At 37.6% G+C, this 72,089-nt stretch overlaps 3 protein-coding genes across 3 annotated transcripts in view; all 3 read left to right on the plus strand.

Moving 5' to 3' along the window:
• The first annotated feature begins 16,283 nt into the window (after window positions 1-16,283).
• Window positions 16,284-31,934, plus strand: LOC150018852 (caspase-1-like). Its single transcript, XM_090265889.1, has 9 exons — window positions 16,284-16,406; window positions 17,045-17,311; window positions 23,770-23,832; window positions 26,605-26,702; window positions 27,350-27,523; window positions 27,926-28,160; window positions 28,590-28,733; window positions 31,228-31,337; window positions 31,831-31,934. Exons 1-9 carry the CDS (start codon window positions 16,400-16,402, stop codon window positions 31,927-31,929), a joined length of 1,197 nt encoding a protein of 398 aa, XP_090122015.1. The 5' UTR covers window positions 16,284-16,399; the 3' UTR covers window positions 31,930-31,934.
• Window positions 31,935-34,196: 2,262 nt separating this feature from the next.
• On the plus strand, window positions 34,197-59,159 carry LOC150018853 (caspase-13-like). Its single transcript, XM_090267872.1, has 8 exons — window positions 34,197-34,267; window positions 40,841-41,095; window positions 44,475-44,581; window positions 45,457-45,630; window positions 47,152-47,386; window positions 49,204-49,347; window positions 50,555-50,664; window positions 59,008-59,159. The coding sequence occupies exons 1-8, from the start codon at window positions 34,261-34,263 to the stop codon at window positions 59,104-59,106; spliced, it is 1,131 nt and encodes a 376-aa protein (XP_090123998.1). The 5' UTR covers window positions 34,197-34,260; the 3' UTR covers window positions 59,107-59,159.
• Window positions 59,160-67,889: 8,730 nt separating this feature from the next.
• Window positions 67,890-72,089, plus strand: part of LOC150018854 (caspase-13-like) — a 10,281-nt gene continuing 6,081 nt past the window's right edge. The window contains 2 exon segments of the mRNA XM_090267335.1: window positions 67,890-68,066; window positions 71,141-71,248. Coding sequence (XP_090123461.1) covers window positions 67,890-68,066; window positions 71,141-71,248 — 285 coding nt within the window.

Raw genomic sequence — 72,089 nt, forward strand, 5'->3', positions numbered from 1 at the left:
GGAGGGAAGCAAAGGGAAACAGAGTGGGGCCCAGAAGACTTTCATAGCTTTTAGAAAGGAAAGGCAAGGGCCACAAAGGAACTGGAACATTACTTGTATTCTGCTGTCATTTTGCAATCTTAATTGAAGTATCCCTATAAGAAAAGAACCAGAGCAGCTGTTGTCACCACTGTTCCATTCTTTTATTATGCTGACTTGAATAAACATGAATCACTGTCAGGATGCTGCCTGGTTTTCAGGAACTAACTTAGTAAATCTCAGACTTTAAACTGCTCCATGAGCACACATGGATAATATTGAGGGAAGAATAAGAGATGCAGGTATTCTCAGTATGAATGAAGTTTATTCCCTGTTGCTGACAAGAGAGGAAAATGAGGTTATTTTAGTGACTTGAGGAATCCTTGTGCTTCAAACAGACAGGTTCCTAATGTTGAAGAGGAAAGAGTTTATCCAATCAGTGACCATGGGCACCATAAATGGCCTCTTGGATGGACTATTAGAGGAGATGGAGGAAGTAAAAAAAGAAAATTATGCAGCTATGGATAAGGCCCAAGATTTGATTGATGTGGTCATTAGAAAAGGGCACCAAGCAAGCCAAATATTTATGTCAACTTATTGAAGTTGCCCCCCAACTTGCAGACAAGCTGGAGCTCTTCTAAGGTAAAGTCATCAACTCAGAATAAAGTTCACTTAGGTCCTGTGGCTTTGTACCTATATCTGATTTGTTCACGAGTTGTGTTTGTTTGCAGACAGGTTCTTTATGTCTGGCTTCAGGGCCCCATTTCTAAATATTGGGCACTATTGTATGTCTTCTGTCTCTTTACTCTCTGTTCTTAATCCTTTAGCCTCAGTATTCTTCTTTGGTTTAAAACTCACTTCCCATCCTAAATATGTGATAGCTCAGTTGTTGAAGGCACATTATTTATTTAGTTATTTAGTAAGTTAGTTAAGCCTAGGGGTCCTTAGAAATGTACAGTTATCTGACTTGAAGACTTAAGGTCTGTGTTCAAATATGTTTTGTAATTTGTCTCCCCAGGAGAAATAAAACATGTTTTAATGATGGTGAAGCACTCAGAGAAAAATTCAATGCTTACAAAAAGCTTAGATTTTAAAAGTGGATTATTTTTTCTAAATGTCCTCTGCATTTTCTTTTGAGTAACATTGTTCACAAGCATGGATCTAGGCTGTAGATCATTGTGTAAGGACCACCTCTTCTACCTCCCATCCTTCTAAGGCCCTGATACAGGACCTAGGCAACAGACCTGGCCTTTCTATAGCCTCTAGGCAACTGACCTGCCCTTACTCCCTTCACACAGCAGAGAAGGGGACTCAGGTGGATTCCCAGTCCCTGGTATCATTGATGCTTCCCATGTATAATCAGAAGGAAAAGTTGTTTTTTGAAACCAAGAAACCATTTTTCCTAGGGAGTAGGGAAGGATATGCCTGTTTTAGTGCCATAAGAAATTTATCTATGGGTAATTTAATATTTTTTTAAGTACCTCTTTTTCATTTAACACTCCCCGCAAATGAAAGACAATCAATAAATAACAACAAGGGTTCAAAATAACTATTTCTTCTACCTTGGCATGTTTGTTTGATTTTTTAAATGAGGGTTTGACTCTTTAGGCCCTTGTTTTATATCAACTTCATGTTTTAAAACAGTTTAAGATTTACTACAAAGTTAGAATAGAAAATTCCCATAAATCCCACACTCTATTAACATCTTACTATTAGCATAGTATATTTGTTACAATCAAGGAAATAATACTAATGTTCATAGTTTATTGAGTTTTTCTTAATTTTTACATAATGCACTTTTCTGGTGCAGAAGTCCCATCTAGAATGCCACATTGGGTTCAGTTGTGTTTCCTTGGGCTCTTCTTGATTGTGACAGTTTCTTGGGCTTTCCTTGCTTTTGATGACCTTGACAGTTTTGAGGCGCACTGCTCAGGTATGTTCTAGACTGGGATTTGTATGATGATTTTCTCTCTTTTTTTAAAAAGTATATTTTATTGATTATATTGTTACAGTAGTCCCAATTTTTTTCCCTTTGCTCCCCTCTGCTCAGTACCCTCCTTCCCTCCAGCAATCCCACCCCTCATAGTTCATGTCCATGGTTCATACATATACAGTAGTCCCTCTCTATATTGCAGTTCACTTATTGCAGCCTCACCATATTGCAGGATTTTAAAAAATATTATATTTGATTATTTATTGCGGATTTTTTGCTATATCGTGGGATTTTGTGCTACTGTATATGTATGTTGTTAAAATTATGTAGGTTTAAGAGTGTAGAATAAATGTAAGATCCCTACTTCGCAGGGGGGTCTAGAATGTAATACCTGGGATAAGTGAGGGAATACTGTAAGTTCTTTGGCTTCACGCTTTCCTATATAACTCTTAAGTCCCCCCTGTCTATTTCGTACCAAATAGTTATGCTTCTTAATCCATGAACCATTTCTCCATTTCTCCCCCACCCCGCTCGCAACTAATAACCCTCCAAATGATCCCCATACCTATGATTCTGTTCTTATTGTGGTTTGCTTAGTTGGATTTTGTTTTTCTTTTTTAAATTCAGTTGTTGATAGTTTTGAGTTTGTTGTCATTTTAATGTTCATAATTTTGATCTTCTTTTTAAATAAGTCCCTTTGACATTTTATACAATAACAGCTTGGATATGATGAACTCCTTTAGCTTTACCTTTTCTGGGAAGCACTTTATCTGTCCTTCCATTCTAAATAATAGCTTTGCTGTATAGAGCAATCTTGGTTGTAAGTTCTTGCTTTTCATCACCTTGAATACTTCTTGTCAGTCCCTTCTTGCCTGCAAAGTTTTTTTTGAGAAACCATCTGATAGTCTTATAGACACCCCTTTGTAGAAAACTCTCTGGTTTTCTCTTGCTGCTTTTAAGATTCTCTCTTTATCTTGAAAATTTGGCATTTTAATTATGATGTGCCTTGGTGTGGTCCTTTCTGGGTCTAGCTTGTTTGGGACTCTCTGTGCTTCCTGGACTTGTACGTCTATTTCCTTCACCAAATTTGAAGTTTTCCTTCATTATTTTCTCACATAAATTTTCAATTTCTTGCTCTTCCTCTTCTCCTTCTGGCACACCTATGATTTGGATGTTGGCTTGTTTAAAGTTGTCCCAGAGGTTCCTAAACCTCTCCTCATTTTTTTCAATTCTTGTTTTGTCATTCTGTACTGCTTACTTGTTCATTTCTTCCTTATGTTCCAAATCATTGATTTGAACCCCGGTTTTCTTCACTTCATCATGGGTTTTGTGTAGATTTTTCTTCATTTCACTTAGCATCGCCTTCACTTCTTCCCTTATGTGTTTGCCATACTTAAGCATATCTGTTAAGCTTGTGAGCATCTTTATCACCAGTGTTTTGAACTCCTCTAATTTACTGATCTAATCCTCTGCTTCATTTAGTCTGCTTTTGATTGCTTCTACTGTGTTCTTCAGTTCAGAAATTGTATTCTTCATTTCTTCCTGGTTCTTATTGATAGTTTTTATGTCCTTTGTTATGCTGGTATAGTTCTCCATAAGTTCCTTGTAGCTTCCCTGAAGTTCTTTGTAGTTTCCCTGGAGTTATTTGTAATTCCACTAGAGTTAGTTGTAGTTTTCTTTGAGTTTGTTCAGTTCATTGAACTTCCTCATTACTATTGTTTTGAATTCCATGTCTGACAGTTTGCTTGCCTCTATTTCAGCTATCACTCCTTCTGGGAATTTCTCCTTTCCTTTTGGAGGGGTGTTGTTCCTGTTTGGTGGGGTGTTATTCCGCCTCCACCTTTTGGGTGGCTAGTCTTGTTTCTGCTTCTTAGATAGATCTGCTTTTATTTTCTGCCTTTGTGGTATGACCTTCTGTGGTAGGAATATATGTGATTCAGTCGTGCAGACTCCTTGATCTCCTTAACTCAATGCCCTTGGGATGACCTTTTTGCCTTTTATTTGGACTTCCTAGTAGTATTTAAGTTTTGTTTGTTTTGTTCCTTTTTGATAGGTTCTTCCTTTAAATTAGCTGACTGAGAGTCACTCTGCCCACTTCTGACAGTTGTTGAACTGCCTCTGGCTGATGCCTCTTGGAGGGAAGTAGTCTGCTTCTGAGATTTCTCCTGTAGCATTGAGGTTGAGTCTGCCCTGGGATCTGGTCTGCTGCTCCTCCAGTTTTTTCTCCAGAACCAGTGTACAAAGTTTTTCAAAGTGCCTCTAATTCATTTCACCTTTTTTCAGCTGCAGCCAAGGTTGAGCATTGTAAGTGTGTTTTTTTCTGCCAGCCGGCAGGGGGGCCAGGGTGTCCGGCCAGCGTAGAGCAGTGGGTGGGGGTCAGAGTTTCCCTGTGCTGGCAGGCAAGCAAGGGGCATTCCTCTGCATGTTGTTGGGTGTGCCAGGAGTGTTCTCCCATGCTGGTGGGTGGGTTGAGGGCATTCCCTTATACTGGCTGGTGGCACACGGGTCGGTAGCCATCCCCTGCTCTGACATATGGGTGGGTCAAGGACGTTTCATCATGCTGGCTGGCGGTGGGTTTGGGGGCCAAGCGAGTCCCTGCAAGTGGGTTTCTGTGTGCATGTTCCTCAAGGATCTCTCCCCACCACTAGCCTTTCCTCATCTGCAAAAAACAATCAATAAATTTTAAAAAATTAAAAAGAGAGAAAACACACACACACACACACACACACACACAAAAGAAAACCACTGCTCCTAGACTCTCAGAGCCAGACATCACCCAACTCCTGGCTTTGCTGGCAGGCACAGCCTGGATCTCGACCTCTGACTGCTCTGAGGGGAGACCCAGGGACATTGAGAAAACTTTGTGCTCCTCTGGCTACTGCCCAGGGAACAAAGCCAGTCAGAACTTGTGCCTCTCCCATGTCTCCTCCGCATACTCCATCAGACAGGTCACTCAAAGGTGGTCTCCTCTGCTGCCAGCAGTGCCAAGGCTCAATTCCCGCCAGTATCCTTATGCTAACAGATGCTCTGTCCACAGTCAGCTGAAATTGTAGACTAGTCTCAGGAGAAAGCTAGGGTAGCCTCACCTCAGTCATCACCACTACAATTTCATTTTAATATCAGATATACATGTATTTTAAAAAAACATTAGGAATAGAGTAATTATACTCTACCTCCATTAAGTTTCATACTCTAAGTAATTTGAAATAATGTATATTTTGGACAAGAAGTACAGAAACAGACTCATATACAGAGAATACTTAGATTGTTGCCAGATGAGAAAGGGGTTGGGAGATGGGTGAAAAAGTTGAAAGGATTTAGAAGTACAAACTGGTTGTTACAGAACAGACTATGGGATATAAAACACAGCATAGAAAATACAGTCGACAATATTGTAATAACTATATATGGTGTCATATGGGTACCAGATTTCTTAGGGTGATCACATCCTGAGTTTTTATATACATCTAGTCATGGGGATGTACATCTAAAATTAATATAATATTATACAACAATATAACTTCTTCAAATTCTTATGCAACCACATATCCTTTCATTTCTTACAGGAAATTCGGCTCTATTATCATCTTAAGGGACTAGCATCATATATGCTGTCCTTCATTAACTGAAGCGTCCTTATGTGGCCCATGACTGTACTGAATGAGGAAGAGAGCATGCATATCACCCAAGTTCTGCAATTTGTGTGTTAAGTTTCTGAACCAACATTTTTTTTTTTGCCTGGTCTTATTCATAAAATGGAATAAATACTTATTTAACCTGTTAAACTTTCACAGTTTTCATGACAGATAGTGAAATAAAGTATATGAAAGATTTCAAAGCACTTTACAAAGAAGTATATTTTGACATTCTTGGCTTATAAAATATGGCTCATGACTACTATACACACAAGGCTCTGTGGCATGGCATTAATCCATACCATTACATTATCACAAAATGTAAGAGCAATTATGCATGGTTTTAGTCCAAACCATTACATTATCATAAAATGTAAGCGCAATTATGAATCCAAACCCTACCCATACAAACACACAGATAAGAAAACAGAAGCACAGAGACATAAAATAAATTGTCCAGAGACTTCAGCTAATGAATGGAAGTTGATCGCAAGGCTTTTGGATCTCAAAGTCCATGCTGATAAACTGCACAAAAAAGAAGGTTTTAGACAAAGGAAAAATATAATGACATGTAATGGTTAGTGCTCTAAATTCTATTAATCTCAATATCCTAACAGTCTTCAAATAATAAAGAAGAATAAGAGATACATAAACTGAGAGTGTAAGTGGCTTTCAAAGGGTTGAAAATGACACAATGAGAACACAACACAGGGGTCTTGTACTTTCTATATAAGAACTTTCCACACTACCTACTGTTATTTTAAAATATATTGTTGAACAGGCTATGACAGGCCATTCTGACATGAGGATTTTAAAATCAGTATGTTTATTTTAAAACACTACTTTTAATTAAACTGCTCCATTAATTTATTCTATGATTTTATCAATGTAATAATCTATGTATGTAACTATTTTCTAGGTACATATCTGAGTGGATCAACTTATTTCTAAAATTTATTTCCACTCTGTCTGTAAGTACCTATGCAGCTATTGGTAATTCCATTTTAATCACTACAGAAAGTTATTTCATTTTTTAAAGATTATATTTATTTATTTTTGGAGAGAGGGTAAGGAAGGGAGAAAAACAGGGTGAGAAACATCAATGTGCAGATGCCTCTTGCACACTCCCAATTGGAGACCAGACCTGCAACCCAGGCATGTGCCCTGACTGAGAATTGAACCAGTGACCCTTTGTTTTGCAGGCTGGCACTCATTTCATTGAGGCACACCAGTCAGGGCTCTTTCTCTTACCAGTTTCAACTTGTTTTGTGAGGCTTGAGTATGTTCATTAAAATAAGGACAACAAATCCTTTCCAATCCATTGTATCATTATGACCATGGATTTTAGTTTTTCAAATTCAACACTACTGTAGTATAAATTATATAACATACAATGTATTTCTTTTATGGATACAACCTGACTATTTTTGACAAATGTATGTTGTAGAATAAAACACCATCAAGATGCAGAACACTTACATCAGCTCAGAAGGTCCCTTCATGTCCTTTGAACTCAGCTTCTCTTCACCTTCTTCTCTGGGAAACACTGATCTCATTTCTATAAAAATACATGAGTTTTTCCTATTCTAGAACTTTATATAATTGGAATCATAGAGTGTGTATTCTGTTATATTGACTTCTTTCACTCATAATACAAGTGTAATGTTTTCATCAAGCTTATTACATGTATCAGTAATTTGCTCCTCTTTTATTGTCTAGTAGTATTCCTGTGCCTGCATTTAGCACAGTTTGTTAACTCATGCAAGCACCTGTAATAGATATTTGTAATGTTTCCAGTTTTTAGCATCTTCATTTTTTGAACACAGTGGTCCCTTTCTATGTAGTGGCTCCCAACTTAGCCCTCAGGATTAATGACTATGGCTCTACATCCCTGGGCATATTACATGGCCATCCTTTCTGTGGCTTGAATGCCACCTCAGCATGTTTCAGGTTAGTCATATGTGACCTTGGCTTATAGAGAATCCCTCATGTGAAGTTCTTAACAATTCAGAAATAAATGAATAAATATAAATGTGTAAACGAAGCAATGTACCTGCAATTTATTCTTTTTTCCTACAAGTCTCCCTGTGGTAAGAAGCACAAGATTATGTTGTAACCTAGATTGGGTAAGTAGTAAAGTAAAGCTAAAAACACCCCGAGAAAACTTTTAGATTAAAATCTACACAGTGAGGGTTCGAAGATGGTGGAGGAGAGAGAGGAAGCTGCACTTTCTTGCTCCCGAGATCCATCTGTAGTTTGGACTAAGTGCAGACATAACATCTCAGTTAACATCTGGATACTGGCAGGAGTTGAGCCTTGGCACTGCTAGATCAGAGAAGACCATCTGGAAGTGACCTATTTGGTGAGGATAGTGGAGGAGAAAGGAATGGGACAGGATTTCTGACTGGGTTGGCTTCCCGAGCTGAAGCTGGAAATACACAAAGACTTTTTAGTGAACACAGGCTTCCCCACAGAGGAATTGGGAGGAGAGCGGGTCTCTGCCTGCTGACAGAACCAGGAGTGAGCCAGGTGGCATCTGACGCTGAGAGACAAGAAACAGGGTACTGCTGTGTATGTAAGAATGTATTTTTCCTTTTTCTTTCTCTCTTTTGTTTTCTGTGGAGAGGGGAGGAGAGGTTAAGTGTGGGACGAGATTCTTGAGGAGCGCAGGTGCAGAAGTGCACTCACCCACTGCCCAACCCTCCCCCTGGGTCACGCGAGCACACACAGGGAGGTGCCCCTGTCTGCTGGCCCAGGTGTGCAACCAACTCACTGACCGCCGTGTCCAGGTGCCCCAACAGACACAAAATCAATCCACCAGCTGACAAGCAGATGCCCACCTTTGTCGTGCTCAGGTGCCTGAGGCCCCGCCCCAATGGACACAAAGTCAACTTGCTGGGCAGGCAGACCACCATGCTCAGGCACCCCTGGCCCACCCCAATAGGCGCCAAACCAATGCGCCGGCCACTTGCCCAGGCGCTACTCGCAAACACCCAAGTGGGTGCAAGAACAGTGGGTGGCCACAGCTCACAGACACCCAACTTCATTGTTCACAGGTGTCTGGGGTCCCTCCCCAATGGGCAAAAAACCAACTCCCCAGGCATGGCTCAGCAGGCTTGAGGCTAGCATGCAGGCGACCATGTGTGCATGCTTGCAAGCATGCCGGCCGGCTCCAACAGACACCAAACTAACACAACGGCCACCACATATGGGTGTTACCTGGGCGTGCGACCCAGCGGGCGTAAGACTAGCACACCCAATGCTGCACGCAGGTGCACATCGCCCCAGTGGGCTGGCCACCGCACATAGGTGCCCAAAGCTGCTGCTGTGGCCTGGTTCAAATGGACAAAAACCAACTCGCAAGCCACCACACATGGGCACAGGCGCCACCTGGACCCGCCCCAACGGGCGTGAAACCAATGTGCCACCCACCCCAATAGGCCCACAACAAACCCTCCCACTGGCAAGTAGAATCCTCCTCCTCCACCAGAACAGGAGAGCAACCAGTCTGCCTTTGACCCACCCACCCCAGGGTGCTACAGGTCAACCCATCCTAGCCTTCACAAGGGAAGGCACTCGCCTCTTGCTGAGGACAAAGGACAGTGAAATGAACTAGAGGCACTTTGTAATAAGTTTTGGGTGCTGGCTCTTGAGAAAGAGCTGGGTGAGCAGCGGACGAGGTCCCAGTACAGAAGCATCCCAAGTGCTACAGGAGAAATCACTTAAGCAGACCGCTCCCCTCCAAGTGGTGTCAAATGGAGACAGCAGCTCAACAACTGTATACAAGAAGGTCACACCATAAAGGCAGAAAATAAAAGCAAATCAATCTAAGAAGCAGAAATAAGACCAGTGTCCAAAATGGGGAGGCAGAATAACACCCCACCAAACAGAAACAACACCCCACCAAAAAGAAAGGAGGAATTCCCAAAAGGAAAGATAGATGACATAGAAGCAAGCAAGCTATCAGACATGGAATTCAAAACAATAGTAATGAGGAAGCTCAATGAACTCGACAAACTCAAAGATAATTATAACAATCTCCAGGGGAACTATAAAGAGCTCCAGGGAAGCTATAAGAAGCTTACTGAAAACTACACCAGGATAAAAAGAAGATATAGAAACTATAAACAAGAACCAGGAAGAAATGAAGAATACAATTTCTGAACTGAAGAACGCAGTAGAATCAATCAAAATCAGGTTAAATGAAGCAAAGGACTGGATCAGTGAGTTAGAGGACAACGTAGAAAAAAATTCCCAAACAATACAACAAAATGAAAAAAGACTAAAAAGAGTGAAGAGGCTTTAAGAGAACTGCAGGACAACATAAGACAAAACAACATTCAAATCATAGGGATTAAAAAAAAGGAGAAGAGCAGGAAGGGATAGAAAACCTGATTGAAAAAGTAATGACAAAAATTTTTCCTAACTTGATGAGAGAAAAAGTCATGCAAGTCCAGGAAGCACAGAGGGTCCCAATGAAAATGAATCCAAAAAGGCCTACTCCAAGGCATATCATAATAAAAATGGCAACATTCAAAGACAAAGAGAGAATCCTAAAAGCAGCAAGAGAAAAACAGCAAATAACATACAAGGGAGTTCTGATAAGGCTATCAACTAATTTCTCAACAAAAACATTACAAGCCAGAAGGGAATGGCAAAAAATATTTTAAGCAGTGAAAAACAAAGGCCTACAACCAAGACTACTCTACCAAGCAAGGCTCTTCTTCAAAATGGGAGGTGAAATAAGGAGTTTCCCAGACAAAGGAAGACTAAAAGAATACATCACCACAAAACCAGCTTTGTAAGAGATGCTAAAGGGAGTGCTGTAAGAAAAAGAAGAAAAAAAGAGAGGGAGAGGAACACAGGAACAAAGTTAAATGAGTAAATACCTATCAATAATAACCTTAAATGTAAATGGATTAAATGCTCCAATCAAAAGACATAGGGTAGTGGATTGGATATGAAAACATGACAGACATGTATGCTGTCTACAAGACACACACCTCAAAACAAAAGATTTACACAGACTGAAAGTGAAGGGATGGAAAAAAGTATTTCAAGCAAATGGACATGAAAAAAAAGCTGGGGTAACAATACTTAGGTCAGACAAAACAGATTTCACAGCAAAGGCTATAAAAAGAGACAAAGAAAGATATTTTATAATACTTAAGGAAAAAACCCATCAAGAAGATATAACCCTCGCAAACATATATGCACCCAACATAGGTGCACCAAAATATATAATAAAAATATTGGAAGACTACAAAAAGTATATCAACAGCAACACACTCATAGTAAGGGATTTTAATACCTCATTGTTAACTATGGAAAGATCTTCGAAGCAAAGAAAATCCAAGGATATTGAGGCATTGAACAACACTCTGGAAAAAATGGACTTAATTGATATATATAGAACTTTTTACCCCAGAGAAGCAAAATACACATTCTTTTCAAATGCACAGGGGACATTTTCAAAGATAAACCACATGATAGGACACAAAACAAGCCTCAAAAAATTCAAGAAAATTGAAATTATATCAAACATCTTCTCAGATCGCAGTGCCCTGAAACTAAAAATCAACCTCAAGGAAAAAACTCAGAAACACTCAAACTCATGGAGAATGAATAACATGCTATTAAATAATGAATAGGTTAACAATGACATCAAGGAAGAAATCAAGAACTGTCTGGAAACAAATGATAATGAACACACAACAGCCCAAAACCTATGGGATACAGAAAAAGCAGTCTTGAAAGGAAAGTTCATAGCAATACAGGCCTACCTGAAAAGGATAGAAGAATCCCAAATAAAAAATCTAACCCTAAAGCTACAAAAACTAGAGCAACAACAACAAACAAAATCCAGAGCGAGTGGAAGGAAGGTAATCATCAAGATAGGAAGAGAATTAAACGATGTAGAGACTAAACAAACAATTCAAAAGATCAACAGAAGTAAGAGCTGGTTATTTGAAAAGATGAACAAAATTCACAAGCCTTTAGCTGGGCTCATCAAGAAAAAGAGAGAGAACCCAAATAAACAAAATCAGAAACAAAAAAGGAGATATCACGACCGATATCACAGAAATACAAAGAATTATAAGAAATTACTACAAACAACTGTATGGCAAGAAAATTGACAACCTAGATGAAATAAAAAAAATTTTTGGAAACATATAATCTTCTAGAATTGAGAAGAAGCAGAAAACCTGAACAGACTGATAACAAAGAGTGAAATTGAAACAGTAATCAAAAAACTCCTGGAGCATAACAGCCCTGGATCGGATGGCTTCACAGGCGAATTTTACAAAACACTTAGGGAAGAACTAACACCTACTCTTCTCAAACTATTCCAAAAAATCCAAGAAGAGGGAAGACCCCCAAACTCTATCTATGAAACCAGTATTACCCTAATTCCAAAACCAGATCAATACACAACAAAGAAAGAAAACTACAGGCCAATATCACTGATGAACATAGATGCTAAAATCCTCAACAGAATATTGGCAAACCAGATCCAGTGACACATTAAAAAGATCATACATTATGATCAAGTGGGATTCATCCCAGGGATGCAAGGATAGTTCAATATTCGCAAATCAATAAATGTAATACACCACATAAAATGAAAGACAAAAACCACATGATCATATCAGTAGATACTGAAAAATTATTTGATAAAGTACAACACCCATTTTTCATGAAAATACTCATCAAAATGGGAAGAGAGGGAGGATACCTCAATGTAATAAAGGCCATATACGAGAAACCTGAAATCAACATTATACTCAATGGGCAAAAACTGAAAGCATTCCCCCTGAAATCAGGAACAAGACAAGGATGTCCACTCGCTCCACTCTCTCCACTCCTATTCAACATAGTATTGGAAGTTCTAGCCATAGTAATCAGACAATAAAAAGAAATAAAAAGCATCCAAATTTGAAAAGAAGAAGTAAATCTGTCACTATTTGCAGATGACATGGTAGTATACATAGAAAACCCTATAGACTCCACCAAAAAACTACTTGACCTAATAAGTGAATTTGGCAAAATAGCTGGGTACAAAGATAATATTCAGAAATCAAAGGCATATCTATACACCAACAATAAAATATCAGAGATAGAAACTAGAAAAAATTCCACTTACTATAGCCACAAGAAAAATAAAGTACCTCGGAATAAATTAACCAAAGATGTAAAAGACCTGTACTCAGAAAACTACATAACACTGAAGAAAGAAATTAAGGAAGATACAAATAAATGGAAGCATATACCATGTTCATGGATGGGAAGAATCATTAAAATATCCATACTACCCAAAGCAATTTATAGTTTCAATGTAATCCCTATTAAAATACTAGCAATGTATCTAGAACAAGTACTTCAAAAATTTATATGGAACCAAAAAAGAGCCTGAATGACCACAGCAATCTTGAGACAGAGGAACATAATAGGAGGACTCACAATACCTGATATCAAACTATACTATAAGGCCACTGTAATCAAAACAGCCTGGTACTGGCATAAGAACAGACATATAGATCAATGGAACAGAATAGAGAGTCCAGAAATAAACCCAGACCTCTATAGTTAACTAATATTTGACAAAGGAAGAAGAAATAATAAAATGGAATGAGAAGAGCCTCTTAAACAAATGGTGTTGGGAGAACTAGACAGGGACTTGCAAAAAAATGAAACTAGACCACCAACTTATGTCACACACCAGAATAAACTCAAGATTGATCAAAGACTTAAATGTAAGATATGACACCATAAAAGTCCTAGAGGAAAAGATAGGCAGGAAAATTTCAGATATCCCACGTAACAATATTTTCACTGATACATCTCCTAAGGCAAGGGAAATAAAGAAAACAAAAAACAAAAAAGCAAATGGGACTACATCAAACTAAAGAGTTTCTGCTCAACAAAAGAAAACATCAGCAAGATGAAAAAGGAACCAACCATATGGGAAAACATATTTTCCAATGATACATCAGACAAGAGATTGATCTCCAAAATATATAAAGAACTTACACATCTGAACACAAAGAAGATAGACAGTTCAATTAAAAAATGGGCAAAGGACCCAAACAAACACTTCTCCAAGGAGGATATACAGAGGATCCAGAGGCATATGAAAAAATGCTCAACATCATTAGCCATCAGAGAGATGCAAATAAAAACCACAATGAGATACCATTTTACACCAGTCAGAATGGCCATCATCAACAAATCAACGAACAACAAGTGCTGGTGAGGATGTGGAGAAATGGGATCCCTAGTGCACTGTTGGTGTGATTGCAGACTGGTGCAGCCACTATGGAAAACAATATGAAATTTCCTCAAAAAACTAAAAATGGAACTGCCTTTTGAACCAGCGATTCTACTACTAGGATTATACCCAAAGAATCCTGATACCCTAATTAAAAAGAACTTATGCACCCCTATGTTCATAGCAGCGCTGTTTACAATAGCCAAATGCTGGAAACAACTCAAGTGCCCATCTATAGATGAGTGGATTAAAAAAACTGTGGTACATTTACACAATGGAATTAAATGTAGCAGAAAGAAAGAAGGAACTCCTGCCCTTTGCGATAACATGGATGGAACTAGAGAGAATTATGATTAGCGAAATAAGCCAGGCAATGAAAGAAAAATACCATATGCTATAACCCAATACAGGAGACTAATGAACAACACAAATAAATGAACACAACTGAACAAGAAACAGAGTAACTGTTTTCAAGGGGGAGGGGGGAGAGAGGGACAGGGGTAAGTAGGGGGAGGGTTTAGCAAAGGAACTAATACAAGTAACCCATGAACATGGACAACGGTTTCAGGATGGACCATGGGAGAAGGGGTGGGCTGGGTGGCGGGTAGCAATGAGGGAAAAAGTGGGACAGTTGTAACAGAAAAACAATAAAATAAAAATAAAAATAAATAAAAAATAAATAAAATCTACACAGTGAATTTTATTCTAATTAAAAATAAATTTAACACTTAGCCTAGAACACAGGGAGAAACTGGTGTTCCACATGTCAAAATGCAAATTTGTTTTTGATAGTATAGAGTTTTAAAATAACAGCAATACAGCTTTTCATATTTAATTTAGATATAGCCTGCATTTATTTATATGCATGCATTGATTCATATGCATACACACACACTGTTTTAGTAACTTTGGATTATTATTCTCATAAGAAACTAAGATAATAATCTTGCATGTATTTTTAGTAAATAAATTGATAACTTTGAAAGACTAATAGGCATTTTTGTTGTTAGTCCATCTTCTATCAACCATATCTATAAAATAAACTGGTTACACTGAGATTTTTTAGGGGGTTAGTAATTGAACATGTGCTTACTAAAAGCGGTGACCTTGTTAGGCCTTCCTGCATTCCTCTATCTTCCGATTTAACATCCTCTAATATTTCATAAAGCACTTCCTTAATTAATTTCTTCTCCTTGGCACTATTGCATTCTAACATTATCCCAGTTACATACTGGGTTTCATGTTTGTTTTCTCTCCTTGAATGTGAAGTCATGAGAGCAAGGAGCCACTGTTCTGGTACCTACAAAAGTGTCTAACATGGAGTAGTTCATTCATATATACTTTCTAAATGAATGAATGAATGAGATGCATGAGGATTTTAAACAACTAACCTTGGCTACTTGTTTAATATTAATTTAGAAAAATTTAAATAAAAAACACTAGCATCTAACAAATAATAACATCGTGTGCTAATGATGTGCCAGACAATGAACTATGGCAGTTTCCACAATTTTGTTCATTTAATGCTGAAAGTTGTGTAGCTATGTACTATTAACTAAATTACTTTACAAGTAGAAGAACCAAAGAATGGGAAAATATGATACCTTTCCCAGGAATGGAAGGTTAATATCTAAGTCACATGTTCTGATTCCAGAGCCTGAGCTGTTAGTCTCTACAGTGTTCTACAAAACAGAACCATCTGAAAATAGTTTTAGATAAGAAAATATTTGATTCTGGTGAAAATATTTCATACTCGTGCATTCATAATAGCAGAACTGCTTTTCAGGCACACATAGTTCCTAAGACACAGCACAGAACTGCAAGATGGGGGAATGGCCACAACAGTTCAACTTCTTCAAATGTTGTAGATTGAATATATGTGTTTTTCCAATATTTATATTTTGAAACCTAATGCTCAAGCTGACAGTAATGAGTTGGGTCTTTTGGGAGTTAAACTGACCATGAGGGAAGAAACCTTATGAAAGGGATTCATGCCCTTATACCAGTGGCTCCAGAGAAATACCACACTTTCTGCTATACAAGGGCATGGTGAGAAGTTGGCAGTCTGAAACCCAGAAAAGGGCCTTCACCACCACCCAACCCTGCTGGCACCCTGATCTTGATCTTCCAGGCTGCAGAACTGTGAGGAATAAATTCCTTTGTTCCTAAGCTACCCAGTCTGTGGTGTATAGCACCATGAATGGACTCTGACACTGAGGAATGAATTACTTTTTCAGCTTGTTACCTAATGAATGAAAGATTCATTATGGTGTGATTTTAATTGCATACATAATTTCTTATTCCTTTCTTATCTTCTAGGCTCCACTGCCTTCTTACCCAGACTGGTGAAGATATTTTTCAAGGAAATACTCCCTGATACAGTCTAAGGGTTAAGCAATCTGATTATATTTTGTAGAAAAAAAAGCATTGTTTGCAGGAGAAGTTGGTACTTCCTAATATGTGTACACACCCCGCTGATAGGAAGATAGAACATGCTTTCAGTTTCAAATCGTACATTAAGGACAAGAGAGAAAAGCCAGGGCCATGGCAGGTGAGTTTTTGTTTGTTCAATTCTTTTACTGTATTAAAAAAAATTCTTGGGGAAAATTTTTGAATGTAGCTTGCTTTTGGGGAAGCCAAAATAGTTTCTGGGAATGTTTAGATGAGCAGAATTGAGAGAGAGGGAAGAAAGAGGAGAGACGGCAAAGGGAAGCAGTGTGGGTCCCAGGAGACTTTCAGAGCTTTCAGAAAAGAAATGCAAGGGCCAGGAAGGAACTGCGGCTTTACTGGTATTCTGCTGTCATTTTGCAATCTTAACTGAATTATCTGACAGAGGGTGCACAATAGCATAAGGTACATGCCAGCAGCTGTTGTCCCAAGGAAGATGGCCTTCACTGTCTCTTTTTTTTTTTTTTTTTTCCGGTTATGCAGAGTTGAATAGATGTGACACACTGTCATGCCAGTTTTCAAGCACTAAGAGCTATAGTAAATGTCAGACTTCAGGCCATTCAGTGAGCATACATGGATTATACTGAGGGAAGATTAAGAGATGTGGGTATTCTCAGTATAGCTGAACTGTGTGGAGTGGGTATTTAATGGATTAAATCTAAAGGAGGCTATTCCCTGCTGCTGACAGAAGAAAAAACAAGCTTATTTTAGTGACTTGAGGAATCCTTGTGCTTCAAACAGACAGTTTTCTGAAGTCGAAGAGAAAGGTGTTTATCCAATCAGTGAGCATTGGCACGATAAATGGCTTATTGGATGGACTATTGGAAAAAAGAGTGCTGAACCAGGAGGAGATGGAGAAAGTGAGAAAGGAAAATGACACAGCTATGGATAAGGCCCGAGATTTGATCGACTCCATCATTCCGAAAGGGCACCAGGCAAGCCAAATATTTATCGATCTAATTGGCGAAGATGACTCCCAGCTTTCAGGCAAGCTAGGGCTCTTTTCAGGTAAGATCAACAACTCTGCATTGGTCATGTTAGTTTCCAGACAGCTTCTTTATAGATGGCTGCAGGGCCCCACTTCTCAATGTTTGCCACTATTGTTTGTCCTCTGTCTCTTTACTCTTTTTTAAAAAATTTCTTTAGCTTCAGTAGCCTTCTTTGGTTTAAAACTCATTTCCCAACCTAATATGTGGTAGCTCAGTTGTTGAAGCTTGTGAGGACAGTCTGAACAGCTTCATAACAGATTCTCCAGTCCTTCTGGCAAGGCACATTACTTATTTATTTAGTTAACTAGTTAATCAGTTAGTTGTATCTAGGTGTCCTTATAAACTTATATAGTTATCTCACATGAAGACTTAAGGTGTGTAATCAAACCATTTTTTATAATTTTTCTCCCAAATGTTGCTCTCCATGAGGAATAAAATATATTTCAACGATGGTGATGTACAGAGAAAATAAATTCAATGCTTACAGAAAAGCTAGGATTTTAGAAGTCTATTTTTCTTCTAATTGTCTTCTGAATTTTCTTTTGAGTAACATTGTTCTCTAGTGTGAAACTAGGCTATGGACCATTCTGTGAGGCCCACCTCCCCCACTACCTCCCATTCTCCTGAGGCCCTGATACAGGACTCAGGCAACTGACCTGACCCTTCTTTAAAAGTCCGTTATTCCCTTAACACAACAGAGATGGGAGCTCATATGGATTCCCAGCCACTGGTCTCTTTTATGCCTCCCAGCTCTAATAAGAAAGAAAAGTAGTTCTTTGAAAGTAAGAAGCTCTTTTTCTTAGGGATTAAAGAAGGCTATGTCTATCTTACTAACATAGAAAAATTTATCTCTGTGTAATTTCTTGTTTTTCTTTCAGTACAGATTTTTCATTAAAGACCTCAACCCAATTTAAAGACAACCAATAAGGACCTATAGGCATTCAAAAATAATTGTTTTTTCTTCCTTGCCCTATTCCTTACAAGTCCTAGTCCTTGAACAGTAGAGGCACTTGTGCAATCCTCTGTATACTCTAACCCATGGAACTGGCCTCGCCACTTGGCCACTTGTCAAATATTGCCTCCTCAGACAGGGTTGTCACAGATTTCTCTCTTCCTCATCTACTTGCTAGTTTAATCAGGTTTGCATAATATGGTAATTAGATGCCATATATGAATGACTCTAGAAGGAGAGATATTTCTAAAAGAAAGTTTTTGGCGTGTACACAGCTGCCAGAACAAGGCTTGCTCCAAAAAATGTGCTTGAGTTTATTTTTTATTTTTTTTCAGAATATTATTTTTTATTATTTCTAAGTATTTTTTAAGTATATTTTATTGATTATATTGTTACAATAGTTCCAATTTTTTTCCTTTGCTCCCCTCCGCCCAGCAACCTCCCTCCCCCAACAATCCCCCCCCAAGTCCATGACCATGGGTCATACATACAAGCTCTCCTGCTTCACCCTTTCATATATTCTTCTTCTTTTTTTTCAATTAATTAATTATTTTAACAATAAAAAATAACAATCCCTCCCTCTCAGACGTAAGACCCTTTATAATCTTATAAAGGACAATGCGTGAAGGTCTTGAGCTCTTCTAGCTGCTTCAAGCTGGACATGGTCATTGTTTTACCTACCCTTGGGTCCAGAAATCCCTAATAGGAGTGGAGGTGTTGAGGGAAGGGTGGTCTTCCCACTTGGGAAAGGATCGTGCAGACTCCAGGTCGGTTGGCTGTCCCCGGACAATGGCATCTTTGATTAACAGGCTGGCATCCTTGTTGTATCCTGGAGGCAACAGATTTGGCACCAGGCTTAAAAGACATCATTCAATCTATAGCCACTAGATGACAAAAGGCAGGTATTGATTTTTCAATGTCCCACATTAGGGAAAAGAAGGGCTTCTTTGGAGGAAGGTGTGACAGGTACATCTCACCTGTACAAAACCCTTTTGCCATTATACTTAGTATGGGCTGAGGGAAATATTTTAGGTTTCCCCCCTCTCAGACCTATGGGTCCTTTCTGTCCAAGCCATTAGGACAGAAAAGAGAAACTAGTTTTAGAGTGAAGCCCACAGACCACCCCATTCTTCACCAACCCAGCCACTTATTTCAGCCAAATCATTGAGTCTCAGGAGGCAGCGATGCAGACAGGATTAAGTGAGGCCTATACATACAGACGATCACTCAGGTAATGAGATCGTAGGCCTATGCCCTTTGAGAACAGAAAACACATGTTAATTTATGTAACATAACCCACATACAAGTCTCTAAATCTGTAGGACTGTCTTATCAGAAAGACATCCAGTTGCAAGGCATTTGACATTCTTCTTGCCTGTAAATGAAATATCTTTGATGATACCATAGACATAGTTTAACTTTCAAGTGAAAACAAATTTTAAATGAAAAGAAACTTTAAAGATGGTTAGCTGCACTACTTTATAGTCTACCACTGAGCATTGTGATTTTTCTTGAATCACGATTTTTCTCCCTAAGATTACCCTCCTTGTCATTAAAGGGACTGCATTAAGTCCATTTTTAATTTATCCTGTTCATTTGTATAAACACAAGAGCAGAAAATGATCACTTATGATCTTTAGTTCTGCTTTGCTGGAACTTACACAAGGAACCTTTAGGGTGACCTTTAGTCTGCCCTTCAGGGCACGGAAGCAGAACCACATACCTGGCATTCAGCCTTGCCTGCAAACACCTCTTTTCCAAGTCATTCTGGTTTTCCATTGTGCCTTAAGGTCCCATCTAGCCATCTTTCAGGAAAACAACCTTTATTCATTCCCTGGAAAGATTGCCGTGGACCACGCATCCAACCAAGGTACCAGGCCTTCTATCTCGTGGGCTTTTATTACCTTTGAAAGTCAATCCCAGTTCCTCAGGGCTTTTTGGTAACAACCAGAGCCCAAGCATGTCTTCTTTAGGCATGACATTCTAGTCAAAGTCTTAGTCAAAAAAAATTTCTATGAACAACTGGTCTTATTAGTTTTATGCAAAGAAACATATCATTACTTACTTCTTTAGAATGCCAAACTCTGGAGGGATCAGATAGGGAGAAAAATATACAGTGTGAAGGAAAATCCTTGTCCTTCTAATATTCACTGAACTTGCATTTCCATTCTTTATATTTTCATTTCTTCCCCCACTAAAAAATTTTTTTGTTTGTTTTTTCATTACAGTTGTCCCACTTCCCCCCCCTTGCTTCCCTGTATCCTTCCCCCCTTCTCCCATATTCAGTCCCCACCCAGTTGTCCATGTCCATGGGTCATTTATACATGTTCTTTGACTAGAACCTTCCCCTTCTTACCACTTCTCTCCCTCCCATCTCCCCCTTTGTTACTGTTAGTTTATTCCTTGTTTACATACCTCTGGTTCAATTTTGCTCATTTTTTTGTTGTTCATTAGTTTCCTGTAATAGATGATAGCATAAGGTATTTTTCTTTCGTTGCCTGGCTTATTTCACTAAGCATAATTCTCTCTAGTTTCATCCATGTTGTTGCAAATGGTAGAAGTTCCTTCTTTCAGTAGTTATTCATTGTCATTTTCCCCCTTTGTACTCGTGTTCTTCTCTGTCTCTCTCTGTTTCTTCATCTTCTTAAAGCAGACCCTTTAGCATCTCTTGCAATGCTGGTTTGGTGGAGATGTATTCTTTTAGCCTTCTTTTGTCTTGGAAACTCCTTATTTCACCTTACATTTCAAATGAGAGTCTTGCTGGGTAGAGTATTCTTGGTTGTAGGCTTTTGTTTTTCATTGCTTGGAATATTTTTTGCCATTCCCTTCTGGCTTGTAGTGTTTCTGCCGAGAAATCTGATGATAGCATTATTGGAGCTCCCTTGTATGTTATTAGTTGTTTCTCTCTTGCTGCTTTTAGGATTCTCTCTTTGTCTTTGAATGTTGCCATTTTAATTATGATGTGTCTTGATGTGGGCCTGTTGGGGTTCATCTTCATTAGGACCCTTTGTGCTTCCTAGGCTTGCGTTACTCTTTCTTTCCTCTTGTTAGGGAAGTTTTCTGTCACTCGTTTTTCAAAGAGGTTTCCTAACCCTTGCTCTTCTTCTTCTCCTTCTGGAATTCCTATATTACGGATATTATTACGTTTCATGTTGTCCTGCAGCTGTCTTAGAACCTCTTCAGTCTTGTTCAGTCTTTTTTCAATTTGTTGCAGTGTCTGGGAGTTTTTGTCTACATTGTCTTCCAGCTCGCTGATTTGATCTTCTTCCTCTAGCCTCCTTTTAATTTCTTCTACTGTGTTCTTCAATTCAGAGATTGTATTCTTCATTTCCTCCTGGCTCTTATTGATAGCTTCTATATCCTTTTTCATGCTGATGTAATTCTCAGTAAGTTCCTTGTAGTTTTTCTGGAGTTCCTTATAGTTTCCACTGAGCTCATTGAGCTTCTCCATAATCCATGTTTTGAATTCCATATCTGATAGTTTGCTCCCCTCTATTTCATTTAGCACTCTTTCTGGGGATTCTACCTTTCCTTTCGATGGGGGGTTGTTTCTCTGTCTCCCCATTTTTTTGACTCCTATTGTTTGTTGGTGCTTCTTAAAATGATCTGCACTTCCTGGATCTGCCCCTGGTGGCGTCAGATCCTGTACCAGTCTGGGCCTAGGCAGCCTGTTGGAGACTTCCCCCTGATCTACTGCCTTTGTCTGTCTCTTTTAGTTGTTAATCTATTCAATCTGTGATTAGCTGTCAGGCTTAAGGATTGTGGGTGTGGCAGCTTAATTCCTGTAAGCAGGGCTTTTGCTTCCCCTCAGGCTGACACCACTTGGGGGGGGGGGGATCGTCTGCCTGCAGCACTGGGGTCGAGTCAGCACTGGGACCCACTTGGCTGCCCCCCCAGCTCTCCCCACAAAGCCACCATGCCAAACTCTCCCCAAGTGTCTCCAGTCCTCTCTGCCCGCCCTCCACTGGAGCCCATGGTAAGTGGGGGCCAAAATATTTTCATATGTGATCTGCTTAAGAGCTCTTTTTCTTCAACTGTTTCTCTCCAGCTAGCAAAAAACCCTGTGGCTTTTCACTTTTCGCAGCTGGATACTATTTTACTTTCCACTCTGTTGCTGTAGGCTGGGAAGCTCCGCTGGGGGTTTAGACCCTGCCCTTCTCAGGGGGGAACCCCCGGCTGCTGAGCTGTTTCTCAGTCCCTTCAGCTGCCACCCGTGTGAGCCCAGCCAGCCCTTCTGCATCTCCGCACTCCCTACCAGTCACGTTGTGATGTAGCGACCTATTCTGTCCCTCCGTGGTTATAAGACTTCCTTCCAGCTAGTGTTTGGTTTGTTATTCCAGATGATTTCTCCAAAATAAAGTTGTAAATCCAGATTAGTTCTGGGAGGAGGTTAGTGTAGCTTCCACTTACTCTTCCACCATCTTGTTTCTCCGTTCTTGAATTTATTGATGGTCAATTTAGTTCAGCAGAATAGATGGGACATATGGGACAAGCTTCAGCCTGTTACCTTAGCTTTGACATTTGTGGGAAGCCTATAGCTCTTCCTCTTTCATGCAGGGAAATGCTCACATTTTGTCTAAGGAAATCTTTTCTTCAGTAGGAACTATGTAATACAGTCTCAGATTATTTGAAATTTGTTAGCTCCTGCCAATTCTTAAAGTTTCTGGAATAAGCTTCTCAGATGTGTATTGTTATATTGAGATTCTTATAAAAACTTCAACAAGTTTACATATAATTTTTAAAATTGACAATCATAAGAATCATGACCTCAGATGATACATTATAGGTTTTAGAGCCCCAAATAGAGTAACTGAGGCTTTTCAGTGTCTTTCTAGGGTGACACACTTAGTAGGGCAAGTACAGATTACAGTGATTGTGGTCAGCACTCCTGTCACACGCATAAACCTACAGTGACCTTGGAGTATATTAGTAAACAAGAGCCCAGGATTAATAGTCAAGACAGGTTTGTGTTTACATCCTAGCTCTACCAGTTCCTATTCTATGCTATGTAGAAAATTGAGTTACCACTGATTGAGGGAAGACCAATGAGTCACCTCATTATTTTCTGCTGTAATCAATCTGGGCAAGGCTAACTGTCAACACTTAGGTGCCTTTTCTTCTTAGTTTTCTCCACACTCCAGATAAGCTCTGAGTTAGATAACTTCACTTTGCACATACCTGCTATGCAGTTGTGGTCACCTAAGGAGCCACCTTGAAATATGCATATTAAGAGAATTCTTGATTCTACAGCTGATGAAGTCTCAACTCCACTTTCATCATAGAAAGCAGAAATCAAGGGATTCACTTGTAGACCGTCTTTTGTCCTGCCTCATATGTTGAAGTCTGGTAATTCATGTGGTGAGGTTTTTGTTCCCCAGTAAAAAACATGTGGTTCCATGTACATCGTATTTTGAACAGGATCAAAATTTGTGGAAGTTATTTTCAATGGGGAGTTTCTAACACAATGGGGAAAAATTCTTCAGAGATTATAGGTGACTATTTTAATGTCTTTTATTTTTTCTTAGGTCCGCAATCAGAAAGTTGTCATAATACCCAAGACTCCCAAGCAGAGATTCTTCCCTTTTCAGGTAATGGTATGTTCAAAGCAAGGTAGTTTAAAGCTCATCTTCCTTGACATTAACTACAGATTCTTGGGATAAACCTAGAGGGAGAAGACAATGGGTAATTCTCCTGTATTGATCCTATGCCTTTAGCTAGTTTCTACTTCTTTTCACAAAAGTCATTCCTGCAGTTTTACTACAATGTTTATACTAACAAATTCTGAGTCTTCTTGTCAAATTCTAACTACCAACTTCAATGCGACACTTCACTATTGTAATGCCTACTCATCATATGCAGTCTCATCTTTCACAGACCTGTGTTTCTATACGTACCCAGAGCTGAATTTGCCATTTTTTCTCTATACCTTGCTTCTCCTCATCTTTTCTCTATCTTGCTTAATAGTGCCAACATCACTAAGTTATTCAAACCAAAAACCTGAAGTTTGCTCTTAAGCTCTTTCTTCTCCCTTATACCCTTCAAACAGTGGCCAAGTTTTATGAATTTCACTCTCAAATCCAGATCAGTCTAGACACTTCTAACTTTACTCCTGTAGATCAGAGTCCCTATTTCCACAGGTCCTTATGATTCTCCAGCCATAACTCTCATTATATTTTTCCTTGCATTTAAAAAAATAAATTCATCATCGCCTTTCACTGGACTTTAAGCTTTATGAGAAAATTGGATGCCTCCAACTTATTCATAGGTATGATACCATCTAACAGTAGTTGACTCACAGGGTGCATGCAGTAAATATTTGTTAATATACTATTTTATCAACTAATTTCACAAAATTTCTATTATTTGCTACACCATTAGAAAAATATTTAGTACCTACCAACTGTGTCACAGACCTTCTTCTACAGACTGTTTAGAGTGTAACAAACAAGACTAATAAGGTTCCCGTTTTTGTACATGTCATGAATGATGAGGTATTTAAAAATCTCCACCACCACATTAAAGTCAGCCAAGAATTTAAGGATGAGTATAACACTATGAACACCCATATCAGTTAAGATGATATGGAATTATGCAACAAATCAAATAATTTTAATGGCACAGATATGATAGAAACCTATGTCTCCTTCATGAGTGGGCAAACTTCATGAGCAGACTTCTCACCACCAAGTGCTAATTCAGATACCTAGATCTCTTCCAGCATATGACTCTGATATCTGTGATATAAAATGACAAAATTACTGTGGTCATAACCATCAGTTAATGTCATTGGAAGATATGTCAGAAATCAGTTGTGAGAGATTTTGCTAAGCTTGACCTGGATATATCACAAGGTAGTTCTGCTTGCATTACTTGCCTTGAACTCAGTCACTGGGCCACACCTAACTGCAGAGCGGTTGGCAGCACAGACTAGCTGTGTGCCTAGCAAGAAGAAGACAGTGTCCTGTCAAAAGCTAGCCAGTCTCTGCCACAAAAATTTAAACACAAAACATTTTATTTCACACAGTATTGAACGTGACCCAAGAAAATCCTAGGTCCAATATGACAAGAAAGATCTTAAAAATATTTCACTCCTCTACCTTGAAAAAATGATCTCACCTTTACTGAGTCTTGACAAGGTCAATATGTATTATATTCCTTATGAGCAAGTTTTATGTTTGCATGAATTCAGCTTCTTTCTTACTAAATAATCATTTTTTATTTTTACTGGAGAAGTATTTCACCCACAATTCTCAAGTTATTTCAGCAGACATGACTCTTTTCTCATAAAGTAAAAAGACCTTAGATTTCAAAGAAATTTAGAGGCCACAGAAGTATTTCACCAAATTTAGAAATTACTGCAATGAATGTATTAAGCGTGGTTATCCCATACATGCATTCTTAGATATTTAAGTGGAAGGGACACTCACTATATAAACAAATGCCATATTCCTTAGCTACGTAAAATTACCTCTGATATAACCCAAATCTTTTTCTTTAATATTTTCCTTTGTTCTCTGGATTCATGTCTCAAGAAAGAGAGCACTTCTTCCTCCTAATAATAATTTCTATAGTTTTTTCCAGTATATTTATTCTAATTCTCTTTTACTTTACCCACAGTCAACATATGATGTTATTGGGTTTGCCTAAACAAATATACTATAATTTCTTCAAATTTCCCTTCAAAACTGAATATAACTTCCTTATGTAAATAGTTTAGCTTCTGACATATCATCCAAATATTTTAAAAACATATTTATTTTGAAACAGAGCTTATGTTACTTCTTTAGCAAGTACGTCACACTGTTGGATGATATTAAACTTGTAAAAAAATAAACCCTAAAAACATTACTTACATAAACCACTGTGAAAACTCTTACTCTTACACTTATATAATCAATATTTAGGTCCATGAATACATATAAAAGGTATCTTCATTTTAGTATTTAGCATCCTATTTCACAGCCCATTCTATTTAATCTATTTAATAATCTTTATCCTCCTCCCCATGTATATACACAGTAGAGAATCCTGAAGAACAGCACAAAACCTTTCCTTCCTTCCTTCCTTCCTTTTTTCCTCCCCTCCTTCCTTCTTTCCTTCTTTCCTTCCTTCTTTCCTTCCTTCCTTCCTTCCTATCTTCCTTCCTTCCTCCCTCCCTCCCTCCCTTCCTTCCTTCCTTCCTCTCTAATGCCTACTGTGATACCTATTAAACAAACAAGCATGCATATATATTTAAAAACATTTGAAATAGAGTAATCAAGCTCTATTTCCATTGTGGCTTCATGTGAAGACAATGCTGTGAAGACCATCAGCTGGACACTCAGGGATGTCATTATTCATAATCTTTCTTTCTGTTTCAGCTCCCCAGGCAGTGCAAGACAACCAAAGTCCACGAGGGAGTGTGAAGCTTTGCCCCCCAGAAATAGCAGAAAGAATATGGAAAGAAAAGTCAGGAGAGGTGCTGTGCTTAGGGCATGAGGATCTGGGGGAAAGAAACCCTGGACATCATTGTACAGGGCAGTGGTACTTTCCTAGAGCCAATTTCCTTGAGAGGTTCTGGAAAATCATCCTGCTATTTCTCTTAGATAGAAGATTCCTAACTCCTAGAATCCCAGGCATATATGTTGAGTTATGAGATTGATACAACTTCTTGGGTAAATAATTATAATAATAACAACAATGGCATTCATTGAATTCCTAATATGAGTCAGATACTCTTCTAAGCATGTTGTCTACAGTAATAACACCTTAAACTCTCAAAATAGCCCATTTTATAGATCATGAAACTGAGGCACAGATTATAAAATATTTTGGCAAAACCAGTAAACTGAAGTCAGTTTTAAAATTATGCCATTCTTGCTTCAAAGACTGTTCTTTCACACAATCCTAGCTTTCAAAAATATTAAGTGAACAACTGTCACCTGCACATTTGTAAACTATTTCAACTCCTATTGTAAGATACATTTGCCCTCGCTGTTTTCAATCTACAGTTCATGATATTTGGTCTCTGGGTAAAAGTAGGGAAGCAGAAGCAGGCTTATACCATCAAGAAGAATATTTAATTAAAGAGAACAAGACCGTTTATGCAGTCTGCCTTTCCTACAGATTTACCCAATAATGGGAAAGGCCACTCGCACACGTCTTGCCCTCATTATCTGCAACATAGAGTTTGACAAGCTCTCTAAGAGAGCTGGAGCTGATGTTGATATCAGTGGTATGAAGAAGCTGCTAGAAGATTTGGGATACAATGTGGATGTAAAAAAAAACCTCACTGCTTTGGTAAGTTCTTCCAGAATGTAGGAACAATGATCACTCCATTCATATTTCTAAGGAAGTTCTGGTTGTAGCACTAGAATCATAATCTCTTGATAGTCTAAACTTTAAATTTGCCTTTCAAGAGTGGTTAATGCTACAATAACCGCTTCTAACACAGAGATTTTTGCAAGAGCCTGGTGGTACTTTTATTTGGGAAATGTTCTATTAAAACAATATTACCCTTTCCTCTTTACTAGAAATTCCTGAATGAAATATACCACCACCACATCACATTTTTCTGAATGGAAACTTAAATTTTCTTTTGTTCTTATTGATTTTTATATCACCCAGGAATTTCTTAAGTGTCTCTTTATTGAATTCCCAAAGTGCCTTGATAATCTTAATCAATAGTATGATTTCTTTCAGGACATGACTACAGAACTGAAAGCATTCGCTGCCCGCAAGGAGCACAAGACTGCTGACAGTACTTTTCTGGTGTTCATGTCTCATGGTATTCGAGAAGGCATTTGTGGAAAGGAACACTCTGAGGAAATCTCAGATATATTAAACATCAACACTGTCTTTCAAATTTTGAACACTTGGAACTGTCCAAGTTTGAAGGACAAACCAAAGGTGATCATTATCCAGGCCTGCCGAGGTGGTGAGTGCTGATCTCTGTTAGAACACAAGGTATACAAGTATTGATATCATCATTTATATACATCCAGTATTTTCCTTTCTTTTTGTATGTATCTGCTCCTTAATGTCACAGAACACCTACTGTAACCAAACAAAATTATAGCTGCTGTGTGTTGTATGAATGGTCAATAGATATTTATTCTATTTTCAACTAAAGAGATACCACTTCTAGCCTTAAGACTTTGATATTTCAATGTCATTAGAATTCATTTAAGGTTTACTAGAAATAAGAGTTGTTAAAAAGATAGTTAATGGGATGCATGTGTATATATGCATATGAATGAAAGACAGAGACAAATAGATTAGTAAATATGGTTGAACAGAGGTTTAAGGGAGAAATCAATTCTCTTGGCTGTTGGAAGTAATAAGAAAGAAAATCTTGTCTTTCTAGAGAACGAAGGGGTGGTGTGGTTAAAAGATTCAGTAAAACCTTCTGGAAACAGCTCCTCATTGGCTCCAGAAGATTTTGAGTATGATGCCATTAAGAAAGCCCATGTAGAGAAGGATTTCATTGCTTTCTGCTCTTCAACACCAGGTAATGAGTTCTTGTGTAGGATACCTCTGGGGAAATTACTAACGTGGAAATTCACCCACGCTCAGTAGAGAATGAATATCTGTTGAAGTTTCCTTGCCACTTCTGAAGAACAACTCAAATAATTCTCCCAGTTTAAACCTTTAATTGCTCTTATTCACAGAACTCAAATGTGTGCATATTTTTATTAAATTAGTAATTAGTAAACTCCCATGATGCAGAATAGTTTCCTGGAACTGTGAGGGATCAATATAGAAATATCTACACTGAATAAATTAGAGTCTGACTGCACATAGAAAAGGTTCACAATGTTGGGATCATTCAGCAGTTCAATTTGCCTAGACGTCATGTATTTACAGAAAAATAGAATCTAAAGTGAAAGAGAAAGGTAGAAAAGCAGACCAGGCATATTAAATCTCTATGTTAAGTTGGTTTCAACTAGAAGTATAGAATGAATGAAAAAAAAAAAAGAAACCTTAATGATTTCTAAATCTAGGCTATGGATTAAGAGTACATACTGCCAATTATATTCTGATCCTACCATTTAGTATTTGTAAACTAGTCCTATTTATCCTCTCTGAGCTTTCTTTAAATTCCTCACTGATATATGCAACTACAAATATCATTGTTCTAAGGATTAAATAAAGTAATATGTGTGAAATATTGAGAATGATAAAGAGTAAAACACATTAAACAATTACTATTATTAAAGATGTTTTCATTTGTAACTTAAGTTTTTATCTTGAGTTACTTTCTAGCTCATTTAAATAAAAGACATTTGAATTATTGAGCATTCACATTTTTCTTTGATTCGTCGTCGGCAGCCGTCCGTCTCGAGAGACGATGGTGTAGCTTCTTAAGTCTATCTGCACCGCCGAGAATGGCTGTGCAGTCCGACTTGGGAGTGACACGGTATGTGTCTCCTCCCGTGTTAAATCGACATCTTGCGATGACGCTGGAGTGTCCTCTCCAGTGAAGCTGATTACCTATGTCCTTAAGGCCTAGTCTCTGCTTAAATAGTTTAATTAACAGATTCAATTATTTCCTTTAATGAAGTAGCATCTTTCAAGAGATAGCCTCTTTTTGCATTGTGTTGATGATGTCTTAATGTAGAAATCAATGATTTTTTTTCAAAAATCAAAAACTGATACTAGGCAAATAGTCCCTCACATTTACAGCTTGAGTGTATTTAGCAGACTTTAGTATTAGACATACCTATTCTTTAAAATTCTTTGATCCTAGAAATCCACAAAATATTTACCTCTGACTATATAGTTCTTTATAGACCTATGGCTTCTCAACATTCATCTTGATGATTTCTTTCACCTTTTCTTTTACTTTCCTCACTCCTCCACTGCAGATGATCCCTAAAATCTTCAACTCTGTTATCTTCAGCTAGTTATTTTCCACTAGTAAATTTAGCTCCACATATTCTGGTGTTAATCCCAACTACATTGTAGTGTTCTCCTGAAGACACATGACCATTACTCCCTTAATTTCACAAAGAACTTATGAAGATTTTTGCTTCATCCTCTCTCCCATCCTTTTCCTTTAACTGGAACTAACATTATAAAATAGCTGTGACTTTAAATAGAATTTTAATTTGTAATTATTATATATTTTATTACCATTATAATTAGCTAAAATACTTTGTTAATGTTCATGTTTATGGTTAATACATAGCTAGTTATGTCATTTCTATATATTTCTTTGCATAATTTTAAAATGGCTTCATGATTTCTATGTCTCTACTCTTTATATAGTTACTATTACTCTTCAATATTCTCTTCTATAAGACTGTTTTGTCCTACAGTAGAATCTTTCTCTCTTAAACCTTTTCTAGGATTGTACTTCTTTTATATTTGTACCATTTTCATATTTAGTTAACATTTTCTTAGTACAGATACCTTATGACCACTATTATTTTATTTTAATTAAATTATTTGTAAAGTAGATGTTTAAAAAGTTATCAATATAATTACCTTGTATAGACTGAGTATAACATACCCTACATTCTCCAAGACACATATAATACATTGCATCTAATCTTTAAATATGTTTTGTAGTAGAAATTATTACCCTACCCTGTGTAGTCAAGGCCATTACATTAAGAGTATATCATTAACTTATATCAGAATGAGTAAATAGCACTCTCGGGATCCATACTCAAGTACTTTCCCAAGGCCCAATCACTTCCCTCTGCCCCATTCTACCTTTCTTTCCCTATCCATTAGATTTGCAGATCCTTGAACTAAGAGACAATGCCAACCTAACTTCTGCACCATATATGGCATCCCTCATATGACATTAACAACTGTTGAGTATTAGTAAAAATATACTCACCAATATTGAATATATTCACTAAATAAGGGCAAACAGTGTAGAGAAAGCAGCATGAACTCTAGAAGCATCCTCAGCTGCAGTGAAAATCCTAGCATTCTTTCTTTCTATCCAGACAAGAATTTTGCATGCGATTTGGAATGTGCTTTATTCACAGATAATGTTTCTTGGAGACACCCCCAAAAGGGCTCTCTTTTTATTATGAAACTCATTGAACATTTGCAAGAATATGCTTGGTCCTGTGACCTGGAGGAAATATTCCGAAAGGTAAAGCTGCAGATGTTTCTCATACTCTACTTTCCTGGATATTTGACTATTCCAGTTGGAAACCTAGGAAGAAGCTCTGGACATATTTATCTTCCAGAAATGTCCTTTTTAACACATGAGTTTGAGGGTCTTTGGTGAGTCAGCAAACCTGAAAGCTAGATCCAACCTGCTATGCTGCTATGATCTAGAAATTAACCTCTGAAAAATAATAATTTATTTTAACTTCCCTCTAGCCCTAAGTAGACAAACAAGTGGATTCCAATTTGCTTGTGTCCATAGCTATTAGATCCAGCAATATATTTTAAAACTCTGGCCAATTCCATGCTTAGATACCTTAGATATCCATATTATGATTCTTAAAGATGCACAAACTTTTTGTTTTTATGATATGCTTTGCTATACTTTTGTAATTTTTCCAGCTTAAGTGAAGATTCTTCCACTCATAAAAACAAAACAAAACAAAACAAATAAACATATTATCTTTTCCTTTTAGGTTCGATTTTCATTTGAGCGACCAGATGGTAGGGTACAGATGCCCACCACAGAAAGAGTGACTTTGACGAGATGTTTCTACCTCTTTCCAGGACATTAATATAAGTAAGTTGTATTAGTGTCAATGGACATATTTGTGTACTGTGGAGGTGGATGAGGTTGGGAGAAGAGGGTTTAAACTTCATGCTGGCCAAGGTCTCAAGGTCTAGTAAAATAAATGTGAGGTACTAAAAATAAAACCCTAATTCAAAAGAACTTTGCACCCCTATGTTTATAGCAGCACTGTTTACAATAGCTAAGTGCTGGAAACAGCCTAAGTGCCCATCTGTAGATGAGTGGATCAAAAAACTGTGGTACATTTACACAATGGAATACTATGCAGCAGAGAGAAAGAAGGAACTCCTGCCATTTGCGACAACATGGATGGAGCTAGAGAGAATTATGCTTATTGAAATAAGCCAGGCAAAGAAAGAAAAATGCCATATGATATCACCTAATACAGGAAACTAAATAACAACATAAACAAACGAACTAAATAGGACAAGGAGCAGAATAACAGTCAATAGGGGGGAGGGGAGGGAGAGAAGGGGGATAAGTAAGGGAAGGGTTTAGTCCAGGAATGTGTATAAATGACTCATGGACATGGACAATGGGGAGGGATATGATTGTGGGAGAGGGGTGGGCTGGGTAGGGGGAGCAATGGGGGAAAATGGGACAACTGTAATAGAAAAATCAAAAAACAAAATTAAAAAAAATAAGATAAGTCTTTCTGTTGGTTCAGTGCAGAGCACATTGCTCTGCTTTAAAGTTTAGCTGAGTTAGTTGGCCCTTTCTCAGGGTCAGCTGATAGAGATTGAGATGTGGCCATAAGATGGTGAAAGTCTGGTTTTAGAGTTCCTCTCTTTCACGCAGCAGAGCAATATTTAGACATAGTATGGCCTCTTCCCTCTTATGAGTGTGTATGTCCCCATAAGTGTAGTGATTTTTAAACTTGTGTTTCTTTTAATTGAACTGTTTTTTAATGTTTATTTCTTTCTCCTTGCAGAAAACCAGGAATTCTGTCATTCTGTCCCCTTTTTTGGAATTATGTCAGCAGAAAACAGATATTTCTTTAAACATGCCAGTAAATCTGAAATTAAAAACAAACAAAGGTTGTTATGGTTGTTTTTCCATTCTGAAAAGATAGGGGGTGGTATTTGGAACAGTTAATAGATGTCTTTAGAACTGATCTGCCTACCAGCACCATTTTTCCTTCTATAAATCATTTTATGGCTTTCAGTTTGGGGGATATCGATGCAAATCTCAGTAGGTGTTTGACTTCAAAGTATTTTGGAGCTCAGCAGGAGAGATGCATAGTGTGATAAGGGACTTATCCAGAGTTTACTACTATGAAAGTCTTGGCCAGAAATTACAGATTTCTTTCCTTCCATAAGGTATTTTAGGGATGCTAAGTAATTTTGATTGAACCCCAGGAAACTAATAGTTTACAGTCTTATTAAGAAGACGAGATAGTCAACAGACATGAAACAATTAGCTGACAATACATGACGCCCTATGAAAAAGCACTAGATGTGTTGTAAACAAAGAAATGTTCTTGTGTGATGCAGTTGTAATGAGTTTGGGGTGAAATCCTCCACTCAACAATGTTAGATTTAGGAGGGACTGGAGGGACTACCTATTCACTTGCAATTATGTGCCCTTTCTTATTCTAACCCATATGAAGACCTTCAAAGGTGAATATCAGGGTCTCTCTCTTTTTCTATTTTTTTCCCATTAACTGTTCTTCCTGGCATATCTCTTTTGTACTCCCATGCATTTGTTCTACTACAGCCTCAGATGGCCTCTGTTATCACTCACTGTTCAGAGAATATCATATATGTGTAGTGAGAAGTCACCTGCAGTAAAAATTAAGTGTGCAGATAGGCTTAGACAGTTAAATGCATGAGGGGAGTGAAGACAAAGATTCCTTAATTTAACCATAAGAACTCAAAATGACAGGGTGACAGGGAGACAGGGAGGGGATGATACCAGCAATGTTGAAAAAGGAAATTGAAACTACTTTGGGAAATTCTTAACCGGAAGTGAAACGAGACCTGTTAGTTTCATTCTTTCAGAGGAAATACTGAGAGATCAGAAAAAGAGCAAAAAGAAGGCAGCGCAGTGGGTGCCAGCCCACAGGACAATGTTTTGTCATTCATATTTTCTTTCTTCCTAAAGGAGGAAACTTTTCTTCCCAAAGGACTAGGAATCCCTTTTGTAGACTACTGGCCACTTCCAGGCAGCTATTGCACACAGATATTCCAGGCAGCAGTTGTCCAATCTGCGATTAGATGTTCCCACCCCCTGCACTAAGGAAATGCCCAGTAACTTTCATTTTTGAGCCTGTGGTTCACTTTACAGCAGCGGGAAGGGGCTGAGGCTGTTGTTACCTATGGCTGGTGAGTAGAGAGGTCTTTTTCTCCTTGAGGGTCAGGCTTAGGTCTTAGGAAACACTTTATTCAGCTCAATGTCACAAACAGAAGTAACAGAAGGGAAAGAGCTGGTGGTTTGCAAGCCGAAATTTCCCTCCTTATTAGCTCTGTGTAACTTGAATCATTGGGGGAACTTGCCTTAGAGATGCTGAAGGAAAGGAAAGTTTCCAGGTATTTTAGATCCAGGAAAAGTTAATTTCTTTCTTTCAGCTTATGGTAATGAACGGGAGGGCAGGGACAAATAGAGTAAATTATTTGTGTGTGAGGCAACTCCTGAAGGTTCTAAATGCACTCTGAAATCTCACTTCCTGTTGATTCGGAATAAGTCATTTGGGTAATAAATACTGCTCCCAGAGTCACATAAGTGAGCCTTTCGAATTCTATCCCTTTTGCCATCCCTTATATTGAATTGCATGCTTGATCTTTTAAGGTGACTACAGTATTTTTTTTTTTTTCTTTCTCCTTTGTCTCTAGTCCTGGTGCTACTAACTCTAGTGCAGTTTTTCCTAGATTGCTATCAGTTTTTTAACTGGTCTCCTCTTTCCAGAATTTAACCCTCCAATCCATCCTGTATACTACTTTCAGGTCATGTGTTTTATACACTGAAAAAGCAAAAGAGATGTAGTCATTAGCTACTTATGCAGCTAGCATTCAAAAATGTCATATCACATTCTTAGCTTCATTCTCCTCATTTTAAATGGAAGAGATTCAACTAGATCAGCAAATCTGAATAAACTGTGGTCATTTTTTTTTTTAATTTAGATTATTAAGATTATCCTGATTTTGCAGTTCTTAATCTTAAATAGACTGTAAACATTTATAACCTTTTAAATATCTGCAGATACTTCTTATATAACTGGCCTGACACAGATCTGTTTGCAGATTAGAATAATTAGGAAAGATGATTAGTTATCTTTCAAGTCTCACATTCTAGGTATCTATGCATATAATTTTCTTATTCAGGAACTACAGTGGCTTCCTAATGCCTCTTTAGAAATCTCTGAACTTTTCAGGCATGTTTTCTTACTTTTTAAAATATATTTATCCATTTTTCTATTAATTGTGAAACAGAACCCATGGACTGTTCAATTATGAAGGGTTTGATTGCCTGCCACCTAAAAAGTATAACTACCCTGTTGGGGAAACGAATGCAGATTCCCTTGTGTCTGGCAATCAGTGGAATATACAAGGCAAGGTTGGGGTCTCTAACAGTTCCTTTATTGCAGCCATTACAGTATTCACACGTGCACCCCCGCTGTCACTCATCAGTGCTCAGTGCGCGCTGCTGCCCAGTGCCCACTGGGGCTTGGCTGCACTTCTTTGTTCACTTCCTGCTCACTGTCTGAACACGCACACAAATGAACACACACCTTGTGGGGTTTCACCTCTTTTATATTATATACAGACAAAGCTGGGTATTAGCCAAAAATATGACATTAATGCTTATATAACTGCAAGGGCATTGCACATGCCTATCTATTGTTATCTCTAGGCAGCCCACATCTGGGCATCAGGAGTGAGGAAGGCTGACTAGATTCCATTGTCTTCATATCCTCATACCAGAGTTTGGTGAAAAAGAAAGGAATTGTTTATTTAAAGGTTATATAGATTTAGATTATTGGCAGATTTCTGCCACTAAGTCTTCTTTTTTTAAAAACACCCACAAACACATAGTTCTGCCTCGCCCTGCCAAACCAGGCTAGTTTCAGAATAGACAAGTCAGAGGTACCGTTTCCCTCTAGGAGAATAAAAGTCAGTGGCTTCATATTTCCTAGACACTGTTCAGCTTTACCAGTAGCTCCCAATCATTCATGCCTGATTGGGGAGGTTTTGCCTGTGTTGCAGTGTTTTTCAGTTCTTAATTTAGAACCATGCAGTTCTCTCTGAACCCATGTGGCTTGCTCTCTACCTCTTTGCAAACTGTATGGAGTCCCTCTGATTAATGGCTGCCATCTTATTTTTAAATGCCTGACCTTGGTCTATAATGCAGTCAATGTGTGGAGTCCAGTTGCAGCCACCTGTAGAATTTTACACAGGCCCTGTAAGCTTTTCATCACCATTCTATGGTCAAAGCCCCCCCTCCCCATCTCCTCGACATGTGGAACAGTCATAGTTACTTACATATTAAGAAACTAGGTATCTCTTGGGAAAATGGCTGTGCTCCACTGAGTCTCATCCCCCATTTCCCAAACCACGGCTGTGGGGAATTTGGGGGATTCTGCTCTGTAACAATCCCTCTAAAAGATGGCTCCAGCTTCACAAAAAAGTCGTCGGCAGCCGTCCGTCTCGAGAGACGATGGTGTAGCTTCTTAAGAGTCTATCTGCACCGCCGAGAATGGTTGTGCAGTCCGACTCGGGAGTGACACGGTATCTGTCTCCTCCCGTGTTGAATCGACATCTTACGATGACACTGGAGTGTCCTCTCCAGTGAAGCTGAAGCTACAGAGCCTGGGCAGGGTGATATGGAGGGTCTGCTGTTGCCCATGCAGCAGACTCCCCCCTCTCTTCGTAGCTGAAGGATCCAAGGGAAAGACGGAGTCAATACAGCTTGGCTTCAGGTGCGCCGCAGGAGTTGCCGGTGTTGACTACAACGTCAAACCGCCTTAGGGACTCCGGCTCCAGATTTTCTGTCGGGGTTTACTCCCTTAGCCTTTCCCCTGAAGAGGTATGCTGCAAGGCAGCGGAGGTTTTTTGGAATCAGAGTTTTCCTTCTCTGATGTGCCCTGACTGGAAGATTGAACCAGCGACACTTAGCTCGCAGGCCGATGCTCAATCCACTGAGCCAAACCAGCCTATGTTCTGTATTCCCCCTGCTCATACTTCCTTGCTCTTGTGCTTCTTTATTTCTTTGTTTCTTTCAGTGGTATAAATATTTCCAGGGTTTATGACCCATCTCATGACATTTAATTTAAATTCCTAAAATACAAGGATTGATTGTTTTCTTTGCTTGTCTTCTTCATGACGTTAATCCAGCATTTGTTTAGAGAGTAGTAAGTTAGGTACACACTCATGGCTGTGTCTTTGGCTAGACAGGTTGGTCTCATAGGTTATTAGATTGCAATGAGGGCATCTTTAGATAATAAATATGAGAAAGTGAAGGACACTAGAGAAAAACAAGTAAAATGACCCAATAAATAAAAACAACTGAGCTTGATTAGACATTATTAAATAATTAACAATTACAAGAAAAAAGTTGTTAGTCTAGTGAGAAACAAGGAGTACTGGGAGCATATACTTCTGATACTCTGTCTGGTAGTATCAGGTAGAATTCCCTAAAGGAAGTTACATCTAACCTGAGATTTAAAGGATAAATGGAGCATTGGGGGAACAGGAAAAAGTGTGGGAAACTGCCCACATAGAGATTCCCAAGTAAGGGCTTCCTAGAAACTAAAAGAAGAGCATAGTGTTTAAAATGTAATGAACAAGGTGGGTAGAGTGTCAGAGGATGAGAATGAATGAATAAGACAACCTAAATTGCAGTAAGCTCAGAGGTTTCATTACTAATCTAGATTTTAGAACACTAACTATGCTTTGTTGTGAAGAACAGATTAGAAGGGGGTAAACGTAGATTTATAAGGCGCTTGAAGTAATTAAAAAAGGAAGAATGTGGGCCTGAAATAGGACAGTATGAAATTAGAAATGAGAGAAGTACGTAGTCAGATTCCACAAATATTTAGCTCATAAAATCAATACAATTTGTTGTAAGATTGAAAATAACTTAGTTAGAAAGCAGAAGAGATTTACTATTACCATGTTTTACTAGTCTGATGTACTTGGTGTTTAGATATCATATCATTGACTAGTACAAAGAACAAAACAGGTAAATAAAAAACAGATCAACATTATAAAGATGAGTTTAGGAAGCTTCTGAGACATTGAAAAGAGATGGGTATTTGAATCCCAATTTTGGTATCTATGTCCGGGCTGAATCTATAAATTGAGGAGTAATTTATAATGATTTTATGAGAATATATAGATAAAAAGAAGAGGACCTAAGACCCAACCTCTTTGGTTTTGTTGTTTAGCATACTTCTCCCATGCCATTGGTTCAGTCAACACTATACTACCTTGTTGAGTACACAGATAAATGAAACTAAAACCCAGAACTTGAGGAGACTAAATGTTCTATACATTAACCTACATGCTGTTTGTAAGTCTTCAAATTCTTTGTTCCAACATCTGTATTATATATTGCATCTCAGTTTTTCTGCCACATTTTTAAAGAAGCCTTTGTGGCTTCACCTGTAGAAATTTACTTAGACTTTGAGTCCCTGCAGCATTTTGTATTATTTAAAATAAGTCTTCACCAAGTATCATGTAATGTAATTTGATAATTTAAGAGTGGGACAATCTGACTCCTTGAGTTTGAATCCTTTTGCTGCACTTACTATACACACTATGTACTATGCATACTATTTGGGTCAATTATCTAATTAACTCATGTTTGCTTTTTAATATAATAAAATTCTTAATATACTGGTTATATGGAGTTGTAGTAAAGTTTAAGTGTGAAGATTCCTGTATGGCCCTAAGCACCAATGGGGCTCAATGAATATTAACTATTATTACTGAAGCTGTGCTGTAAGAGCAGAATGTGAATTCTGAATTTGCATGATTTGGGATAAATGAGCTATAAAATAGGAAAAATAATATGATCTCATTGAATTATTGTGAGGATATAGCATGTTAATATTTGTATTTATCACAGAAACTTGTAAATAATAATAACAATAATGATGATGATTTACATTGCTTTTTATGTATTTCTTTTAAAATTATGATAAGTGGGAAAGAGATGTTAGCTGTTATTAATTCATTTTAAGTAATTACTTCTTAAAGATTTTATTTATTTATTTTCAGAAAGGGGAAGGGAGGGAGAAAGAGGGGAGGGAAACATCAATGTGTGGTTGCTACTCGCAAGGCCTCAGCCAGGGACGTGGCCTGCAACTCAGGCATGTGCCCTGACACAGAATTGAACCAGTGACCTTTTGGTTCGCAGGCCAGTGCTCAGTCCATTGAGCCACACCAACAAGGGCTATTTTAAATAACTTTTTATTCATGTTTTATAATTTCTATATTTATTTATCATAATAATTACCCAATAAACATTTATTGAAAAAAATCATTCAAGATAACACAGAAAATGAAGCTTTTTTTTTTTTCTAGACTCAAGTTCTTATTCAATGTCTTTGCACATTTTCTTTAAGAAGTGTCATTTTGTGTCAAGGCTATTCTTATATCTAGTTGGACTGGATAATTATTTAGAATTAAATGAGACTTGATGAGATATCCTGCCTTCCTATATATATGTCCAAACCATACCTGTGGTATTAAAAAAAGGATTTATTACTTTGACACCTATATTCCTCTATAAAAGTTCAATTTATCCCAGACAGTAATAAATTAACCTGGTAGCAAATTAATCTACCATATTGAAATATTAATCATTAGATTATTTTCAACTCTGAGTTTTGATTGAAAAAAGATTTTAAAGTATTAGGAACTGGGATGCATTCATTTGCTTATTCATTAATTCATGTGTTTAGCAATTTTATATGTACTTTTAAGTTTTTAAGCACAAAGATGTGAGTAAACTATCTGGATACAAAAATATGGATTCAAAAGCATAGTGCTTTCACCAAGAAAACTAAATATAGAGGAAAGAATAAGTCCTGTGGTCTAGTGCAGTGATCTTCCACATTTTCCCACTCGTGGCACACATTCACTAATAACTAAAATTCTGTGGCACACCAAAAATATATTTTTCCTATCTGACAAAAAATAGGTATAATTTTGATTAGTTCTTGTGGGTGGTTATTGTTATGTTGGTTGATGTCACTTTTTAAATTTAATAATATAAAGGAAAAGAGGTCAGTGCACCTGACTAAATAGTCTGGTATATTATATGTTTAAAAATTCCTGAAAGCCCTCGCTGCTGTGGCTCAGTGGACTGAGCGTCGGCCTGAGAGCCAAGTGTCGCTGGTTCGATTCCCAATCAGGGTACATGACTAGGTTGCACGTCAGGACCCCAGTTGGGGGCACAAGTGAGAGGCAACCACACAGTGATGTTTCTCTCCCTCTCATTCTCCATTCCCTTTTCTCTAAAAACAAACAAATAATTAATTTAAAAAATTCTTGAGGCACATCGGTTGAAAATCACTGCTCTAGTGGGAAAAATGTATAGTATAGTCAAGAGCTTGGACTTTCCTTAGAGCACACATTTCAGGTAGATCAACATCATCACTATGAGAAGGAAAAAAATAGAAAGATAAATATAGGAAGATCGAATTACATTAGACCCAATGTCACAGAAAGGAGATGAGAAAGTATCAAAAAACTTAAATGGTAATGAATCATTAAACGAAGACCAGTGTGTATTTGATGCACTGAGAAAATTCCACAGGTATAATAAAATACTGTGTATTCTATTGGAGAAATGGTGAAATAATCAAAAGGTACCTCACATTACAGGAAGCCCTCTACAAGGCAAAATCCTTTAAGTTGTGCCCGCAGTTGAAGTTGTCTTTGTATTTACCACAGAAGACAAACGCAACGAAAAGCCACTTAAGGCTTTGGAATCGGTTGGTAAAGAAATCTTAACTGGATTTTTGGATGGCTTGGTGAAAAAAAATGTTCTAAATTTGGGGGAAACTGAAAAGAAAAAATTTCACGATGCCAAATCTGGAGACAAAGCGCGGGTCTTGGTGGACATTGTGCGACAGAAACGCCATGAAGCAGGTCAAAGCCTTATTCAAACCTTCTTCAACCCGGACAAAATTTCCATTGGCACAGAAGGTAAGTACGGAGTCATTTACAACATATATCTCAAATTTTCCTCGATCTATTTAGCTCCAATACCCCTCCAGTGTCCTCTATAATGCTCCCATTCTTATAACTATTTTCAAAATACTAGTTTCAAAATACTATTTTCACTAATCGTATCATTGTCATTTTAGCAGCTACTTTGCTTTTGTGAGAGGTGATTCTATTTCCAATCAGCTAAGAAGCCGAGTCTTTGTGTTTGGGTTACCCATGGAAATAGCTTATTGTAGAAACACTTTGAACACTGTGTGACTTCCTTCAAGTTCCTTAACTTCCTTAAGCATCAAACTCAGCATCTTTGACATGGGGCAATTTCAGTAACTCTGCAAGGTTTGTGAGGCTAGGAACATAGTGGAGGGATATGCTGATAATTCCTAAGATTTTAGCTCTTATCTAACACTCTTCTCTGAGTTCCAGACATATGCAGCTCTAGCTGCATATTCAACATTCAATTCAAATATTCCCCTGGCTTCAAAAACTAAGATATCTGAAATGACACACTTGATCCCCCCCACCCCGCATTAAATGCATTCTACTTCTATTCCCTTTTTAATCTCATTAGAACTATAAACTACCAATTTTCTAAATCCAGAGTACAACTGTTTTCTTTGCCAATGAATAATAGCTCTTAACAGAGTGCTAGGCACAAAGTAGGCACATAATAAATATAAGATGAATAGACAAATGGAGAATATGCTTTAATAAATATTAGTTACATAATTATTATTGGCTTACAATATTTAGAACTTTCCAGTGCTTAACTCATTTCTGTAAGTTATGAAATATGACCAGGAAAACACTTGCAAAATGTCTAATATATTAAAATCTTTGAAAACTTTTGACCTATATTGAATTATGAATATTAGTAGAGCCGAAATATTCCCAGGCCCAAGTTGACCACTGACAGAATCTATTTGCTACAGAGTTTAACCTGAAATCCCAGCCCTGAATACTGGATTTTATCAACAATAATAAACAAAAAGATACATATATTATAAAGCCCTCACTAGAACACATAAGCTTTTTAAATGAACCCTTTTCTAGGTAGAAGGGAAATTCCCACCAGCATGTAGGACATCTGATAGATGTCCAAGATCGTGGCCTAAGCTGTATTCTCATTAATATTTAAACTGGTCTTTGGACTTTCTCTTCAGTCTGGGATGGGATGGTAACAGTTTTGATTTTGTTCAGAAATAAGAGATCTGGAGTTGGGAAACAGAATTGAAGTAATGGAAACTTCAAAATAATTTAGGAACCCCAGAAATCACAATGACCTTTAAACCAAACTGAAGTAAACTACTGCATCAGCAGAGAGAGTGGTAGGTAGGAGGTAGATACAGACCCTGTCATGATGTTTTATGTATATGGTGCCAAATACTGTCAAGTACTGTTATTTCATCAGAGATGTAAGTACTGAAATCCCACCAAAGGAGGTGGCTTTGCCTCAACTTGTGCCAACCTCTTCCTGTATTAATTGAAGGAGTTTTCTGAGTCTTTCATAAGGTAACAGATAAGACTGAGATATTAAAAGTTTTATCTAAACTCCTAATTCTACCATTTCTTTCTTTTGCACTGCCAGGCTACTTGAAACTCATTTTGTGCATCAGGTTGCAGAAAAATATTTATATGTTGTAATGAAAAGAATTGTTTTCATAACTAATTATACTTTTAGATGCAACATAGGAATATTAATTCGCAATTTTAACTGCAAACACTAGGTCTATATATAGATACATAACAGTCATTAGGAGATGATGTTTCTTAAGTTAGAGAGTTCACCAAATTTGTAAGAAACTGGAAACAGAAGAGACTTTGAAGAGAAATATATCCTCTAACATATCTCAGGGCCTACGATGTTTTTACATTGCCAAAATCTTCTGGAAAGGGAATGGAGAACATATCATTGTTTAATCTATTAAAAAATGCTCAGAAAGTTTGATTTCCTTAAAGACTTAAAATTTGTTGCATCTCCTGAGCTTAAATTTTTAACAACCGTTTTAGAAAGACATTTATCAAAAAACTATTATGAATAAACTAATGAAAATCAATGAGTAAAATAATTATAAAATATAAAAATTAAAATTTTTATACAAGATAATATTACCTTTTTCTTTTAAATAAAATAAAATCAGAGATTGAATTAGTTGGTTCATCTAACTAAACATCAAGATTTATTACTGTCATGGACAAAAAACTTGCTAATTAGATTGTGGTAAACCTCTCTTCTAATCTGTTTATGAATTCTTCTTCCTTTTTCGTAAAGAGGAGGGCTTTCCCAGTCTCTTGCAAAATCTCAGTCAAGTGATGCCAAGTGGTATTGGAAAATATTTCATTTCTCTAAGGATTAGGTCAGGATGAGTCAGGAAAAATATATTTTCCAACCATGAGGAGTAATTACCTTACATTTTAAAACATGGGATGAAAATTTAATGCTGGTTGTTCAGCATTTTGGAGGCAAGGACATCCAGTGTATGTTAGAATCTCTGACCAAAATATTGTCCCTCTGACTGTAGGATCAGCACTCTGGCTGCTATATAGAATCTCTTCTTCAAATAGCTGACTTCGCAACTTGGCAAAAATTGTAGAAGCTCATCTCCTCTGGAAAAGTTAAGAATTCAGGTTCAGGTTGCAGAAAAAAATAATACCTGGATGGTACAGGATTCAGGATGCTATTAAGTGTTTAGTATGTGTATGTGTGTATGTGTACACTGTAAATTAGGAGTAGTCTTGGGATGTTATACCCTCCAATATGACAGCTACCAGCCACATTGTGAATATTAAGTGCTTGAATTGTGGGTAGTAATGCATGCTGAAGTGATAATAACTTGGATATATTGTGTTAGATACAATATTGTTAAAATTAATTTTAATTATTTATTTTTACTTTTTAATGAGCATTAGAAAAATTTTAATTGCACATATGACTCAATTATATTTCTAATGGATAGCACTCTGATGAATATTTACTCAATATACTCTTGTTCATTGACAAGAAAAAGTTTACTTAGGTGCATGAGATTTCTAGAGTAAAAAATTGCTAAACTCAAACTGTTCGTGATGAGCATAAAAAGGCTAAATTTGACCCAAATCATCAAGGTAGTTTCCTCATAATAACCAGAATTTGTCATCATATTTCTGGATGGATCTGTTAACAAGCATTTCTCCTTTCTTTCCCAATAACAATACATCTCTTAATACTAGAGGTTAGGTATAGCTATAGTTCTTACATTAAAATATTTTAAAATATCTTCTCAGGATTTACCTTTTCTGTCAGTGTTCTTATGTGATACTTGGTTCACAGATGCAGATGTTAACATTTCTGTCATGTGATGTCATTTGATATATCTTTCAGCTCCTACAGAAGTGGCTGGACCAGCTGAGTCAACAGAATCTACAGATACCCTCAAGCTTTGTCCTCATGAAGAATTCCTGAAACTGTGTAAAGAAAGGGCTGGAGAGGTACTGTGTTTTGTACATAAAGTAGAGAAAGAGAGAGAAACAATTGCTTTTACCGAATACTCAATCTCTTAAAGCATTAATGGCAGAGTGGTGAGGTGAAGACAGCAGTAATGTCTTTCTCAGATGCTTTGAGCAAGGAGGAAATCATCTAGCCTCACACAAATTCAAATTTTCCTCCAATCTCATGATAAAATACAGATCTCTCAGTATATTTTTTGTTCTCATATCTATTTGTGATTTATTACAATTAAGCTTCAGTCATAAAATCAAAATATTTGTGAGTATAAGATAACATGGCTGAGTAGTAATTATCTGCATACTACTTGAAAAGCCTGAACGTGAAACATGTTTTAAAAATATATTTAAGCCCAAAACACATAATATACTGATGTGTTAAAAATAATATCAAAATAATGATGTTACCGAAAGCAAAAGATCTTTGCCAATAGCAAATGTTTCCTGGTGTTTATGAAATTTGATCTGAATCTTGAATACCAAGAACAGTTTGTCTAGGTGAAGAGGAGAGAGAAGAAAGTTAGAGTAGAAATTGTTTTAGTGTCCTCAAGATTCTTGAGTAACTACCCCAAATATGTGGTTCCACGTCCGGGCTTTGAAGAATGAATCATTTTCATGTTTTTTTTTTTTTTCAGTGTATGTCTTTTCTTTTTAAATAATCAGAAGGTTTGAAATCACATTCGATTTCTACTTCTTTTTATTGTCAATTCAGTTTATTACAAAGAAAATGGCAGAGTCTCTGGAACAGGAGAGGGGAGAGGGCAGCTATATGAGCCTGTAGGAAAGCAAGAGAGATTAGTGTATGGCAGTTTAAAGGCTATGAAGTGAAATGAAACACACTGCATATCTATTTCCTGCAGATCTATCCAATAGAGGAGAAACAGGACCGCACTCGTCTGGCTCTCATCATATGCAACAGAGAGTTTGATCATCTTCCACTCAGGCAGGGGGCTGAGCTTGACATTGCAGGGATGAAGGGACTGCTTGAGGGCCTTGGCTACAGTGTGGATGTGGAAGAGAAACTCACAGCCAAGGTAAGGGCTCCTCTCCCACCCCAAACATACATATTCAACACACATCCTTGCATTAACAAGTTAACTTTATAATCTCTGCCAAACACCTTAACAACTGTTGGGCACATATTGTGTGTTTGTGTTTATATGTGTATACAAAATGAAATTATTATGTAAGTGAAATTTCTGTCTCTTTTGAGTTCCAAATATTCCCAATTCTATAAAAAAATACAAAAAGTGATTGGCATGTGAACCCATAGATTCTTAGTTCCAAAGAGAGATGACTGGGATTCAGACACATTATTTCCAGACAGTTCTTAGATAATGAATGCTTATCAAGCATGTACTCACATATAAATCCTGAGTCCTGACTTTGTCCCAGGGCCTTTTTCTGGCACTGGGGGTAAATCTGTGAATGGAGAGAAGCTCACAATGTTTTATGTTTACAGTATTCCCTTACTTATCACGGGTATTACATTCCAGAGCCCACTGCGAAGTAGGAACCTTAAATTTATTCTACACTCTTAAACCTACGTAACTTTAACAACATTTGTATACAGTACCAGAAAATCCTGTGATATAGTGAAAAATCTGCGATAAATAATTAAATATAATATTTAAAAAATCCCACGATACAGTGAGGCTGCGATAAGTGAACCGTGATATAGCAAGGGACTACTGTACTGGTGGGGCACCAATCCAACAAAAAGAAAAACAGGAAATTTCAGATATTTTGTGTGTCTAAATGTATCTCTGTCAGAGTGAATAGAAAGTTAAAAGTAAGTGAAAAAAAAAATAAGAGAAAATTGATGATGGGGGAATGCTTGTTTCGATGGATTGGTCAAGAAAAGTTTTGTTAGGAGTCACTACAGGAGCTGACACATGACTACCATGACTACCAGTAAAAAGACAGGTCTGCAAATATGTGGATAAAATACTTCCAGAAGGATAACTACAAATGAACAGTCTAAACTAAACATAAAACTAGAACAAGAAAAACACAGGAGGACCAGTGTAACTAGAGCTTACAAGAGAAGGAAAAAGGAAGGAGGAAGTATACATTAGTCAGAAGATTGATTTTATTCTAAGGACAGATAGAAGGATATTTGAAGGGAAGTGGTATGATACTTTTCTGACACAAGGCCCTATTAATTAATGAGATAAAAGGTAGAGATAGAAGAAAGCATGTAAGTGAAACTAAAATAGTGTAAAATGTACCAAGAGGACAGTTCATATAATTTTAGCAGGAGCAGTCAGTTGAACCCCTGCTCCATTGTAGGAAAGAAAGAAAGAAAGAAAGGAAGAAAGAAAGGAAGGAAGGAAGGAAGGAAGGAAGGAAGGAAGGAAGGAAGGAAGGAAGGAAAAGAAAGAAAGAAAGAGAAAGAAAGAAAGAAAGACAAACAGCTATCCTTGTGCAACCACTATGTGAAGGAACAGTGGTTGGAATATTTTAGATGTTTCTTATACTGCTCATGATAAATAGGAGATAAGGTTATTGTTAATGCTTGTCCCATTAAAGTAAGACATAGTGGTTTTTTGCAGGAGATGGAGTCAGTGCTGGAGGCATTTGCTGCCCGCCCAGAGCACAAGTCTTCAGACAGCACATTTTTGGTGTTCATGTCTCACGGCATCCTGGAAGGAATCTGTGGGACTGCGCACAGTGATGAAAAGCCAGATGTGCTACCTTATGATACCATCTTTCGCATGTTAAACAATCGTCATTGCCTCAGTCTAAAGGACAAACCTAAGGTCATCATTGTCCAGGCCTGCAGAGGTGGTGAGTTCTGATATGGAAAATCCAGAGTTCATGAGGTGTTTGCCGAGAACTGTGATGTGTTTTGGTGTTAAGGGAAGCAATCTTAGTCCACATTCACTGCAAATAGAGTGAATTAAATTCTTGGGAAGCTCCAATCAAGGGGTTGATATCATGAAAAATTATCATTTCAGCTGAGAAATATTCAGTTTAATCCAAGGTAAGTGGTGAAAGATATTCAGAATCCCTAAATCAAAGTTAAACAAACATATTTAAACCTTGGAAGGAAATCGTTTTAATGACAGCTTTTCTTGTAAATGTTTTTGCAGACATTTTGACATTCTCTGACTTGATAAGACTTTCATTTGAAAGCAGAACTATTCTGTAACAGCAACACCCTTTTTCCCCCCTCTGTTTTATTGAAAGGGAACTGAGGGAGATATGAGGGTGTTACAGAACCCCTGGGCTGCTCCAATTGAAAACAAACCCACGGGCTCTTTAGTTAGGGGTCCGATTGCCCGCCGCCAAAATTACAACTCTGAACGTTATATTTGAGTGAAAAGAAAAATTGTTTATTTAACAGTTACACATATCCTTGCCTCCCCTCTACCAAACCTAACCAGTTTTAGGGGGATCAGAAACACCGTTTCCCTACTTCCTAGGCACAGTTCAGCTTTACCAGCAGCTGCCAATCACTCAAGCTGATTGGGGAGGTCCTTTCTGTGCTGTGGTGCCCTCCAGCTCTCAATGCAGGACCGCCTGGGTTCTCAGCCTCCTTGCGAACTGTCTTCTTTCTGTAAACCGCGTGGATCTCCTCTCCTTCTCCAGAGCACCTCTGTGAACACCCACCAGCGAGGGAGACAGCCCCAGAGTGTGCCCCCGAGCATGCCCCTGAGCGTGTCCCCCCTAAAGTGTTCGCAGCTGCCTATATATCCCTGACTGCGTCCTCTGACGCAGTGGGTGTTGCCAATAGTTATGACCATTGGCAGAACCCCACATAGGCTCTGTGTGCTTTTTCCATACCATCACCTGGTTCAAGACTCCTCCCATCCACCTGAGGCTTTGGATGCATTAAAGCAATTTACATAATGAAAGACACCGGCCATCAGCCTCAGGCATGTGGAGGCATTCTGAAAGCTGCTTCCTTCTCCCCATCCCCCCAGCCACAAACTCCGGGGATCTTTGGACTCCCCTGTTTCTGTAACAAGGGTACTTGGCATTGCTCCCCAAATTTTATTTTATTTTTTTCTGACTTCCAATTGCCTGCTAGCTTTTTGGTGCGGTGTTTAGGAAAAGAACAGAAACAATTTATCTAAAACTGGTAACTATGTCCTGAAATTATGGGGCTAGGGCTTTAATTCCCTTGTTCTTCTTAGCAAATGGGTTCTCCCAGTTTTATGATACTGTCACTGTTTACAGACAAGATGTTGTCACTGTTAACTGCCACATTGTTCAAAGACATAGAAAGAGTCCAAATTATGTGTGTGGAGGGAGAGTTCAGTATGTATGTGTGTGTGAGTGTGTAATGTGTGTGTTTAAAACTGGTGAGAATAAACATTCATTTATTTTATTTTTTATTTGTTGATTTGAGAGACAGTGTGTGAAAGAGGGAGAAAGAAAACATTGATTTGTTGTTCCACTTATTTATGCATTCATTGGTTGAATCTTGTATGTGCCCTGAATGGGAATGGAGCGCACTAATTGTCATACTGGGATGCCATTCTAAGGAACTGAGCTACCCAGCCAGAGCAAGAATAAACATTTAAAAAGAATGTGGTGGGCAATTGTGAGAGTCAAACTGAGGGAAGTACACGGTGTTTACAAAGTTGATGTCTCCACAGCAAATCGTGGGGAACTGTGGGTCAGTGACTCTCCAGCGGCCTTGGCAGACAGCTCTTCACAGTCACATGAGAGACTGGAGGAGGATGCCGTTTACAAAGCTCACGTAGAGAAAGACTTCATTGCTTTCTGTTCCTCAACTCCACGTAAGTGTCTTTCAGTTGCAGACAAGGATTTGTGAGCCTGAAGTTACCTCTGAGTGATGTTAGAATTTTAAGATAGGCTCTATTTAACAATGATCTAACCACACTTTGAATACTGTCAAAATAATTTATATTTATCTCATGTTATCTAATGGGAACAAAAATTCTATATGTTTTCCACTTTTTAAATTTATACTTTTACTATAACTGCTGTACTTTAAGGACTACCAAACATTAAAACAATCTAATGCAAGCAATTTTTTTTACTATACACCATTTAAAAACAAATGATTGATTCAATTTCCCATTAAATCTATTAAATGTTTACAATAGAGTTGTATGGATCCTGGGACTGGTTACACTTTTTCAAATTATCAACTCCAAGCCTTTTTCACCATATTTTCCATCTGATGCTATTAGTGTCATTGCCTACCTCAGCAAGGTGTGAAGATCCTTTAAAAGAGGTAAAAAAGATACTCTGGAGCTCATTAGGCCTAGTAATAGGGGATCGGGGTTTAGTTCTTAGACTAGGTAGTCATCTTAAGAACCCTTACATTGGAATGTTTCTAATTTGAAAATTTTTGTTTAAAGTATTTTTTAAAAACCACCTCATAGAGTTTTAATTGATATACAAAAATATATATACTTAATATATGTAACATAATGATTTTGGATATAAGTACACATCTGTGAAACTGTCACCACAATCTATATTATAAATATACCCTTTCCCTCAAAAAGTATCCTTTGGATGTATCTACTTTGTTTTTTTACTCTGAAGGAACAGTATGATTTTTACTCTTTAACAGCCTTGGGGCCAGGTGGCCATTTTTGATGCTCACTGTATGAACATGGGAAAATTCTTTAACCCCTCTGAGTTTCTATTTTTTTCTCTGAATATGGCATAATTCCGTTATCTCTCAAAGTTCTTTTCAAATCATGTGAATGAACATGAGGCACATAATAAGAGTCAGTTCCAAGAATATGATGCAGTCCTTATGCAATTCTGATAAGTTATCTCTTAGTTAATGTCTGCCAGCTTTTTATTTCCACTTTGTGGAAAATGAGTTAATGTAGATATATGTGTTTCCCTTAGATATGTCAAATTAATCCCCAAGCTACACTTGGAAAACAAACACATAAAACAAAAAAATGTAATGAAAGATAGTTAAGTACACAGCCCTAAGCTTATCACTCCTTATCATCATAGATAATGTATCCTGGAGAGACATCAAAACGGGTTCTCTCTTTATTACAAAGCTGATCACATGCTTCCAGAAATATTCTTGGCGTTGTCACATTGAGGAAGTATTTCGGAAGGTAAGCTCCTTTTTCCATTTCTAATCCCTTTTTTAGTTCAGTAAGACTTTACTATTATTTTTATTTCAAGTGACAACAACAGATTTTGTCAACAAATGAAGTAGAGCATTGCTTAGTTTCTGCTCTCCAGTACTTAAAAATCTGAGTTAGAAAAAGAAGATTCACCACAGCAGCTGATCAAAATAGACCAACAGAATATTAAACAGAAGAAGCTTGTATGTTTTAGGTTATAAATTCTTAAAATTCAAAATATGGAAATTATTTTGAATTAATTTTATTGCTTAATGTATTAAGTATGTATTGTGTACTCTTTTTAGTAATTTATGCTATTTTGGGGATACTGGGGTAGATGAAACATTTGTCCTAAGGCTACCTATGACCCATATTTTTATGATAGAGATGGATGCTTAACAAGTAGACCAACAAACAAACGTGTCACTATAGATTGTGATAGGGTCAATAACAACAACAACAACAAAAATTCTAGGGCATTGAAAGGAAATACAGAAGTCATTCTCTGAATGGAGTGGTCCGGAAGGAAGATTATATTTCTATCCAAGCTCAGGACATTTTTTTTCTATTTTTTTATTATTGTTTTTGAATTACAGTTGTCCCATTTTTCCCCCATCGATCTTCCCCACCCAGCCCACCCCTTCTCCCACAATCATATTCCCACCCACCCCCCCCCCCCCCCGGTGTCCATGTACATGAGTCATTTATACATGTTCTTTGACTAAATCCTTCCCTTACTTATCCCCCTTCTCTCCCTCTTCCCTCCCCCCTGATAACTGTTATTTTGTTTCTTGTTCAATTTAGTTCATTTGTTTGTGCTGTTCCTTAGTCTCCTGTATTAGGCGATATCATATGGTATTTTACTTTCATTGCCTGACTTATTTCACTGAGCACAATTCTCTCTAGTTCCAACCATGTTGTCACAAATGGCAGGAGTTCCTTCTTTCTTTCTGCTGCATAGTACTTCATTGTGCAAATGTACCACAGTTTTTTAATCCACTCATCTACAGATGGGCACTTAGGCTGTTCCAGCACTTAGCTATTGTAAACAGCGCTGCTATGAACATAGGGGTGCATAAGTTCTTTTGAATTGGGGTTTCAGGATTTTTTGGGTATAATCCTACCAGTGGAATTGCTAGTTCAAAAGGCAGTTTCATTTTTCGTCTTTTGAGGTAATTCCCTACTGCTTTCCATACTGGCTGCACCAGTTTGCATTCCCACCAACAATGCAGTAGGGTTCCTGTTTCTCCACATCCTCGCCAGCACTTGTTTGTTGATTTCTTGATGATGGCCATTCTGACAGGTGGAAAGTTGCATCACATTGTGGTTTTTATTTGTATCTCTCTGATGGCTAGTGATGTTGAGCATTTTTTCATGTGTCTATGGACCTTCCGTGTATCCTTCTTGGAGAAGTGTTTGTTCAGGTCTTTTGCCCATTTTTTAATTGGGCTGTCTGTCTTCTTGGTGTTGAGATGTGCAAGATCTTTATATATTTTGGAGATCAGTCCCTTGTCTGATGTATCATTGGCAAATATGTTTTCCCATATGGTTGGTTCCCTTTTCATCTTGCTGTTTTCTTCTGCTGAGCAGAAACTCTTTAGTTTGATGTAGTCCCATTTGTTTATTTTTTTTCTTTATTTCCCTTCCTTTAGGAGATATATCAGTGAAAAAAATGCTACGTGGGATAATTGAAAATTTCCTGCCTATGTTTTTCTCTAGGACTTTTATGGTGTCATAGCTTACATTTAAGTCTTTGATCCATCTTGAGTTTATTCTCGTGTGTGATGTAAGTTGGTGGTCTAGTTTCTTTTTTTTTTGCATGTCCCTGTCCAGTTCTCCCAGCACCATTTGTCGAAGAGGCTCTTCTCACTCCCTTTTATGCTTCTTCCCCCTTTATCAAATATTAGTTGACCATAGAGGCCTGGGTTTATTTCTGGACTCTCTTTTCTGTTCCATTGATCTATATGTCTGTTCTTATGCCAATACCAGACTGTTTTGATCACAGTGGCTTTGTAGTAATGTTTGATGTCTGGTATTGTGATTCCTCCTGTTGTGTTCTTCTGTCTCAAGATTGCTTTGGCTATTTAGGGTTTTTTTTGGTTCCATATGAATTTTTGAAGTACATGTTCTAGGTCTGTGAAATATGTCATTGGTATTCTAATAGGGATTGCGTTGTATCTGTAAATTGCTTTCGGTATTATGGACATTTTAAGGATGTTGATTCTTCCCATCCAAAAAAATGGTATTTCCTTTCATTTATTTGTATCTTCCTTAATGTCTTTCTTCAGTGTTACGTAGTTTTTTCGGGTAAAGGTCTTTTATCTCTTTGGTAAAGTTTATTCCTAGGTACTTAATTTTTCTTGTTGCTATAGTAAATGGGAATTTTTTTAAATTTTAGTTTCTATCTATGATATTTTATTGTTGATATACAGAAATGCCTTAGATTTCTGTATATTTTACTTTGTACACTGCTATTTTGCCAAATTTACTTATTATGTCGAGTAGGTTTTTTTTTGAGTCTATAGGGGTTTCTGTGTATACTATCACGTCATCTGCATATAATGACAGTTTTACTTCCTTTTCCCAAATTTGAATGCCTTTTATTTCTTTTTCTTGTCTGATTGCTGTGGCTAGAACTTCCATCGCTATGTTGAATAGGAGTGGAGAGAGTGGACATCCTTGTCTTGTTCCTGATCTCAGGGGGAATGCTTTCAATTTTTGTCCATTGAGTATTATGTTGGCTTCAGGTTTCTCATATATAACCTTAATTATGTTGAGGTATCTTCCCTCTATTCCCATTTTGCTGAGTGTTTTAATCATAAATGGGTGTTGTATTTTATCAAATGCTTTTTCTGCATCTATTGATATGATCATGTGATTTTTGTTTTTCATTTTGTTTAGGTGGCATATTATATTTATTGATTTGTGAATATTAACCCATCCTTGTATCCCTGGGATGAATCCCACATCCCACTGTCTATTTTGTGCTACCCGATTATGCTTCTTAATCCCCGCACCATTTCCCCATTGCTCATCCTTCCCTCTCCCAGCTGATAATTCTCCAATGATCCCCATATCTATGAATCTGTTCCTATTACGGTTTGCATAATGGATTTTGTTTTCATTTTTTAGATTCAGCTGTTGATAGTTGTCAGTTTGTTGTCATTTTACTGTTTATAATTGTGATCTTCTTTTTCTTAAATAACTCTCTTTGACGTTTCATATAATAATGGCTTGGTGATGATGAACTCCTTTAGCTTCACCTTGTCAGGGAAGCACTTCATCTGCCCTTCCATTCCAAATGATAGCTTTGTTGGATAGAGTAATCTTGGTTGTAGGTTGCTTTTCATCACATTGAATACGGCTTGCCAGTTCCTTCCTGCCTGCATAGTGTCCTCTGAGAAATCAGCTGATAGTCCTATAGGCACCCCCCTGTAGACAACTCTCCACCTCTCTCTAGCTGCCCCCAGGACTCTGTCTTTATCTTTCACCTTTGGCATCTCAATCATGATGCGTCCTGGTGTAGTCCCTTCTGGGTCAAGCTTGCTGGGACCCTCAATGCTTCCAAGACCTGTATGTCCATCTCCTTCATACAATTTGGGAAGTTTTCCTCGTTTTTTTTCAATTTTTGCTTCCTCATTCTGCACTTGTTGACTTTTTTTTCTTCCTTATGTTCCAAATCATTGATTTGAACCCCAATTTCCTTCCCTTCACCACTGGTTTTGTGTGGATTTTCCTTCATTTCACTTAGCATAGCCTTTACTTCTCTTATGCATTTGCCATACTCAAGCATATCTGTCAAGTCTGTGAGCATCTTTATAACCAGTGTTTTGAATTCTGCATCAGTTAGGTTGTCTATCTCCTCATCTGTGAGGTTGGCTATCTCCTCGTCACTTTGTTTTCCCACTGGAACCTTGATTCGTTTCCCCTTTTGAGCCATACTTCTCTATCTTCTCATTCTGACAGGCTCCTGTGTTTGCTTGTCTCCACATCCCAGGTAGTGCTGTCACTCCTGTTATGTTGTAAGGGGCAGAGCCTTAGGGATTCATCAGTACAGGGTGACCTGTTTCACCACGTTGTGACGCTATACGTTGAGGAGGGGTCCAAGAGGGAACAGTGCCACTTGTCCAGCACTCACCCTTTTCCAGGCACCTCTCCCACTTTCACAATGGACTGGCTCCCCTCTAGCTGCTGACCCGGCCGTTGTTCCCAGAGTGGGTGTGTCTGCAGACGTTCTAGAACCATAAGGTCCTTTAAAAAAGCAGACTCTGCTAGAGACTGGCAGTTTCTGCCTCTACCCCAAACCCCACTGGTCTGCACAGTCAGAAGCAATGAGGCTTGATTTTCCCCGGTGCTGGGACCGTGAGCTGTGCGGTCAAGTGAGCAGCTGGGAACACTCCCCAGGTGTCCCTCCTGACTTTTTAAAACATGTGACTGTGCTTTCTGCTGGCCTGCTGCTGCCGCCGCTGCTGCCTCTGGTGCTGCGACCATCACACCACATCCTCTCCACCCTGGCTTCAGCCCTCCTACCTGTCTGGATGAGTATTTCTTCTTCATATCTTTGTTTGCTGGACTTCCATGCAGTTTGATTTTCTGGAACTTCTGGTCATTTCTAATTTTGAGGTAGTTATATTCCTTCTTAGTTGTGGGGGAGATGTAGCATGTCTGTCTATGCCTCCATCTTGGCCAGACGTCCACTTCTTTTCCTTAAAGCATTCCCTTTAGCATATCTTGCAATGCTGGTTTGGTGGAGTTGTATTCTTTTAGTCTTCCTTTGTCTGAGAAACTCCTTATTTCACCTTCCATTTTGAATGAGAGCCTTTCTTGGTAGAGTAATCTTGGTTGTAGGCCTTTGTTTTTCATTGCTTGAAATATTTTTGATCATTCCCTTCTGGCTTGTAGTGTTTCTGTTGAGAAATCTGTTGATAGCCTTATTGGAGCTCCCTTGTATGTTGTTTGCTGTTCTTCTCTTGCTGCTTTTAGGATTCCCTCTTTGTCTTTGAATGTTGACATTTTAATTATGATGTGCCTTGGAGTGGGCCTTTTTGGGTTCATCTTCATTGGAACCCTCTGTGCTACTTGGACTTGCATGACTTTTTTTCTCATCAGGTTAGGAAAATTTTCTGCCATTACTTTTCCTATCTGGTTTTTATCCCTTGCTCCTCCTCTTCTCCTTCTTGTATCCCTATGATTCTAATATTGTTTAGTCTCATGTTGTCCTGCAGTTCTCTTAAACCCTCTTCATTCTTTTTAAATATTTTTTCATTTTGTTGTAATGTCTGGGAATTTTTTTCTACATTGTCCTCTAATTCACTGATCCGATCCTCTGCTTCGTTTAGCCTGCTGTTGATTGATTCTACTGTGTTATTCAGTTCTGAAATTGTATTCTTCATTTCTTCCTGGTTCTTATTAATAATTTCTATGTCTTTTTTATGCTGATGTAGTTTTCTGTAAGTTCCTTGTAGCTTCGGTGAGATTTTTTATAGTTTCCTTGGAGTTCCTTGTAATTTCCCTGGAGTTTGTCATAGTTTTCTTTAAGACTCTCAAGTACATAGAGCTTTTTTATCACCATTCTTTGAATTCCATATCTGATAGTTGGCTTGTGTCTATTGCATCTATCTCTCTTTCTAGGGATTCCTCTTTTCCTTTCACTGGGAGGTTGTTTCTGTGTCTTCCCATGTTGGATACTTTTTTTTTTTAATTAGATTTGTCTGCTTTGATTTCCCACCTTTGTGGTGTGAGATTCTTTATAGGAGACCTGGGGGATTTGGTGGTGCAGTCTCTTTGATCTCCTGAGCCTGATGCTCTTGGGATGCCCTTTATGCCATTTGTTTATGCTGTCTGGTTGTATTTCAGTTACTCTTTGGTGGATTCTTCCCTCTGGCTAGTTGATTGAGGGTCACTCTGCCCACCTTGTCTTGAGTTCTTTTGTGGAGATGCTGTTAAAACATAAACACACAACCCAGGCAAGAAACCCACGCCCTCAAAAATATTCCCCAACCACGATCCCACTGTTGGCAGCAAATGAGATAGTATTAATATAAATATAGAGAGGTTAAGACTATTATACTATAGGAGAAAGAGATAAGAGTTGTTTTAAATGAAAGAAAGATAATTTTTGAGAGGGAAGATGATAGAATAATAATAGTAGCAAGTAAGGTCAAGGCTATGCAAGACAGTAAGTAGTATTTACATTGTATGTTAAAAAAGAGAGGGAAGAATACAGAATAAAGTGAGAGAGTGGAATTATATAGTATTTGGTTTAAATAACAGTTATATGCTATATGTTTAGTTTGAAAGGGAGGCTAAACAAAACAGATAAACAAACAAACAAACAAAAATTAAGAAGAATAGGAGGGAGAGAAGGTGGGAAACAGACTAAATAAAGAGTTAAAATAAAGGAAGAAAAATAAAATAAAATAAAAAGGAAGAGAAAAAAGGGAAGAAAATAAAAGGAAAGAGAAAAAAAAGGGGAAAAAAAGAGAGAGAGAAAAAAAGAAAGAGTTTTTACTCAGTTCAACATTTGTGCGCAGTCTTCTTTTTCTGGATCCACACTTGGTCAAAATTCCATGAGTTTCAAATCTTTTCTGGGTGGCCGGCTGTGAGGAGATCTGGCTGGTTTCTGTAGCTGCTTTTCTCTCACTTGTGGGCCTGCTGCAACTTTCTGCTGTGAGCCGCACTGAGTTGGATCTCTCCCCACTTGTCCTGTGGCACCCTCCAGTAATCCTCAGGCTTCTCTAACGAAGTTGTTCTACTGGCAAGCCAATGCACATGTCCCTAGTGCCCGCCCAGCCTTGGGTCCTGTCTTCACTCCTCCTCCGAAGAAGTCTCTGTGCTCCAAGTTGTAGCACTGGACTGTGTCCGTCCCTGGCTGGCAGTGTCTCACTGTTGGCCTGTGCACACTGCTTGCCTGCCTGGGGTCCCCACTGAGTCTTCGTTTCTGCTGCAGCTCTCCTGTATGGGTCTCTCTCCCCGGCTTAGTTCTGCTCTTCTGTTTAGTGGTGCTGTGATGCAAGTGCCTGGGGTGCAGTGTTGCCAGCCCAGGTTTGCCAGCGCAGGGCGTATGAACCTAGACTCAGTTCATACAGCTTCCCACAGTCTGGGCCCACTCACCGTCATTTCACACCTCCAGCTGTTTCAAGGAAACCTTCCTATTGTCTCCCTCCTGGACTCTGCTGGTCTCAGCGCCTATGGCAAGCAGATCCCGGTCAATGAGCCGGTCTGCAGCTGCCCCTTTGGGGTGTGGTATGGCAGCGGTGCTGGGCTGGGGGGCCCAGCCACTCCCCTTGAGAGTGCGAGTGAGCCTTCTGTCCTTTTCCACTCTGCTCCCACACTCTCTTCCCTGTTCTCAGTATCTGAAATCCATGCTCACTCACTCATCTCCGTGTTGTACTCCAAGCCTTACCACGATGGGAGCAAGCAGACAACACTGCTACCTACTCCGCTGCCATCTTCGGACTCAGGACATTTCTTTATTTCCCCCACCCTCCTAATTTGTTTTCTCCCATAGTTCTGTCCACCACTTGTTTGGTATATATTTTACTTATTTTTACCTGTACTTAGTGCCTTGAATGCAAACTTCATGAAAGCAGGAATTTGCTCAATACCTCAACAAGTTGCATGAATAAATGAACAGATACTCACCTGCCTTTTTCTTTAGTGAGAAAGGTATTGGTTCTAAGAATATGAGAAAGTATTGCCATTTTATCCTAAATTAAAAACTGTAGAGAACAGGAGCAGTCTTGTGGGAAGAGGAATACACCTTCAGTAAAGTGGAAAAGATTGCAGTGTAATATAAGTTAGGATCTCTGGGAGTGGCAGCTTAAGAAGTTGAGTCATGTTGGATGAATAGGAATTACACATTGTAATCGCAAAGGAATTGCTAAGAAATTACAAATAGGATCTCATTAATCAGTCCATGGCAAAAAACTTCAGAGTTCAATTTGGTGGTGGGGATTGTGAAGATTGTGTCCATGTCTTAAGAAAAAAATTTTGGATTTTGTGGCTTATTGAATTAATGAGTTAACCTTGAGTGTTTAAGGTAGAGGATCTTTGAGACCCAGTTCAGTTCTGTAAAATAGAAGAAATAGTTAGAAAGACCTTGGATTAGACATGAGGTATTTGTTTTATGATAAAGAGTATATTCTCACATGGAGAATTACTTCTATAAGGTAGGGTGGCAGTGATGGGGCATTAGAATGTCCATGGGCTTGGTTCAATCAACCCCAGGAGCACCCTTCATTCTCACATTTTTTTTTTGCTCACAGTGCAAAATGTTTTGTGAGATGGCTGAGAGTTATGTTTGATCCAGAGTCTCTTTTTTGCTTTTAGGTACAACTCTCGTTTGAAAAACCAGATGTTAGAGCCCAGATGCCCACCATTGAACGATTATCCATGACAAGATATTTCTACCTGTTCCCTGGCAATTGAAAATAATATCAGAGATGTTGATAGGTAAAATAAATGAGAGTAATATTGGTGGTGAGGTCCAATGATCAAGTACAGCTAATTGCTTGGGTTTTCCAATTAGTGTTGTTTGTTAATGTAGTTTGATGGTTAGATTTTTTAAAATTTCTTTTGCTCTGCTTATACACATCTGTGTCTTGTGCCTTCTCCACAATCAATTAATCAATCAGTCAGTCAATCAAGGAGATAAGCCAGACCAAGACAGAAAAATACAAACAATGAAGGACACAGGGTAGCAATGAATAAAACAGAACTGTAACCATGCTTCCATTATTAGTTATCCCCCCCCTCTCTCACAACACACACACACACACACAAAACACGTACTCACAGACACTGAATTACCAAACTTGCCTCAGATCCTGAAAAGAAAACTAAAACCAGAGGAACTGCTTTTAAGTGCAGTTATCACATTACTGACATTGAATTCCCATTACCAGACAGTATAAAACATACCCTTGGCTGTAATGTTTGTGCTGATGCTCATTCTGATTCTCTAATATTCTTATATTTTAGATTATAGGAGTCGGCCTTCAGAACCTAAATTACTGCTCAGAAACCCCTTTAAACACTCATGTTCATACATAGTGTTTTGGTCAAAATATTTAAAATAGGCTCATTGAGTTCATACCCAAGAATTACTTTACTAACAACAGTTATCTCACACGGTATAATAAGTACATTATTAATCTACTTCTCAGCAACATAATTAGAATTATATAGTAAAATTTATCTCAATACTTTATTTTAAAATATATTTTATCTTATTGTTGTTCAATTACAGTTGCCCCAATTTTCCGCTTTTGCTCTCCCCTGACCCACCCAAACCCCTCCTCTCACAGTCAGACCCCACCCTGTTGTCCATGTCCACGGGTCCTTTATAATTGTTCCTTGACTAAACCCTTCCCCTTCTTTACCCCATTATCTGCCTCTGCTCTACTGGTCACTTTTCAATTTGTTCCTTATTTCCAAATCTCTGTTCTATTTTGCTTGTTTGTTTGTTTAATTAATTAGGTTCCACTTATAGGTGAGATCATATGCTATTTGTCTTTAACCACCTGGCTTATTTCACTTAGCATAATACTCTCCATTTCCATCCATGCTGTTGTGAAGGATAGGAGTTCCTTTTTTCTTTCTGCTGTGTAGTATTCCATTGTGTAAATGTACCACAGTTTTTTTATCCACTCATTTATTGATGGGCACTTGTGCTGTTTACAGCACTTGGCTATTATAAATAATGCTGCTATGAACATTGGAGTGCATAAGTTCTTCTAAACTGGTTTTTCAGGATTCTTAGGGTATAATCTGAGCTGTAGGATCACTGGATCAAAAGGTGGTTCCATTTTTAGTTTTTTGAGGAAATTCCATACTGTTTTCCACAGTGGCTGCACCAGTCTACATTCCCACCAATAATGCACTAGGGTTCCCTTTTCTTCCCATCCTCTCCAGCACTTGTTTGTTGATTTGTTAATGATGGCCATTCTGACAGGTGTGAGGTTGTATCTCATTGTGGTTTTAATTTGCACCTCTCTGATGGCTCATGATGTTAAACATACTTTCACATGCCTATGGACTCTCTGCATGTCCTCCTCTGAGAAGTGTCTGTTCAGATACTTTGCCCATTTTGTAATCGGATTGTTTGTCTTCCTGGTGTTTAGTTGTATGAGTTCTTTATATGTTTAGGAGACCAAAACCTTGTCTGAGGTATAATTGGCAAATATGTTTTCCCATATGGTTGGTTCCCTTTTCATTTTGCTAATATTTTCTTAAAGGAATTTTTGTACAATAGCAATAAAATATCAGAAACAGAAACCAGGAAAAAAAATCCCATTTATTATAGCAGCGAGAAAAATCAAGTACCTAGGAATAAACCAAGGAGGTAAAAGATCTGTAGATCTGTACTCAGAGAACTACGTAACGCTGAAAAAAGAAGTTATGGAAGACACAAATAAGTGAAAGCATATACCATGTTCATGGACTAAAGAATTAGCATCATTAAAATGTCCATACTATTTAAATCAATCTATAGATTCAATACAATCCCTATTAAAATACCAATGACATATAGATAAATACTATATGATCTCACCTCTAACAGGAACCTAATGAACAAACCAAACAAGTCAGCAAAATAGAACCAGAGGCATGGGAAAAAGGAGCAGACTGACAGGAACCAGAGGGGATAAGGGATGGGGATAAGGGGGTAAAGAAGGAAAAGGGTCTACTCAAGGAACATATACAAATGATACATGGACATGGATAACAGGGTGGGGATTGACTGTGGGAATGGGGGTGTGGGGGTGGGTTGGGTAGGTCAGGGCAGAGCAAAGGGAGAAAAATTGGAAAAACTGTAATTGAACAATAATAAAAATATAAATAAAAGTATCTTAAACACAAAAAAATACCAATAACATATTTCACAGATCTAGAACAAATACATTTTAAAAATTTATATAGAATTGTAAATGACCCTGAATAGCCTCAGCAATTTTGAGAAAGGAAAACAAAATAGGAGGGATCATAAAACCTGGTATCAAATTATATTACAAGGCCACTGTAATCAAAACACTCTGGTACTGGCTTAAGAACAGACACATAGGTCAATGGAACAGAATAGAGAACCCAGAAATAAACCCAAGTCTCTATGGTCAATTAATATTTGACAAAGAGGGAAGAAGTATAAAATGGATTAAAATAGCCTCTTCAGTAAATGGTGTTTGGAAATCTGGACAGATACATATAAAAAATGAAACTAGACCATCAACTTACACTATACACCAAAATAAACTCAAGATGGATAAATATAAGTCATGGCACCATAAAAGTCCTAGAGAAAACACAGGCAGTAAAATTTCAGATATCCCATGCAGCAATATTTTCAACAATATATCTCCTAGGGCAAGGCATACAAAGGAAAGAATAAACAAATGGGACTATGTCAAATTAAAAAGCTTCTGCATGCCTAAAGGTCTATCATAATACTTTAAATCTTTCTGCACCATCCCTTTTCCCTGGTTCCTGTGTACCTAGTTGCATAATTTCATTGATACTTTATCAAGATAGCCTTTTTTTGCCTAATTAGTACAATAGAACCACATTAAGAAATTGAGTATTTGACTAATATTTATCAAACACTTACTATGTTCCAAGTTATATTCTAGAATCTTGGAATATACCAGTGTACAAAATCAATGGAGTCCTTACTCTCAGAAAGTTTATACTCTAGTGAGTGGAGACAGACTCTAAATACACAAATATATGTCAGAGAGTGATCTGTGCTAAGAATAAAAATAAATGAGGTTAAAGAGATGAAAGAGCTGGGTGTTGTACTTTAGTAGATTATTCAGGACAGGCTTCTTTGAAGTAAGAAAATAATGCAATCAGAACAGAGAGTGGACAGAGTGGGGTAGTGAATTTTGTGATTCTTAGCAGAAAAAGTATTTCCAGCACAGGGACTAGCAAGTACAAATGCCCAGAGGCAGGTAAATGCTCACATGGTTAAAGCACTGCCAAAAGGTGGTGGGCTGGAGGAGATTGAGAGAGGGGGCAATGGCAGAGACAAATTGAGGAACAGGGTGAACAGGCTGATCATATAGGCCTTGGTGATCACATGGTAAATGTTCTCAAATTTTTATCCTGAGTGAAATTGGAAAGCCTTTTGACCAGAGAAATGATATCATCTAATTAGAATTTCCAAAAATCACCCTTGGTATTTTTGTGAATATACTACAATGGTCACAGTTTGAAACCAAGGGAAATGGCAAAAGCACATGAAATATGATGAAAAAGAATCATCAAAAGGGATGGATTGAGGCTTCTGGGAATTATTGGGTTGGCCAAAAATTTCCTTTTTTTTTTTTTTTTTTGGTAGTGCTTAGTTGTCTAACTTCATTCAAAACAATTTTGTTAGGTTGTATTATGACAGCTGTCATATCGGCGTGAATTTTTTTAAAATTTATCAAACTTAAATTTTTGTATAGCCATTGTAAAACTAAAGATGAAAAGAAATAGGAAATTTTTTGGCATATTATGCTTTATTATTTTAAGAACAGTAAATTCACAAAAAATCCAAAAGACAACAGGAAAAGAAGATTTTTTTCATGAATGGAGAAGGTGCTGTAACTGATCACGGGTGGTTTGTAAAGTTTTGTGTTGGAGATTTCTCACTGGATAATTCTCCACAGTCGAGTAGATCAGATGAAGTTGATAGCAATCAAATTGAGACATTAATTAAGAACAATCAATGTTATACAACATAGGAGACAGCTGACATACTTAAAATATCCAAATCAATACAGTTATAGGTGAAATTTTTAAAAATGTGTCTTTTATTTTATGGGGGAAAAAACCTAAATGAACTTTTTAGCCAACCAAATACTATCCTGATTTTGTGTTCTTTTTTCTTCTTCAGGAAACTACAGGCAGTCCAGCTCCTTTTTATCAACTTCCAGAAGCACCTTTACCAGAATGACACATATTTAACCTTTTGTATTTAAATAAAAATGAAGACAAATAAACAGTGTCTTTGGATCCTTTTTAAAAGATTTTCTTTCCTTTTACAAAAATCATTTTTCAATTATAGTGGACATTCAATCTATTTTAGTTTCAGGTGTACAGCACAATGGTTAGACATTTATATAAGCTATGCAGTGATTCCCTCCATAAGTCTTGCGCCCGTGTGACATCATACATGCTTTATCAATATTATTGACTCTATTCCCTATACTGTACATTGCATCCCATGACTGTTTTGTAAATACCAATTTGTACTTCTTAACCTCTTTACCCTTTTCATTCAGCCCCCCAATGAGCCTCCAATGGCCCCCCCTACCATCTGACCACAATCAATTTGTTCCCCATACACATGAGTTTGTTTCTGTTTTGTTTTTTTCTTTTGTTCTTTTTTCCCTTTTTATTAAATTTATTGGGATGACTGTGGTTAACAAAATTATTCAGGTTTCAGGTGCACAATTCTACAACACCTCATCTGTACATTGTATTTTGTCTTCCCCACCCCAAGTCAAGTCTCTGTCCATCACCATTTATTCCCCCCACCCCAACCATCCTCAACCTCTTCTACCTTCTTTCTTCCCATAATCCCCACACTGTTGTTTATGTCCATTAGGGTTTTTTTCTTTTTTCCCTCAATCTCATCAGCCCTCCTCACTGAATTTCAAGTAAAATTGTGGGTGAATGGAAATGAAGTGGAAGAAGCTAACTGGATTTTCCAATTTATGAGTCATCTGCATTTCACTGAATGAAGAGAATTGGGTGTGACTTGCCTCAGCAGCAGGGTGAAAGGAAATGGTGACTATATGGAAGACCAAACTGTAAACTGGTCAGCTCCTCATTCGTATACTTATCAATCCCAAGGTTACAATGATCCAGAGAAGTTTTCTAACTCATTACTTAACCAACATCATAGGTTTATTTATTTTTTTCTCAGTAAACTATTATTTTAGCAAATTATTCCCATGTTTCTTTCTTCCTACAAAGTTAATTCACTTCTTTATTGATTATTTTCTTTCCAGATGTCTGTCTATTTCCAGACTTCAGGAAAACTTTAGTCCTTCACAAGCAATTGGCTATTGTCTAAAATGATTTGGTTTTTGGTTCAAGAATGTATAACCTTATTGTACTTATATAGAAATACAAATATCAGATAAAGGACAGAAAGCAAATGGGGAGCGTTAACAATGGAAGAAAAAATATTAAAATTTCTGGGAGGGTGAACATTGATAAAGGAACTTTGGCAACATGTGTATCAGAGCTTCTAAGTAAGGAAACATATCACTTCTGTTACCCACAGAGTGCTGAATAAATATTTTAATATACAGCTGAACTGACTTAAAATAAGAGGATGCTCTAAGTATTAAATATAACCATAATTGTCAATATTTATGTACACTAATTGCATATGAGGATTATTCTAAGATTTTGATTATTATAAGGGATTTGATGTAAAAATAACGTATTTAATCTTCACAGAAACCATATAAAGAAATTATTGTCAATATCTTCATTTTACCTGCAGTAAAACAAAAGAACATAGAGCTTAAATGAGTTGTCCAAAGTCACACAATTAGCATGTGACACAACAGGATTTGAACAGAATTTGACTTGCTCTTAGAATTTGAGTTATTAACCACTGTACTGCATTGTCTCTGGAAAGCAACTGAAAACTGAAATGATAAGGGTTCTGAATTCTGATAGTTAACTGAATTTTGAATTATAAGGGTTAAGCAACACTACAAAAATTCATGATTTTTATATTACCTACTATTATTAAAAATGATATTGTTGTATAGGCTATCACGGGCAATTCTGACATGAGAATCTTTTAATCAATATGCTTCCTTTTAAACATTACTTGTAATTGGATTGCACCATTAATTTATCCTATGATTTTATCTATGTAATAGTCTATCTATGCACTACTATTTACTAGGTACATATCTGAGTGAATAAACATTTTTTTCTAAAATTTATTTTCATTCTATTTACAAATCCCATCCAATTGTAGGTAATTCCATTTTAGTCACTATGGAAAGCTCTTTCTCTCACCAAGTTCAACTGGTTTTCTGAGACTTGGGTATGTTCATTAAAATAAGAACAACAAATCCTTTCCAATCCATTATATTATTATGACCATTGATTTTGGTTTTTGAAATTCAACATTGTTGTAGTATAAGTTATATAACACAAAATATATTATTTTTATGGGTATAATCTGATTATTTTTGAAAAATGTATACTATATAGTAACAGCATCAAGATGCAGAACATTTCCATTATCCCAGAAGGTCCCTTCATGCCCTTCTCTCTACCTCCTTCTCTGGGAAACACTGATCTTATTTCTATCAAAATACATTAGTTTGTCCTGTTCTATAATTTTAGATAATTGGAATCATAGTGTATGTATTCTATTATATATGGCTTCTTTCACTCAGAATACAAGTGTAATGTTTTCATCAAGTTTATTACATGTATCAGTAATTTGCTCCTCTTTTATTGCTGAGTAGTATCACTGTGGCTGTATTTAGCACAATTTGTTTACTCATGCAAGCACCTGTAATAGATATTTGTAATGTTTCCAGTTTTTAGCATCTTCAATTTGAGGACACAGTGATCCTTTGCTGTGTAGTGACTCCCTACTTAGCTTCTCAGGATCAATGATTATGGCTCCACATCCCCAGTCACACTGCCTGGCCATCCTTTCTGTGGCTTGAATGCCACCTCAGCATGTTTCAGCTTAGTGGTGTGTGACCTTGGCTTATAGAGAAATCTTCATGTGAAGTCCTTAAGGCATTTCAAAAATAAATGAATAAATATAAATGTGTAAATGAAGCAACGTACCTGCAATTTCTGCTTTCTTCCCTTTAACAAGTTTCCTTGTGTCAAGAAGCACAGAGTTGTACTGCAAACAGGATTTGGTAAGTAGTGAAGTAAAGATAAAAACACACTGAGAAAACACTTAGATTAAAATATACACAGTAAATTTTATTCTAATTAAAATAAATTTAACATGTAGTTTAGAGCAGAGATAGAAACTGGCAGTCCACATGTAAAAACGAAAGTTTGTTTCTAATAGTAGATTTTTAAAATAAAAGTAATACAGCTATTAATATTTAATTTAAATATTTCTTGCATGTATGCATACACAGACACTGAATGTTTTAGCAACTCTGGATTATTATTCTCATAAGAAACTAAGGTAATAATCCCATGAGTATTTTTGTAAATAAATTGATAACTTTGAAAGACTAAGGCATTTTGTTATTAATTCATCTTCAATCAATCCTATCTATAAAATAAATTGGCTAAGTTTTCTGGGGACTAGCAACTGATTCAATTTCTCCAAATACTGTAGATTGAATGTATGTGTTTTTCTAATATTCATATGTTAAAACTTAATGACAGCATTAGTGATATTATTAAGTGACAGTATTAAAAGCTAGGGCTTGAGAGAGACAATTTGATCATGAGGGCAGAAGCCTCATGAAAGGTCTTCATGCCCTTATACCAGAGACACCAGTGAGATATCTCACCCTTTCTGCTATATGAGGGCATGGTGAGAAGTTAGAAGTCTGAAACCCAGAAAAGGGACTTCACAACCATTCAACCCTGCTGGCACCCTCATCTTGATCTTCCAGACTGCAGAACTGTGAGGAATAAATTCCTTTGTTTGTAAGTGACCCAGTCTGTGATATCTTTTTATAGCACCATGAATGGACTCTGACACTGAGGGATGAGTTACTTTTCCTAATTACACTTCTTAACAAGTGAGATATTTATTATTGTGTGAGTTTAATTGTATACATACTTCCATATTCCTTTCTTATTCTTTAGACTTCACACTCTTCTTACTCTGACCCTATCCAAGGGCTGATGAAGGAATTTCCCAAGAACATACCCCCTGATTCACTCTAAGGTTAATCAATCTCGTTGCTATTATGGGAAAAACAAACAAACAGAAAACAAAGACAAGCATTTGCAGGAGCAGATAGTTGGTATTTCCTAATATATATAAAGAGGTTGATGAAAAGGAAGTTTGAACATACTTTCGTTTTCACATCTCACATTTAAAACAAGAGAGGAAAGCCATGGCTGGTAAATTCTTGTTTTTTGTTTGTTTGTTTGTTTGATTTTTACTGTTTAAAAGGGCACAACTTGAGGAAATTTTTTTGAAAGTAGCTGCATTTTGGGGAAGCCATAATTAGATTTTATGAATGTTTAGGTGAGCATCAATGAGGAGAGGGAAGAAAGAGGAGAGAAGGCAAAGGAAAACAGAGTGGGACCCAGAAAGAAGACTTTCAGAGCTTTCAGAAAGCAAAGGCAAGGGCTGGAAAGGAACTGGAGCTTTACTCCTTTCTGCTGTCATTTTGAAATCTCAGCGGAATTATCTGACTGAGGGTGCACAATTGGTATGATAGGTACCACCAGCTGTTGTGCCCAAGGAAATGAGATATCACTATTTTATTCTTTTCTTATGCAGAGTTGAATAAACATCACTAACTGTCAGGATCAGCCCTGGTGTTCAGGCACTATTTAGTGATAGTAAATCTCAGACTTCAGGCCATTCAGTGAACATACCTGGGTAATACTGAGGAAAGAATAAAAAATGTGGTTATCCTCAGGATTACTGAGCTGTGTGTGTGTGTGGGGGGCATTTAATGGATAAAATTAAAAGGAGGCTATTCTCTTTTGTTGACATGAGAGGAAAATGAGGTTGTTTTAGTGACTTGAGAATTCCTTGTGCTTAAAACAGACACAGTGCTGAAGTCAAAGAGGAGGGTGTTTATTCAGTCAGTGAGCATTGGCACGATAAATGGCTTGTTGGATGAACTACTAGAGAAAAGAGTGTTGAACCAGGAGGAGATGGAGAAAGTGAGAAAGGAAAATTCCACAGTTATGGATAAGGCCTGAGATTTGATTGACTCCATCATTCGGAAAGGACACCAGGCAAGCCAATTATTTATTGTTCAAATTAGTATATCCGACCCTTACCTTGAAAAGAAGCTGGGGCTTTCCTTAGGTAAGGTCAGCAACTCAGACTCAAGTTCTGATTTCTTCATTGGTCATGTTATTTTGCAGGCAACTTCTTTATGTCTGGCTTCAGCGTCCCATTTCTAAATCCATGGCACTATTGAATGTCCCCTGTCTTTTTACTCTTTGTTCTTATTGCTTTAGCCTCAGCAATCTTCTTTTGATTACTCATTTCCCATTTGACTATGCAGCAGTTCAGTTGCTGAAGTTCATGAGAAAAGTCTGAAAACTTCATTGTATATTATGGCAGAGGTGCCTCACACTCCTGAGGCTCGATTGGAAGTTGCTCTGTCCAGCAGAGGCTTTGTAACCACGGTGGAACAAACTTTTACCCAGGACATTTCAATATGTCTGGGGGAAGGAAGGTGATGGCTCTCTGTAGTGGAGAACAGCGATTAGACTTTCTTCCCTCGTGCTTTTTATTGAGGAGGATACACATGAGAGATACAAGGTCAAGATTTATGAATCATCAATAGTTTGGAGGCATTAGGATTACAGTTGACAGTAACAGATTACAAGTAACAGTACAGAGGGTACAGTGACCAGTCTGTGTCACGGTCTATCAAACATCTGGACACCACACTGGCATTGGGTGCAAGGTTTCATACATTCCTTGCTAGAGGTTGTTTATGTTACATTAATGATAAAGAAAGCAGAGCAAGTTCTAAAGCATAATAAGCATTCTTTAAATCTAATTCCCACAGAAACCCTCTGAGTGGCTTTTGATTATGTTTCACACACAGCCTTATGTTGAAACTTAAAGACAAGCACAGCCGGAATGCCAGCAGCAGTCATGCTCAGGCTGGGGCTACAATTCCCTAAACCACGAGGAGTGGTTCCCTACAGTATATTCTTTAGTCCTCCTGGCAAGGCACAATATTTATTTAGTTAGTTCGTCAGTCAGTTAGTTGAGTCTAGGTGTTCTTAGAAGCTTATATAGTTATCTGACATAAGGACTTAAGGTCTGTAATCAAATACTTTTTATAATTTTTTCATCCATATTTTGCTCTGCAGGAAGAATAATATATGTACAAGGATGGTGAGGCACTCAGAGAATAAATTCAATACTTACAAAAAAGTTAGGATTTAAAAGTAGACTCTTCTAATTGTCCTCTGCATATTCTTTTGAGTAGCATTGTCCACTGTCATGGAACTAGTCTGTGGACCTTGTGTAATGCTCAGCCCCTCTACCTCCCATGCTCCTGAGGCCCTGATACAGCTCTCAGGCAACTGATCTGCTGCTTCTTTAGTCCTTTAGTCCCTCCACACAGCAGAAATGAGAGCTCAGATAGACTCCCAGCCACCGGTCTCTTTTATGCTTCCCAGGTCCAATAAGAAGGAAAACAAGAAACCATTTTTCCTAAGCACCAGGGAAGGCTATGCCTGTATTAGTGCCATAAGAAATTCACCTATGGCTAATTCCTTTTTTTTCTTACAGTACCTCTTTTTCAGTTAACACTCTTCCCAAATGAAAGACAATCAATAAATAATGATGAGTTCAAAATAACTATTTTTCTACCTTGCCATGTTCCTTTCCATTCTTAGTCCTTGAATTACAATGGCAGTTGTCCAACCCACTATGATAACTCTAACACCTGGAACCAGCCTCATCACTTGTCAAACATTGCCTCCTTAATCAGGGTTGTCATGGATTTGTCTCTCCCTCATCTACTTGCCATGTTTTTTTCAGGGCCACACAATATGGCAATTAGATGTCCTTTTTGAATGACTCTACTGGGAGAGATCTTCCCAAAAGAAAGTTTTCAGTATGTACACTACTGCCATAACAATGTGTCCTCAAGGAAATGTTCTTGAATTTATTATTTGTGAATTTAGTTCAGCAGTCTAGATGAGAAGCATGAGATAAGCTTTAGTCTGTTGTCTTGGGCTTGACACTTTGTAGGACAGCCTATGGCTCTCCTTCATTCAGAGAAGGAAATAGACCATGTGTTATCAAATACAGACTCAGAATATTTCACGTTTCTGGTCATAACCATCAGGTTATGGTGTTGGAAGAAATATGGAAAATCATTTGTGAGATATTATATTATATTTCTAATGGATAACACTGATAAATATCTACGCAATATACTTTTGCTCACTGACAAGAGAAAGTTCACTTAGGTGTATGAGATTCTTATAGAAAAAATTGCTAAACTTAAACCATGTTGATGAACATAAAAAGGCTAAATTTGACCCAAAACATCAAAGCATTTAGCTCATAATAATCAGAATTGATCATATATTAGTGGGTGGATCTGCTACCAAGAATTTCTTCCTTCTTTCTCAGTCATAATACATATCTTCATACTATGGGTTAGATACAACTATAATTCCTACATTAAAGGTTTAAAAAATTCTTCTCAGGATGTACCTTCCCTGTCAGTTCTTAAGTGATACTTGGTTCACAGATGCAGATGTTAACATTTCTATCATGTGATATATCCTTCAGTTCCTAGAGAAAAAGACTGGACCAGCTGAGTCAGCAGAATCTACAGATACCCTCAAGCTTTGTCCTCGTAAAGAATTCCTGAAACTGTGTAAAGAAAGGGCTGGAGAGGTACTGTGTTTTGTACATAAAGTAGAGAAAGAAAGAGAAACAATTGCTTTCACCGAATACTCAATCTCTTAAAGCATTAATGGCAGAGTGGTGAGGTGAAGACAGCAGTAATGTCTTTCTCAGATGCTTTGAGCAAGGAGGAAATCATGTAGCCTCACACAAGTTCCAATTTTCCTCCAATCTCATGATAAAATCAGATCTCTCAGTATATTTTTTGTTCTCATACCTATTTGGGATTTATTACAGTAAGCTTCAGTCATAAAATCAAAATATTTGTGAATATAAGATAACATGGCTGAGTAGTAATTATCTGCATACTACTTGAAAAGCCTGAACATGAAACATGTTTTAAAAATATACTTAAAGCCTGAAACACATAATATGTGTTAAAAATAATATCAAAATAATGATGTTACTGAAGGTAAAAGATCTTTGATGTACTTATGAGTATTTTCAGTTAGAGCCAATAGCAAATGTTTACTGGTGTTTATGAAATTTGATCCGAACCTTGAATACTAAGAACAGTTGTCTAGGTGAAGAGGAGAGAGAAGAAAGTTAGGGTAGAAATTGTTCTAGTGTCCTCAAGATTCTTGAGTATCTATCCCAAAGATGTCTTCTGGGTCCAGTTCTAGGCTCTTAAAAAATGAGTCACTTTCATTTTTTTCAGTGAATGCTTTTTATTTTTAAATAATTGGAAGGTTCTAAATCACAATCAATTCCTTTCTTTCTATTCTCAATTCAATTCATTACAAAGAAAAAGGCAGAGTCTCTGGTACAGGAGAGGGGAAAGAGCAGCTATATGAGCCTGTAACAAAGCAACAGTGATTAGTGTATGAGGGTT

This window comes from Furipterus horrens, unplaced genomic scaffold (genome assembly GCF_987537825.1).
Source record: "Furipterus horrens unplaced genomic scaffold, mFurHor1.1.pri manual_scaffold_2, whole genome shotgun sequence".
Classification (NCBI taxonomy): Eukaryota; Metazoa; Chordata; class Mammalia; order Chiroptera; family Furipteridae; genus Furipterus; species Furipterus horrens.

Excerpts from the sequence above, each read along its gene's own strand:
- LOC150018852 (XM_090265889.1), top strand. Across the intron at positions 23,833-26,604 it reads AGAGATTCTTCCCTTTTCAG|CTCCCCAGGCAGTGCAAGAC; the intron begins GTAATGGTATGT and ends TTTCTGTTTCAG. Across the intron at positions 26,703-27,349 it reads GGAAAGAAAAGTCAGGAGAG|ATTTACCCAATAATGGGAAA; the intron begins GTGCTGTGCTTA and ends CCTTTCCTACAG.
- LOC150018853 (XM_090267872.1), top strand. Across the intron at positions 41,096-44,474 it reads AATTTCCATTGGCACAGAAG|CTCCTACAGAAGTGGCTGGA; the intron begins GTAAGTACGGAG and ends TATATCTTTCAG. Across the intron at positions 44,582-45,456 it reads GTAAAGAAAGGGCTGGAGAG|ATCTATCCAATAGAGGAGAA; the intron begins GTACTGTGTTTT and ends TATTTCCTGCAG.